At 42.6% G+C, this 65,459-nt stretch overlaps 1 protein-coding gene across 1 annotated transcript; it reads left to right on the top strand.

Annotated features, from left to right (window-relative positions):
- Window positions 1-5,879: 5,879 nt before the first annotated feature.
- On the top strand, window positions 5,880-64,728 carry Tmod3 (tropomodulin 3). The gene is made up of 10 exons (XM_059268254.1): window positions 5,880-6,051; window positions 33,353-33,523; window positions 37,321-37,477; window positions 47,348-47,470; window positions 48,689-48,778; window positions 52,732-52,862; window positions 54,099-54,206; window positions 57,089-57,232; window positions 59,100-59,244; window positions 63,129-64,728. Exons 2-10 carry the CDS (start codon window positions 33,398-33,400, stop codon window positions 63,161-63,163), a joined length of 1,059 nt encoding a protein of 352 aa, XP_059124237.1. The 5' UTR covers window positions 5,880-6,051; window positions 33,353-33,397; the 3' UTR covers window positions 63,164-64,728.
- Window positions 64,729-65,459: the final 731 nt, after the last annotated feature.

The raw sequence follows: 65,459 nt of genomic DNA, 5'->3' as shown, positions 1-65,459 counted from the left end.
TCTCAAAAAACAAGAGGGAGAGTGATAGAAGAAAACACTGGGTGTCAACCTCGGGCCTCCACATATTCATGAGCACACTTGTACATGCACATCCGCGTGCACACACACACACACCACACATAGAGATGGGTGGGCTCTCATTAGCTTGTATAAACTTGGTAGTTGAGTTAACTAAAAGCTTACTGTGAATAGTCCCTGCCTGCCAGCAAGCTATTTCTGTTGTAAGTGGTCTTAGACAAAGAGTCACAGTATTTGGATCACCTTTTCAGTATGATTTCTGCTACACCTGAACCTTTGCATGCCCAGTGTGTACTTCTTCACAAAGTTATCCTTTTTCTTCCTTGCCTTTCCCTTTACCCTTCCTCCCTCCCCACTTCCTGTCTTTCCTGAGACAGGGTCTCAATTGGTCCAGGCTGGCCTCGAACTCCCTGAGTAACTGAGGATGACCTTGTGTTCCTGATCTTCCCACCTCTAGCTCCCTCCAGTTTGGGGACCACAGGCATGCAACCTCTACAGCCACCTGGAGAATGGCATTGGTTCTTGGTCCTCGGGCATTTGCAGAATTGGCAGAGCCGGGACAGGGCAAGGATATGGGAAACGTTCATTTCAGCTGATGATGCTGGAGGGGTGGAAGTAATAAATGGCATTTGAGGTGGATGGTGAAACCTGAGGAGTCACTTAGCCAGTAGACCCAGGGTGATGGGGAGGGGCAGTTCAGGACAGAGAGTTTCCGGGGAACCTTTCCATACACTTGTGAATACCAGCTGTGGCCGTCTCCTCTGACTCCTTCCTGCCTCTGCTTTAACCGACTCCGAGGCCTCAGAATGAAGTCCTTTCCTTTTTTGGTCCAAAGTTCCGTGTTTTCACAACCGTCTTGCAAATTATGTTCTTAAAAGCTGCTTAAGTATTTGAGGGCAGCTCTTTCCTACAGGAATCTTTTGATGAGGAGCAAATTGCCGCTGGTATTAATTTGCTTATGATGACTCAGTGTGACACTGGCTTTATGAGTTGCTCTAGCTGGAGGCATAAAGATAACACTAATGAGGGCTTACCATGCACTGAGTAGAACTGGAGTGCCATCTTATCAATCACTTTCACTCTGACCAAGCCCTGAAAACTAGTAAGAACCATACCCTGCCCTTATTCATGTATGTGTGTGTTGGCGGGGAGGGGATGCAAGTATGTGGAAGCCAAGGGACAACCTTGGGTAATTGGGTGCCATCTCTAAAAAAAAAAAAAAAGATTTATTTATGTGTATGTATGTGTGCCTGAGTGTGTATGTACATCACATGTGTGCAAGTGCCTGTGGAAGCCTGAAGAGGGCAGAATCCTCTGGAAGAGCAGCAAGTGTTCTTAATCCCTGAACTACTTCTCCAGCCCTCCATCTCCATTGATGCCTGCCCTGGAGTTCACTGAGCAGCCTAGGCTGGCTGTCCAGGGAGCACCAATGCTGATAACCTGAAATGGTGGACGGGAGAGAACCAGCTTATTTTCTCAGGCCAGAATAAACCAGGATACTAATGTACGGTGAATATGGGACTGTCAAAAAGCCAGATGTGTGTGTGTGGTGCATGCTGGTAATTCCAGGATCTGGGAAGCACAAGAAGAAGGATAAAGAGTTCGAGGCCAGTCTCAGCTCCATAATGAACTACATGAGACCTTCTCTCAAAAAATGACACACAGAATGGGCTAGAGAGATGGTTTCAACAGTTAAGAGCATGTATTACTCTTGCAGAGCATGCATCTAGTTCCCAGCAACCACATTTGGCTGGTCCCAAGTGCCCGTAACTCCAGTTCTAGGGGACCCAACATCCTGTTCTGGCCTTCATGAGGCACCTGCACACACATGGTACACATAAACACATGCAGACACACACACATATACATCAAGAGCAAATCAGGTTTTGTTGGGGGGTTTGTTTGTTTTTTAATATCACACAAACAAACTGTCAAAGAATCCAAATTATTTACTCATTCAAAACTCTGTCTCTTCTGGAATGTCTTGGAGAAGTTTCTTCATATTCTTTGAGCCTGGCAACAGGTTATCATAGTTTAAAGAATTTGATGAGATCTAGGAGACATGTCAGTCTAATCAGCAGTTAGAACATAGTAGGATTTAAGTGAGTTTATGCTTCATTTCTGGATTTACAACCAGTTGTGGGATATTTCTACACTGTGTAAAAATGTATTGCTGTGACTGGTGTAATAAAAAACTGAATGTATAGGAAAGTATAGCTGAGACTTCTGGACAGAGAGAACTCTGGAAAGAAGAAAGGCAGAGTCGCCAGCCAGATGTGGAGGAAGCAGAATGGGCAGTACGGAAGTAAGGTAACGAACCTCATGGAAAAAAAGTAGATTAAAAAATATGGGTTAATTTAAGTTATAAGAACTAGTTAGAAACAAGCCTAAGCTAGGCAGAGCTTTTATAATTAATAATAAATCTCCATGTCATTATTTGTGTTCTGGCCATCTCAGTGAGAAAGTTGTTAGGATTCTGCCACCACTCCAGCTGCATGACCACACATGCGCAGTTCAGGAACTAAGCAAGGGGTCTTGTGTCTTATGTCATCAGTGTGCACTGGTGATTACATGTGCGCTGCGTGGTCACACAATCTGCACATGCATGGCGTAGCTCTGTAAGTCCACTGCGCATGTTCACAGGAATCCTTAAAAAGCCGAACACAGACTCCCCTCCTCTCTCTGCTCTGTTCTCTCCTGCCCCCACTATCTCTATTTCTCACTCTGCTCTCTGCACATGCTTCTTCCCCAGGCCTGGTTCTTTTGTCCCCCACTCCTCCTAATAAAGCTCTGATACTGGGTTTTGTCGTGGCTTGTGTCTCATGACCTTTCCACCCAGTAACCAGTGCCACTTATCATTTTTAAAAACAACAAAAATGCCGGGCGGTGGTGGCGCACGCCTTTAATCCCAGCACTCGGGAGGCAGAGCCAGGCGGATCTCTGTGAGTTCGAGGCCAGCCTGGGCTACCAAGTGAGTTCCAGGAAAGGCGCAAAGCTACACAGAGAAACCCTGTCTCGAAAAAACCAAAAAAAAAAAAAAAAAAGAAAGAAATGTTAAAAACAACAAAAGTACTATTATAATCAGCAACTGGTCATTTGCCTTTATGCAAATTAACTTTCTCAATTCTTCGTTTTTTATTTTCATGTTGAAAACTTGAGGATATTAATTTCCTCCTTGTAGAATTGTTTCAAAGTTCAACGAGATATTACAAATACTGACACAACTGTTGTTATGTATTAGATGTTCAATAAATATTAACCGAACCTGAGTACTATAGGAAATTTCTTTCAGAAACCAGCTCCTGGATATTTTAATTTACAGGAGACTTCCCTTAGCCAGGTACAGTGGTGCAGGCCTGTAATCCTGGTACAAAAGATTGCATTAAGTCTGGGCCAGCCTGGTCTAATAGCAAGTTTCAGGGCAGCCAGATTACATGACAAGACCTTGTCTCAGATGAACAAACAAGTGAAAAAAAGAAAGAGAAGGAAAGAGGAAGGGAGGGAGGGAAGGAGAGAGAGAAGAAAGAGAGAGAGAGAGGTTTTCCAAATCATCAGTGATGTTCAGCGAGTGGCAGTTGCACAAAATTCCAGGGTGTTTACTTAACCAAGGGTACTCCACACCCTGAGAGGAAGAAGTAGATACCAGGAGAAGATTAACCATTGGGCGACTCCCTATTCTGGGTGTAGCTGGAATGTACCTCAAGCATGCACTCCAGTCCTCTTCTGGCTGCAATTTTTTTTTTTTTTGGTTTGGTTTTTCAAGACAGGGTTCCTCTATGTAGTCTTGGCTGTCCTGGAACTCTCTCTGTAGACCAGGCTGGCTTCAAACTCGTAGAGATCCACCTGCCTCTGCCTTCCGAGTGCTGGGATTAAAGGTGTGCGTCACCGCTGCCTGGCTTCGGGCTGCATTATCAAGACAGAACATTATTCCTGTCCCTGCTGTCACAATCCTTAGAGAGCTTCTCCTCAGAGCCCTGCGCGAGAGACAGCTATCACACAGGACATCGTCAAAAGTCCTCTGAGGTGTTTCCACTTTCCTCATCTTCCCCTCCCTAAACTACTTTAGCTTCCCCCCTTCTGTCATTTACTCTCATTCGAATTAGCCCAATCTACTGTCTGATGTAGACTATGAAGCTGGAATGGGAGGATGGATGGAGCAGAAACTGACCCGGACCATGAGGCAATTGCTGTCTACCAGGCAGTTAGAAACTGCATGTGTTAAAAAGCACTGACTCCTCACTTGGGCCCATAAGAGAACTAAAAGCAGGACAGAGCCTAGCATCTCTGCTTTCACTTTTTGAGTCTACCTTCCTGTTTGGGGTTGCCTAGTTACCTCTGTGTGTAGGCATGTTCATCATTCAAGGAATGCCTATCCAGAAACTCATGATATCTCATCCCCCTACAAGGATAAAAGCATAAAAATAAAGTAATTGAGACATCTTATCGTCAGCTTTTACAATTACTCCCCTGTAGCTGGTCTTTCTTTGGACCGCCAGCTCCCAAATAATGACACGGAGACTTCTTATTGATATGAAATCTTGGCTTTAGCTTAGCCTTGTTACCAACTAGCTCTTATAACTTATATTAACCCATTTATATTGATCTACATCTTGCCACATGGCTCATTACTTCTCCTCCATACTGTATGTCTGACTTCCTCCTGTGTCTCGTTGGCAAATTCCCTGACTCTCAGATCCTGGCCCCTCTTATCTATCTGCCTGAAAGTCCTGCCTATCCTCTTCTGCCTAGTTATTGTCCATTCAGCTCTTTATTAAACCAATCAGGTGTCTTGGTAGAGACACAGCTTCACAGTGTACAAAAAGACTATCCACAACACTCCCCAGAGGTACCTAACATCACCTTGGATTCCATGAACATCAGAGCATCCCAGGTCAGAACACCTCCCAAATGAGGGCATCCCATCCTTAGGGAGGCTGCATCCTGGAACATCTTCTGAGAATGATATTGTCCCCTCAGGCAAAAGGGACTCTTTGGACCACCCTGCAGAACCAGGCTGAAACAATGACCAGCCAGGACACATCGTGACTAGGATTGCTCAATTCTACGTACTTCTTGCTCCCTGCCCCAGTTCTTCCTCTGCTTAAACCTAAAGCTCGCGTGGGCTGTTTGGCCCCTTTATCTGTCCCTTTCCTGAGTGTGTGCATTAATGAAATCTATTTCTGCTTTTCAGCTTTACTCCTCTCTTTGTGTTAGGGGCACCACCTCCTGGGGGTGACTTACGATCTTTTCTGCCCTGAGCCAGTTAAACAAAAACAAAAAACAAAACTCATTTAGCCCAGACTGGCCTTGAACTCAGTATGTAGCTGGCTGAACGGCTGAAGATAACCTTAAACGTCTGATTCCCCTCTTGCCTCCAGTGCTGTGTTTACAGGCATGCATTATCACACCCAACTTACGCAGTGCTTGGGATCAAAATCTAGGGCATTGTGTGTGCTAGGGTAAGCACTCTACCAAATGAGCTACATCCCCAGTCCCTTAGCTTTTATCTGCCTTCCACGACAAGTTTTAAAAAGCTGAGACCATGCTCTCGCATTAGTAATCAAGAGTATAAAGGCAAGCCTTGCTCTGTATTATAGGTCTTTTTACAAAAAGGCCCTCAAGGCAAGAAGGAAACCTATTACCAAAAAAGCTTTTAGACAGTCTTTAGATTCCAGAGGGTCGCGAGCAGGTATGTACAGGAGCCCAGAGCATTTTTCTCAGCCTACACCTGGTATCTGAAGCCGCTTGGTTATAAAAACCCTATCCATTGAAAAGAACCAGGTCCGTGTGGAGCCGCGCCCTTCTCCCTCGAACTACAACTCCCAGCATGCAGCCCGCCCCAAGAGTACGCACGCGCTTCGGAGGGGAAGAGGGAACCAGCAACACAGACATCGCGGTCGGGTTTTGGGGGCGCCGCTGGGCGGGAGGATCCGGCAACTCCCTGAAGTTGCGGCACCGCGGAGCGTGGGCGCAGAGAAGAGCGATTTAAATCTTGCGGGCTGTGCAGGGGGCTCGGCGGCCGGACGCCAGCAGGTGAGTTCAGCACCGTGCTTTCCAGGAAGTCCGTCGGCGGGCGCGGCAGCGGCTCGCTCCGGCCTGGGCGACTGAGGAGGGAGCGGCTGTGCTTCCCGCCGCGGGGCTGCGGCGCCTTCCCCGAGGGCCTCGCTGGGGAGCGGAGGGTGCCGGGCCGTCCCGGGACGGCGAGGTGTGCCGGGTGTCGCCCGCGGCCAGGCACGCAGACTCCGGGCTGTCGGTGAGTCACTGGTGGCCGGCCGGCTGGAGTTCGAGACCTCCCGGCTGGGGTTCGGGGCCCGTCATCTAGTGTTCGAGACCGGCCTCCTCGAGTTCGGGACGGTCTACCTAGGTTGGGGACTTGGCCGGCTGGGTTTTGGGACTCACGGATGCTCTGGAACTGGCGTGGGCTGGGAGGTCGTCTGGGAAGTGCCTCGCCCCGCAGCCCCTCTTACCCCAGCTGTCTTCTGGCTGCCCTGCCTGGCTGTTGGTGGAGAGGGAACCCACAGAACTTGGGACACACCCTTTTCGTGATTGAAATCTGGCCGTGTGACATTGGCCATTTTGATCTATCTGCCCTGCTCTGCCTTAGAATAAATTGCTGGCTCCCGTGCAGCCCAGCTGGGGCCGGCTGTGAGGCTGATGCGGGTTTGTCTGGAGGACGTGCCTGGGTCGTTGTATTTGTGCTTACAGAAGTTGGTGTGTTTCCTCCGCAAGCCTGCATTCTGATTACAAACAGAAATGGGAGACGGCCTCGGTTTTTACTTTCCTTTTCTTCTCGCCTCTTTCCCCTCTCTTTTCTGTTTTCTCGACTTCTCATTCGTGTTTAAGAACCTCTTTGACCCTTTTTTTCGAATTCCCCCCACCCCGTTTCTGATTCTAGTCCCCCTCCCCCTTGTCTTCTTTCATGTTTAGCTAAGAATCGAATTTCCCACTTGCCCTCTGCTTCTCTTAAAACCCACAGTCATCTATTTGGTAATGAACAGGGCAGTAAAACTTATCCCAGGAGGTCAAACTTAAACAGGAAATGAGCCTGCGGAGATCTGTTAGCTGTGTGTGTGCAGTCTTCTTTGGTTTCTGACATTTTTGTGCAGACGGTTCTTTTTCTGAGAATCCTTCAGAATAGTTTCTTGGCAGATTAAATTGATTAGTCAGTCGACCTGCCGGTATTTTAGAAAAATAGCTTCGCTCAAACTCCTTTGTATTGGTTGTCTCTTCCTAGTCCTGTCACACATTTTACACACACACACATACATCCCTTTTTTGGTATTTTGAGTCAGTCTCAGTATGTAGCCCAGGCTGGCCTTTACCTCATTCTTTTCCTGCCTCAGCTTCCCAGTACTGGAACTACAGATGGGGCCGTCAAGTCTAGCTACCACTAAATGTCTTTTAAGAGCCCACAGTTAGGGCCTGGGAAAGATGGCTCAGAGGTTAAAAGACATGTTGAACTTCCAAAGGACCTGGGTTTAGTCCCCAGCACCCCTACATCACAGCCTACAACCATCTTGTAACTCCAGTTACAGGACATCTGTTACCCTCTTCTGATCTCCACAAGCCCTGTACACATGGTGCACGTACAGACAAGCTGGTACACACATACACATAAACAGAATTCTTAAAAAGAGCCCACAGTTACAGTTAGAATCCCGTCTCTGGCTCTGCAGTGTGCATTCCATTGTATTCCAGGTCTTAGAACTTCCTTGCCTTGCATCTCCCAGCATTTCTAGTTTTCCTTAGAATGAGATTGATGGTGGCCAGGTAACCTGATGATTATCCTAGCCTTCTATGGTGTGTGTGCACGTGTGTGCAAGTGCAGTTGGGTCAATGCATGTTCATACGCATGTGGAAGCCTGGAAGTTAATGTCATGCCTTCCCGAGTCACATCTGCTGAACCATATCCCTAGCCCCTCCTTCAATAATTCTTAAAAAAAAAAAAAAAAAGATTAATCCACTTGGGAAACCTTGGCTAAATGTATATCATTCCAACCCCTGTGCTAGGCAAGAACGAACAAAAGTGAGTTCTTGAGGCTATTAACTGCCAGATAGCTGAATTTTCTTTCATCTGTGGTAGACATGAAGCCATGTTTTGCCTGACATTAAATACTTATAGGTCAGATCTCATCACAGTTCTTGGTTGTCAGTGTAACCACAATTTTTTTTCAGGCTGGTGATGTAGTTCAATAATTAAATGCTTGCCTAGCAAGTGTAAGGACCTAGGTTTGATCCCAACACCACAAAAGCCAAAAGACAATTGTCAACTCCCAGCTACTGCCTTATTTAAACAACAGGTCAGTACAACAGAAAGGACCTAAGGGCCTACATCCTGTAGGGGCAGTACTCTTCGCAATTAGTGTGCATAAATCACCAGACCTGTTCATTTGGAAGTGAAGTCTGGAATTTGCCTATCTGAAAGTTGGTAGAAATCACACCTTGAAAACTAAGATGGGAAGATAATTCTGGAAATATTGTAAAGTGCTTATGATGATTCTTTTAAGACAGGTGCTGATAATTGTGATATCAGATTATATATTAAGGACTTGTTTAATTTTCAGTTAAAAAAAATTTGTTTCTGACAGCGTCTCACACAGCCTAGGCAGGCCTCCAATTTACAGTGTAGCCAAAGCTAGCCTTGAACTCCTGATCTTTCAGCCTCCACACCCCGAGAGCTGGAATTACAGGTGGGTGCCACCATGCTGGCTTCTCCTTCCTTTTCCTCCCTGTGCGCTTAGCTTCCTTCCTCTTTTCTTCGTTGTTTGCATCCCCGTTTTCAGTGATGACTGATTCCGCAAGGATGTATTTTACACCGTCCTAGACACTGTCTCGGGTTCCTAATATGTGTAAGATAGGATTCCTGTTTGGAAACTTACTTTCTTTGGAATTTGGCCAGTGTGCTGGTTTAGAGCACTTGCGGGTGCTCTTTGTAGGGAATAAGAACATGTGGTAGTTGTATGGCAGATCTTTTCCAGTTGTACAGCTGGGGGACAAAGTCAGTCATCTGTTCCCCCAGACCATCCCTTTCGGTCATGTTGGAGCGTATGTGGCATATCTACCTAGAGTACAGTGTAAGTGTAATTTTGTCCGTTTTATGGAACTTAAGATGAGCTGAACACAGGAAAATCACCGAGATCTAAGCACTGTTATCAGCAGGGGTGTGTCTGCAGGTGTAAATGTACAGCTGGGATAGAGATCAGCCAAGGGAGGGGGAAGATGAAAGAGGTGGAGGTAGTGGGAGGAAATGGGTTTCATAGTGTTCCGTGTCAGTCTGTACTCTGCGTTACTGCTTAGGCTTGAGTCATGAACTTCCTGCCTTTCTTCCAGAGTGCTAGCATGTGCCACCTCGGAGGAATTTTTGTTTTGTTTTCTTTGTGAGGGGTTTTACTTTGTAGCCCAGTCTGACCTGGAACTCACAACGCACAGGTTCTTTGCTCACTCACAGCAGCCTGCTCCACTCAGCCTCCCAAGTGCTGGAGTTACAGATGTGAGCTCCACACCTAGCTCGGTTTTCCTGATTAGAAGAGTCCAGGAGGGCATTATTGTATAGGTTGTAAATAGCTAAAGCAGTGTGTCAACTGCTGGTCATTGACCTATCTTGTTGACATTTGAGTTACACGTGCTCTTCACGGTTTTATGTCAGATCCTTTAAAATCATAAGTGTAAACTCATATTGAAGAAAAACAATACAGAAAACAGAAATATTATTTAATCATGATGGTCCATTAGCCTGTTAGATCTTTAAAATTGTAGAGTCAAATTCTGTTTGTTAATTATTAAAAACAATAAAATCTGAGTATACATTCTTATATCTGTCTGAATCCATTAGGGAGTATGTGTGTGTGTGTGTGTGTGTGTGTGTGTGTGTGTTTGTGTGTGTGTGTGTGTATTCATATGGATGTGCATTCGTATGGAAGCCAGGTGCCTTTTTGGGGGGGTTTAAGGGTCTCTGTATAGCCCAGGCTGTCCTCAAAGTCACATAGATCATCCTGCCTCTGCGTCTGGAGTACTGGAATTAAGGGTATGCACCACCATGCCAGGCTCTACTTTATTTATTTTAAGTATTTACTTATTTATTTTGAGGCAGGGTTTTTCACTGAACTTGGAGCTCCTTGAGCTCAAGTCAGTAAGGCTGACTAATCAATCTCTGAGCCCCAGAGACCCTCCTGTCCCCTCCTCCCCAGCTCTCTGCCTGACTTGTATATGGGTGCTTGGGCTCCAACTCTGGTCTTCATGTTTGCCTGGCAAGTTCTTTACAGCTGAGTCATCTCCACAGACCTCTGTCAGTTCATTTTGTTTTGATGGTTAATGGTAATGAAGGCACAGAGGGTCTAAAAATCCAAAGTAGCAAATAGTTGAAAGTGCATGCATTATAGTGCTCTAGAATTTCTTTTGGAACAAAATCAATAGCCTGTATCTTGAAAACAGAATTTTTACATTTATTTATTTAGTCTGTGTATAGGCACCCATGTGCCATGATGCATGTGTAGTAGTCACAGGACAACCTGTGAGAGTCTGTTCTCTCCAGCATGGGGATCCTGGGAACTTAACTCCAGTCATCAAGCTTGGCGGCAAGCACCTTTACTGCTGAGCCATCTTGGTGGTCCCATCATTAACCTATATCTAGGAGTGGAGTGCTGCTCTTCTTTATGATTAGTGTTTCTTACATCCTGACTAAGAAATTTAGACCTACGTTTAAGGTGGTAGAGATACCCTGGTTTCTTTACAGGGTCTCATGTACTCCAGGCTGGCCTCAGACTCACTATGTTGAAAGAATGACCTTAAACTTCTCAAGTCTTGCTGCCTCTACCTCCCAGGTACTGGAATTACAGCCATAGACCACCACACCCAGCAGGATACACTGCTTTCCTGTAGAGGCTTTCTTGTTCTGGGGTTTTCACGTGGTCTATCTATGATCCATCTTAAATATTTTAGTGTTACGAGTGGAATAGCTTTGCTTTTTTGTTGTGTTTTAAGATGGCTGGCCTGGAATTCATAGTATAGCCCAGGCGGGTCTTTAACAGCAGTCCTCCTGCTTCTGCTTCTCAAATGCTGGGATTACAGGCAGAGATCATCAGGCCTGGTTAGGTTCACTTTATGTTCATTCACACCTTCACATTTCTCTCTCATTATTATACAGTAATTTTATTAAAGCCAGGCACGGGTGGTGCATACTTGTAATCTTAACACTTGAGATTCTTAGGCAAGAGAATCTTGAGTTCAAGGCCAGCTTGGGCTATATATAGAAATCCTATCTCAAACAACTTCGTCGAAATGTCATTTATATGCCATACAGGTTACCCATTTAAAAGTAATCTCAAGGGGGAAAAGAGACAATAATCCCAGCATTATAATCCAGCACTTGGTAAGTGGAATTCAAAGCCAGCCTGGGCTAAATGAGATTGTCTCAGAGCAAATGCAATAGAACAGCAAGTATGTGGTTGTAAAAACCGGTGGATTTAGTATATTCTCAAGAGTTGAGGAGCCCATACGGCAATCCATTTTAGAACATTTTTCTCATGCCAGGGAGAAACCCCTTACCCACTGGCAGTCACTAAGTCTCTGGATACTTCATATAAATCAAATCATATAACGTGCTCTTGTGACCGGCTCTTTTCACTTGTACTCCTTGGTGGTGGTGTTTTTACAGGTCCACTGTGTAGTTCAGGCTTGGCCTGCAACTCACTATGTAGCCTAGACTCTAATTGTGACAGGAGCGTCTCAGCCCTCGAAGTGCTGGTATTATAGGGTTAGCCACCATGTATGGCAGAAACTTTTGCTCCATATTTTTCCTTTTGAAATTTCATTTATTTTGTATGTGTCTGTGATAATGCATTGCAGGTGGCCATGTGCCATCATGGTACATGTATGGAGGTCAAAGGAGAGTCCACAGTTACATCCCTCTACCTTGTGGGTCCCAGGAATTGAACTTGAGTCATAGGGCTTGATAGCAAGTACCCTGATCTCACTAAGCCATCTTGCTGGTTGGTTGGTTGGTTGGTTTTGAAACAGGGTCTCATTTTAGCCTATGTAGCTGAAGGTGGCCTTGAACTATGATCCTCTTGCCTTCCCCTCCCAAGTGCTGGGGTTAGAGGCATATATACCACCCTTTTTATGTGGTGATAGGCATCAAACCCTGGGTTGTGTGTGCACTCTCTACCAGCTGTACCACATCCCCAGTTCAACCCTTGTGCTCCTAAGAGAGAATTGCTAAGATACTAGTAAGATTCCTCCATAGGTGTGGCTTCTTTTGGCCTGTAAAGATGTACACTCCCTAGGGTATGTATGCCCAAATACCTACACCCACTCCCTAGAGAAGGAACACAAACAAAGACAAACTTACACACCAAGGTAACTGGCAGGACCCCTTTGCAGATAAACAGTTTCATATCTGGACTTCCATATCTCAACTTGTAGTGTCTTTGTAAATACATTCAAGAGAACACAGCTCCTGAGGAGTATGTGAGAAAACTGGATGAAAGATAAACCAGGAGAAATGAAGGCCGAGTGAACAGAGTACTAACTACACCATGGCAAAGTGACCTTTTGAATTTCTACATGGGATCTTTTATGTATCTCTGCTGGCCTGGAACTCACTACACAAACCAAAGTAGCCTTGAATTCACAGCATCCTCCTCTCTCTGTCTCCGGCTGAGTTACAGGCATGGTCCATCATGTCTAGCTGCAAGTTAAAGCTACTTAAAGTATGTTGGAGTAGTAGAGTGTGCCTGTAATCCAGGCCCCAGGGAGTCTGAGGCAGGAAGATCACAAATTCAGGGCTAGCCAAGACTACAGAAAAACACTGTTTCAAAGTGTGTGTGTGTGTGTGTGTGTGTGTGTGTATGTGTGTTCCTGATTTTTAAACTCTTCCTGGAACTTTTAGGGTTTTTGTTATTTTATTTACCAGTAGTAAATGTTTGGCAAGTACATATTATTTAATATGTGCATAGACTTGTAAATAAAACTGTTTTAATCCTTAACTTATTGAATATGAAGTTCATTCAGCAGGATTCTATTACTAATAATTACACACTCTGGATTCCCGTATGTAAAATTATAACTAACAATATATCTTGCATTTTTGGCTGTTTTGGTAAAATAAGTGAGGAATTGTTAAGGAATATTCCCTTTGGTATGCATACCAGCAAAGGAGTGATTGCCCTTCAAATACACATGTGTCAAGTCAGGCTCAAATTAAATGGATGTGCCGTTCAGTCAACCCTTACCTTGGGCAAAGGTAGCAAGATTTCATACAACTTGAGGGTGTGATTTTTCTTCTTGGTGGGCTCTGAGTGATTGTCAGAGTTAATCCTTGACCTCCACCTCTCATTTTTTCCCTGCAGTTTCCCCTAAAGTGTCCAGTTATTGCTGCCATAAACCACAAAACATGCAGGGGAGGAGGCTGAGACACAGCCGTGTGGTTTACTCCAGCAGACACCCACAGGAGAATTCCTGGATGTAGTTTGTCTCCTGACTGCATTCAGCCTCTACTTCCCCCTTGCTGCAGAAGGCATCTTGCTCATTGTAGGCACTCCCCCAACCCCAAGTCTAAGCCTTGGGTCCGGCCCCTGTCTTCTGAGTAGGACACTAGGGAACTGTCTTCAAAGAAGTGTTGTTTGAACTGGTCTCTGAAGAATAGAAAAAGATTTGAAAGGGGAAAAAGATATTTTAGGTTATAGGTATAACTCTGTGATCTAAGGGTGGGAAGTAGAAAAGCATGGAGACTGGACTGTTTTTAGGTTTTGTGTGTGTGTGTGTGTGTGTGTGTGTGTGTGTGTGTGTGTGTCCTGAGTGCAGGACCTCCTCAGAGTACAGAAGAGATTGTCAGATCCCTTGGTGCTGGAGTTATCGGTGACTGTGAGTAGCTGGCCATGGGAGTATGTATGTACTCTTAGCTACTGAGCCATCTCCCCAGCTCTTTTTTTTTTTTTTTTGTCCTATTTTGGAACAGTGTCTCCCTGTGTAGCCCTGATAGCCTTACTTTTTTTTTTTTAACATTTATTTGTTTGTGTGTCCCTCAGCATACTTGTAGAAGTCAAAGGATGACTTAATTTTCAGGGGTCTGTTCTCTCCCAGCATGGGAGTCCCAGGGATGAAACCCAGGTCATCAGGCAGCAAATGTCTTCACCGATGTTTTAATCAGTCTTCTTTCTCTTCACGTTTTTCTTCCTTTCCTTCTCCTGGCCCCAGTCCCCGCTGCCTTTTAGCCTAGGCTTTGAGCTTCGCTTCCTCAGCTTTCCTCCCCTCTTCTAGCTGAGTCTGCCTCTTCTGACCACCCACAGTTATCTTGGAACTTCTGCGCCACTAATTGTCAGGCCCACCGGTTTGGGCTGCTAATTATGTATTGCCTTGGTTTCTGTGTAGCTCTATGCTGTGTTTGATTTTCCCAAGTAGATGGTATTCACTTGGCTCTTGGATCTCAGGGAACACAAACCCACTTCAGCCTGCCCGCTGTGGTGTCGGGGCTGGGGTTGTAGGGGATTATTATTATAAGGCCCCTGAGCTCCCAGAAATGAACCACAGCTGGGACTCAGATCTTAGAAAGATGCCCACCCCCGTGCCAGCCTCCCAAATCTGCGGCTTGCTTGGGTTCTCTTTGGCTCTTTTCTGTGCCCCCCTCCTCTCCTCTCTAGGTTATAACCTTTTTTTAAATAGTGGAAATTATAACATAATTTATCTTGACTTGTTTTTCCTTCTTTTTTGTATCCAGCTGTGGCTTGTTCTCAGTCACTTGGATTTAATTAGCTTCCGTTAATGTGAAGTATTAATGACATGAAAACCATGATAGAAATGAAATGTTTTATAGAAGTAGTCTGGCAAATTACATAAGATATTAGTATTATGCAAGATTATTAAATAATGTATTGCATTTTATATTATGTACTATTCCTGCGTCAGTGTTAAAGACATTTGTATATAAAATGTATGCAACTGAAATGTAGTCCCCTTTTTCTTCATTGTTTTGAGGTCTGGCATGTGGTCCCTTATCAATCTGAGAGGATCAAGGAAAGACATGACCCTTTGGCTCTGCGGGTCTGTGTAAGCCTGGTAACCATCTCCCAAAGTTGTCTCCTGATCTCCACGCGTGTGTCATGCCACAGAGACACACATCATGTACATATAAACACACACTACAGATTTTGAAGTGTTTCCCTAGGATATAATTAAAATACAGCCAGTTCGGCCCTACCACTTAAAAATAGTAGTTACAGTTGTGATAGTTTTAGGGGTGTGTTGAGCTTCTGTTTGGGCCCTTCCTAAGCTCTCAGCAACCTTGTTTCCTTTCCCATTGGCCTTTCATTTCTGTGCGGTCTCTTGAGCCCTCTCACTCAGAAGGGAAATGTCGTTAGCCTCCTAAAGAACTTGGACCGTACTTGTTGGCCTGAGGCCACGCTTCCTGAGGCTTCCCTTCTTTCGTCAGTTCTGCGTTCTTCAGCAATCATTTGTTCCCCAGCATCCATTTGTTTTTCTTTCCTCCTCCACCTCTTCCCAGAACCGCCTCCACTACTGTATGGTTCTCATTATTCTAGTCATTTCATGTGGGTTACTTAGTTGGTGTTCTATGGCACCATGATTTTTAAGTTACCCGAACCAGTGTGTAAAAACAAAAGTTATAATATCATCGTGATATTGTGGCAGGTATATATACTTACATATTTAACTTAATGTCCAAATAAGGTTAAATTCGTCTCCTCAAACATTTATCATTTCCTAATGGTGAACACTGTCAAAATCTCTTCTTTTGTCATTTAAAAAATGTATTATTCAGTTTTATCTGGTCCATCTCTGCAACAAGCCCCCACCCATCACCAGATTTCTCCATCCCATCCAAACACCTCACAGTTTTAAGTCCAGCTCAGATCTGGTCTTTCTGAGGCCTTTTCTGTCCCTTTCAGCCACCTGGTCTCTTGTCTCCTTGAAAGTCAACAATCAGGGGTACTATTTAGTCCCATTACATGCCATTGATGCAGACCAGATGGTCTGGACCCCCTCTTCTGGGAAACAAGTGAAGTGGCAGGACAACACGGTGAGGCAGCAGTGAACTCAGGAGGCCCTTGAGGAAGCCAGCCTAGTGATCCTCAGTTCAGGGAGGGGAGTTCACCAAAATCACCTGACACAAGAATGGTCCTAAGCACAGGTGTGGTGCTAAAAGGAGTTCTTCCATGGCCGAGCCTCAGGGAGCAGAGAGCCAGGGCAGAGCCAGCCTGTGTGCAGCCTGGGAAGGAGCTTTGTGAGGTGCCTCCTTCCTCCTGGTGAGACCCAGGACCGGGCATATCCTGGAACCCTGCCGGGGAAGCAGCAGGGGCTGGAGATAAGGATGCTTTGTGTGTTGCTGTTGCTTGTTTTTCAATTAATTTTTAAAGATGTGGAGCTTTGGAGGTTGTTTCTCTTGGTGTTTCCTCAGGGAAAAGCTCTGGAGGAAAGAAAGATCCCCAAATTGGCCCAAGTCCCAGTTTCATACTCATGATTGGGGAATTTGGGAGCTTACAGGATCACGCACGTTTGAATAAGGTTTTGCTATTGCTTTTATAGATTGTTAAGTATTTTCTGATCTATAATTTTTTTTCTTGTTCTTGTTTTTTCTTTTTGTGGTTCTGAGGAGTGAACCCACTACCACACTAATGCTAAACATGCATGCTGTGCCTGGCCTCTGAGAGTCTCCCAGCAGGCCTGTGGGTAGCTGTGCCTGACCTCTGAGAGACTCCCAGCAGGACTGTGGGTAGTTCATGGCTCTCATTTGTTCTTTCCATCAGAGCTCTTTGTACTGTTACCTGAGTGTGGTGTGTACAGTTCAGAAATCAGAGACATTTGTTTCTTCATGTGCAGAATCAAAATTCCGAAGATATCCTATAAAAATGAGTGAACATGACACGGAACTGAGAAGGTTCCACTGGGTATGTAGTCAACATTGGGATACTCTGCTTGTTACGTCAGCTTTCCAGTTTCTCTCTGGTTCTCATAGAGCTTTCCAAAGTTATTCTAAATTCATTTACTTTTAAAAGCTCAGTATTTAGAGTTGGAAGGACCGTTAACCGTTAGGGTTTCTTTGTCAGAATGTGGTGGCTCATGCCTTTAATCCCAGCACTTGGGAGGTAAAGGCAGAAAGACCAGGAATTCAAGACCATCCTTGGTTACATAGGAATTTCTGGCCAGCATGAGCTATGTGAGAACCTGTCTCAAAAGACCGGGGGAAAAAAGTTTCTTGTACCAAAGAAAATAGGTCAAACTTAAGGGACAGATATTAATAAATAATGGAGGGCTGCTAATCTTCCCTAGAATATGACCTGAAATTAAATTTCAGCTTTGATGAGACCTGTTTCCCAGAGGCCCCTTTCTTAAATTCCAACTTCCTTTCTCCCGACTCTCCTCATTTCTTGAGACAGGGTCTCACGATATAGTTCTGGCTCCTTGAAACTTGACATAGAGACTTGGCTGTCCTTCATACTTGTAACCATTCTCCTGCCTCTGCCTCTCCAGTGTTGGGATTGCAAGTGTGTTCACCACCACTCCCAGATTTTCTCCCGTTGGGGAAAATGTGGTAGAGGCCACAGTAGACGTAAATGAATTCCTCTCTAGGCCAAAGTAGGAAGAAAACAGGTTTTTTGAGTATGTCACAAACAGGTTTATCGAGTACCCTGCAAGGAGTAGTGGGCTGGGCAGTAACAAAAGGATTGCCTGCAACTGAAATTTATCTTAGTAAGAGACCATGGTTGAGTGTGGTGGCTCCCTCCTCACAGCTGTAATTCCAGGGCTCAGGAGGATGAGCTAGAGAGGTGCTGGGAGTGTGCAGGGCAAGGGGGAAGTCACTGTGTTCTTTTGAATGTTTTCATTATTGCAGTAATCACATTGGTAAATTCAGGATTAAGACTTTTTTTGCATTTATTCCTGTGACTTACCAGTGTGCTGAGCATTTATGTTTTCATAGAGACATTTAATTGTATGATGGAGTCAATGGGAAGATAAGAAACGATCAGTTAAAGTCTGCTTGGTGTGGTGGAAGTTTTCCCCAGTGTGAGCATGCCACGTGAACTGTCCTCCCTCTGGTCCTTAGCGGCATTGGCTTGTGTCTGATTCTTTTTTTTCTCTTTTTTCTTTTCTTTTTAATTGATCTGGTTTTCAAGTCACTTTTCTGAAATGTTTGTGTCTACCTAGCATCATTCAGCTTCCATGCTTTTCCTTTCTGCTTGTACATTGTTCATTGTATATTGTATATTGTCTTGGCTCTGATAAGGCAAGTCAGTATTATGTTTCTCTTTTTTTAAGGTTTAGTTAAATGGTGTTTCTTTAAGATCATGCCTGTTTTATCTAGAAAGATGTGAGCCCCGGAAATCTAGGGAAGTGAACGGATCTTAGCCCTTGAGGGCTGAGGCAGAATTTGGGCCCAGTGGTAAAAAGGTCCTTTCAGTGTTTGCTGTGGACATGAAGGCATAGATTACCAGAGTATTGCCACTTTTTGACTATTGTTCTTCTGGTGCCAGAAACTGAGACCCACAGAGCCAGTTATGGCCACAGATCTGCTGACCCTAGTTCAAGGGGAGGCACTGGTAGGCCTTCCTTTCTTTTCTTTTTAGAGTGTTATTTTAACTCTCTCTCTCTCTCTCTCTCTCTCTCTCTCTCTCTCTCTCTCTCTCTCTCTCTCTCTCTGTGTGTGTGTGTGTGTGGTGTGTGTGTGGGGCTTAATATTCTGGCCAAGTTCATCCATTATTTTGCAATGAATACAAGTGATAGTATGCATACCTATAATCTCAGAACTTAGGAGGTGGAGGCAGGAGGATCAGGCTATGTGAGACCTTGTCTCAAAAGCAAAAAAAAAAAAAAAAAAAAAAACAGACAAAAAAACCCCCACCAGGTGTTGTGGTCTATGCCTGTAATCTGAGAACTTGGGAAGCAGAGGCAGGAGAATCACTGCAAGCTCAGGGCTAGCCTGGTCTGTATATCCAATTGCAGGTCAGCCAGAGCCACATAGTGAGGCTTTTTTTTCTCTGCTCCCTCAGAAGGCAGGCAGTGTGTGTTCGTTGTGTTTGTTTTACAGTCATTGACTGGGAAACCTTGGGGTTTGTTTTGAGACAGTGCCTTATGCAGCCCAAGTTGACCTTGAAGTGCTGAAATTACTGGCATGCACCACCACACCCAGCTTTATCTGGGAAATCATCATATAAAAATATCCTCGGGGTATTTTTATATCCATATCTGGTGGGCTTATTTTGGTGGTTTACATTAGTTTTAGGAATCTCTGAATGCGTTTTCTGCCATACTTTATCGAAAACCTTATCTGACTTAATTGTCTAAAATTTGGGGGACATCTTTCCTTCTGAATATCCAGACTCCTTATTAACTGCTAACCAGCCTCCAAGTATTGCTGTTGTACTCACTCACTCAGGCACATTTTTTGAGAACAGTTTTTTTTGGTACAGTTTTCATTTAAGGGAACATTGTTTTGTGAACAAGTTTTCCTATGAGCAGTGACACACTTCTTTTTTTTTTTTTTTTTTGGTTTTTCAAGACAGGGTTTCTCTGTGTAGCTTTGCGCCTTTCCTGGAACTCACTTGGTAGCCCAGGCTGGCCTCGAACTCACAGAGATCCGCCTGGCTCTGCCTCCCGAGTGCTGGGATTAAAGGCGTGCGCCACCACCGCCCGGCCAGTGACACACTTCTTAATCTTCACTGTGGCGTAATTGTTGGCGCAGGGTTGCTAGGAGATGGGGATCTGCTTACCTGTGGGCAGGAAAGGGAAGGAAGGTGGAAAAGCAGAATCAAATTTGCTTTTGCTGCTTGATCAAACTTGACTGGTCACCACTGTTGGAATTCAGAGGCGGCAACAGCATGTCAAACAACAAAAAAATGAGTATTGTGTCTGTACTGGGACTCCACCTTAAAGAACAGTTGCGTGTCGAAGCCTGAGTCTGTTCGTGCCTTATCTTGGGCCCTTGGGAATCTTTTAAAGTCTAGTTTGAGAACCATTTCTAAAGTGGAGAGAGTGAAGACGACTGACTATTCTGTGTAATTCTCTCCATGACCTTTCCTCTCATTCCCACAACCCTTTTCCTGGCCAGGTCCTGCCAGTCCAGCCTCCTCCCATGACACATGAAACCTGGAGGGCCTTTAATAAAGAAATGTGTGTACTGACTTCAAGATAGGAAGATAGGTAAAGTTGAAAAATGAGAGAACTTAGCAATTCAGGCTCCATCCCAAAATAAAGCAAGGAAAAAAAAAATCCATTTTTAAGTCCAAGAATCTCAGAAGGGATAGAGCTGAGATAACATACTACTTCTGTTCACTACATGAAATTCAGCTTACTCTCAGTGTGATTTCTTATAGCCCTCACCTAGTTTTTGGGTTTTTGTAAGTAGTTCAGTGCTTATTAACGTGGTAGATGAAGAGCATTCTTGCAAAGGGAAGAGTTAGTCATAGCTGTACTTCCTTGAGAGAGAAATGGAAATGCAGACTGACAGACAACCCCTTAGATTAATCCCTCCACCATGCCCTTGGAATAGATTGACCATTTTACTGATGGCTGAGCACTCTGGTTTATTCATAGGATAACTGGTAGTTAAGCAGAGGTAAAAAGAACATAAACATGGGGCGCTAACACTGAGCATGCTAAGGGTGCGCCTGTCTTGGCGTTCCTCTTTGGTTCACAGGGTGGCTTCCTCCCTCACCTTGCTTCTCATCTGTTGTCATGACTCCACCAAGAAAACGGGAGGGGTCACAGGGAGGCGGGAGCTGGTTTGCAGCAGTGAGCCAGGACAGGAAGTATGTTACTCACATGGGAGCCAGAGTTGCTCGGGTTCAAATTGAGATTGCTTTTGAAGTGCTGTGAGTAACCTGTTAAAGTATGTTCTTGTAATAGTTGCTAAAGTGATCTGCTGCTTTCTGCACTAAGGTTGCCCTCTGTAACCTGCATCTAATTAAATCTCTTCTTTGTTCTGGCCCTGACAAGTTTGCTGGGCCGCCTTCAGACTTTCCTTATGCTCCTGGGATGTGGCAGTGGAGAACATGCTGGGCTATGCCTTTTAATTTTTCCCTAATTTAAATTGTTGTTTGTTTGTTTGTGTGTGTGTGTGCTGGGGAGGCACACACATGCACATGGAGGGCAGAAGACAACTTCCAGGAGCTGGCTTTCTTCGTCTACCATGTGTATTCAGGGAATCGAACTCAGGTGGTCAGGTTTGGAGGCGTGTGCCTTTACCAGCTCACCCATCTCGCTGGCTCCTTTTTTATTTTTGAAATAGCTTCCTATTTTAAAATGATGTAAGGATTTCCAGGCTAGCCAGGGAATACATAGTGATACCCTGCTCAAACAAACAGAAGTCCCTGCAAGCTAGGTATTTACATTTTTAATCTCAGCCCTTGTGAGTCAGAGGCAGACAGATCTCTGTGAGTTCAAGGCTGACCTGGTCTACATAGCAAGTTCTAGGCATGCTAGGGATACGTAATGTCAAAAATAAAATGATGAATGGAGAAACACCCCCAAAATGACTGTCATGTAAAGTTAAAAGTTAATATTTCAGTAATCTTGATAATTGCATATTGAGTGATTTGGGAGTATTACTTACAACTTTGGAGTTTTTATTTCTGCATTTTAGTCCTTAGTGTGTGTCTTGCTTTATTCTAGGTGTTAAGGATGACAAAGTCCTTACCTAACAACTATTTAGAGTTCAGTGACAGAATAGCCAATGAATCAGTAAATATACTATAGAGTGTAAATATATATCATACAATGCCTGAAATACAGCGAAAGAAAACCTAACAGTAGGGGACCTGTGAGGATTACTGTTGAAAGAAGTAATCGTGAATGGATCTCCACAGTCAGTTCACGTTTAAACAGAGACCTGGGAAAGAGGGCACAGGTCGTTTAGCTGCCTGAGTAGAGCATTAAAGGTAAAGGGCAGAGGCAGGAGGCAGAAGTGTGCCTGGTCTGCTGGAGGAAGGGCGATAAGATCAGAACTGCTGGAGCATTTGAGTTCAGAGGTGAACGGTTGGGGGTGGGTGAGGGCGTAGGGTAATCTTTGGAGTCCTGTGAACCAAGGTAAGGTAAGACTGGCTTTTCTTTAGATGTCATAAGCAGTGTGAATTAATGCTGTTAGTTATGTTCACACAAAAACATGTCCATGAATCTTGATAGCCACCTTATTTGTAATAGTCAAGACATGGAGTTGGGTGCTAAGGATTTGGCTTGGTGGTAGGGTACCTGTATAGCATGCACGAGGCCCCATGTTTGATTTCCAGAACTCCTCCCACAAAATAAATAAATAATAAATACAGTCACATATACAACATTACTATGACCTATAGCAGAGAACGAAGTACTAATGAAGTAACTTGGATGAATTCCTAGGGATTTATATTTGATGATAAAAGCTAGTCTCAAAGGTGTTTATATCGAACTTTTTTGTGGTTTTGAAACAATCTCTTTATGTAACTCTGGCTGCTCTGGAACTGTAGACTAGGCTGGCCCTAAGCTTGTAGAAATTCTCCTATTTCTGCTTCTGGAATGCTGGGATTATAGGCTAGAGCCACCACAACCAAAAGTTAAAAGAAACTGGTCAGCTCAACAGTTGCTGGATATGAGAAAGGTAGGTGGGTATGGCTATAAAAGGGCAACATGAGGAGTCCTGTGTGTTGAAACTTCGTGTGTACTGGTGAAAAAAACTAGACTATAACACAAACACATACATAGGACTGCATGTAAAACTGGGGAAACGGAGGAAGATCAATGGAATGTGTCAAGGCCATTGTCTTCCTTGTGATTCTGTGGTTTTGCAAAATGTTACCAAGGGACACTGGACACAGTGTGAAAGAAATCTCTCTATGTTCTTTGTTTCTACTGTGTGTGATTCTACAGTTACCTCATAAAGGTTTAAATATCACATTATGCCCGACAAAGACACACAATGATAATTTGTCAATTTACAATTAAAAAGTCTTCAGTTGGACTGAGATGGCTTAGTGGGTAAAGCACTGAGTTCGAGTCTTTAGAACTCATGTAGAACCAGGCATGGTGGCACATGTCTGGAATCTCAGCACTATTTCATTGAGATGGGATGTTAAAGTTAAAACCTTCCTTTTTGATGAACAGAAAAGGGGAAGTGCTGTGGGATGTCTTTCTGTATGCTGTGAATATGTATGGCTCCCACTGGATGATAAATAAAGCTGCATTGGCCTATGGCAGGATAGGATGGAGCCAGGTGGGAAAATCCAAGAGAGATAGTGAGAGAAGAAAGGAGAGTGGGAGACGCCAACCCACCGTCCAAGGAACAGCATGTAGTGGGACACAGGTAAAGCCACAGAACACGTGGCCATACATAGATTAATAGCTATGGGTTGAGTTAAGTTGTAAGAGCTAGTTAGCAAGAAGCCTGAGCCATAGGCCATACAGTTTGTAATTAATATTAAGCCTCTGAGTAATTATTTTATAAGCGTCTGTGGGACCACGGGTGGGAGAGATTCGGCCGGACCTCCAGGCTGGGCAGGACTAGAGAAACTTCCCTCTACAATGGAAGACAGAGACAAGAAAGTCCCAGAAGCTCATGAACCAGCAAGCTTCATCCATGGCATCAAAAAGACACTATGACTCAAACAAGTACTAACACCTGAAGTTGTCCTCTGAGCTTCATACATGTGCCCCTGTACACACACACACACACACACACACGCACACGCACACACACACACACTCCCACATGCACCCACACACGTACAAACAAACAAAAAAGATTAAGAGGAAAACCCTTCCATTTAAAAAAGAAACTAACTGATCTTTTATAGACAAAAGGATAAGGCATTAGAGTAGGACCTGGCTCCTTAGGAAGCTATTGCAGTAGTCCAGGCATGAGGTAGTAACTGAGACCTTTTTGCACATAGTGTTGATTGGTGGTTTGGGTGTGAAATGTGAGAGAGAAGTCAAAGTTAACTTCAAGACTTTTTGCCAAAGCAACTCAGAGAATGAAGTTATTGTTATGTGCAAGACGGCAAGAGTATGTGTAGGGGGTCAGATGTATGGGTTCTTGGATATTTATTTAGTTTGTTTGCTTGTTTGGTTGGTTTGGGGTTTGTTTGTTTTTTGAGATAGGGTTTCTCTGTGTATCCTGGCTGTCCTGGAACTCTGTAGACCAGGCTAGCCTCAAACTCACAGAGATCCACCTACCTCTGCCTCCTAAGTGCTTGGATTAAAGGCATGCGCCACCACCACCCAGCAAGTTCTTACATATTTCTGTTTAGGATTGCTGTTAGCCACACAGGTAAAGATTTTTACATAGGTAGTTATTTTTTAGGTATGGAGTTCAGAAGAGAGGTCCAGATTAAAGGTAAAATTCAAGAGTGATCAGTGTATGAAATCATCAAGGAAGTAAGGTGAGTTTAGGAGAGAAGGAAGGTCACTATCTATAGTTTGTCCAGTCTTACTGGAGAGATATGAATCTGCATAGAAGTTTAACCAGAGAACAGCATGATCACATGTGTGCAAAGAGTCTGGATAGAAGAGTCTGGATAGAAGAGTCTGGAAACTACGCCTACCCTATAGAAACGATGATGAAATGGAGATTAACAGCCTGTATATCTGAATCATGTAACTCCACAGTTGCTTTATAGCATAATCTCTGTTGAGACCTTTTTCTATAAAAATAGAAGCTGGGAGAGAATAAGTAGATACTGGTTAGGTACAGTCATGTTTTTCATACTTAGATAATTAAAATTATTTGTTTGTTTGTTTGTTTGTTTGTGGAAGAGATACATGTGCCATGATAGAGGTCAAAGAACAACTGGCTGGAATCAATTATCGCCTTTCACTAGTGGGTCCTGGGATCAACTTAGGTAGTCAAGCTCAGTGGTACTTGTCTTTACTCACTGAGCCATCTTATCAGCCAAACTTACATAATTTATAAATTCTCTTTAAAGGAAAAAAAAAAAAATGTGTCCTAGTGTTCATTGATGATTTTTACTAAAACTGAATTGCTATTGATATAACAACATTAGAGGCTGAGACAGGAGGATCATTTGAGTTCAAGGCCAGCTTGGGCTATATAATGATGCCCTATTTTAAACAAAAGAAAACACACACACACACACACACACACACACACACACACACACAACTGTTTATTGATGGGATCTGGTTACAAGAGACGTGAGTAACTATAGATAACAGTATGAACAGTTTATCCACGGGAGCAAGAGTAGAATACATGGGTACAGGTGCAAGTAACTTAGATTGTGGTTGTGTGAGAATGGAGCCTCAGAAAATTTTAGGGATGTTATTATGTTCAGTGAGCCTTGAGGAATGTCTAGGGCTTCAGTCGAGGAAACAGACATGGCTAAAGAACGTATTTCATGGGGGCTGGAGAGATGGCTCAGTGGTTAAGAGCACTGACTACTCTTCCAGAGGTCCTGAGTTCATTTCCCAACAACCACATGGTGGCTCACAACCACCTGTAATGAGATCTGGTGCCCTTTTCTGGCATGCAGACACACATGCAGACAGAATATTGTATACATAATAAATAAATAAACAAACAAAAAAGAATGTATTTCATGGTAAGCAAGGATGGAGGGATCTAGAGTTTGTGTCCTGTTCAGAGCCATGGATATTGTGATAGGGAACAGCTGGAGATAATACTGGAAAGCTAGCTATAACCAGTTTGTAAACTGTGATTTGTACTGAGCAATAGTAAATGTTTTAACCTCTGTGAGCCATTATAATTATTCAGCTCTCCCACTGGGGCACATGAACAGGAATAGACAATGCCTCCATGAATAATGTAACTGTTCCAGTTTACATTCATATATATAACCAGGCAGAAGGCCAAATTCAAGTCACTGCTGTAGAGCACAAGGACTTATCCTTAACTGGTTGTATTTAGTCCCCATCCTCCTGAGTATAGCCTTTCTAGCCTGTACAAACATCTACTCAATGTCTATGAAGTTAACTTTGTAACTTGTGCTTATGAGCGAGAACCTACACTATTTGACTTTCTGTGTTTGGCTTACTGCACTAAATATAATGTCCTTCAGTCCATGTTGCTGCACATGTCCAGCATATTGGTTTTCCCTCATTGCCATGCAGAATTTGTTTTCTTTTCCAGTGAAGTGTTCTCAGGACAGGCAAGAGATGACATTATCATACTCGGAACAGAAGCACAGGAAAGCAGCTTCCAGAGCAAGTTCTGAACCCTGCTGTCCTGGGACCCTGTCAGTGTACAGTGCCCCTCAGTAAAGAAGAGTGGAGGGGAAATGTACCATCAAGGAGAGACCCTAAGAGTGGGAACACAGAATAAAAGAGAGTGCCCGTGTGAGTTTTGAGCATTGTTAGGTAGCATGAACACTGGTTGTTGACACTTTGCCATAATAGAATCGGAATTTCTAGAAAAATTGGCTGTGTTAGCTGGCAGTTCTTTCATCTTGGCAAAAGTTCCATCATCTGAATCTCAGGGAAATGGCTTCTTCATTGTTTTGAAAAGGAAAAATAAATAAGCTGAAATAAAAGCCATAGATACATGTTCCCCTGTGACACATAAAAAGTCATAAGAGTTAATAGAACACAGTTACAGACCCTGTGATCTACAGCAGTAACATTCTTGCTTTATACACTAGTGACCATTCACTGTCTGATTGGATCTAAGGCCATTCCATGAAATGGAACCCATGCCTGATCAGTATTTGGGAAAACCAAATACTATTGTTTTGCTGAAGGAACACAGCAGTAAAATGACCTCTAACTGACATTCTGCTATACTCCTATATCTTAGATGGGTTACTGTTACTGTGATGAAACACTATGACCAAAGCAACTTGGAGAGGATAGAATTTATTTGGCTTACACTTCCACATCACTGTTCATCACTGAAGGAAGTCAGGACAGGAACATGGAGGCAGGAGCTGGTGGAAACTGTGGAGGAGGGTCACTTACTGGCTTGTTCATGAGGGCTTGCTCAGCCTGCTTTCTTACAGAACCTAGGACCAGCAGTCCAGGGATAGCACCACCCACAGTGGCCTGGGCCCTCCCCTATTAATCACTAATTAATAAAATGCCCTACAGCTGGGTCTCATGGAGGCGTTTTCTCAGTTGAGGCTCCCTCCTCCCAAATGACTCTAGCCTGTGTCAAGCTGACACAAAACCAGCCAGCACCATGGGTCAGTGTCTTGTTCAGCCATCATCGGAGAAGCTTCTTCCTACAGGAGACGGGAACTAATAGACAGATCCACAACTGGACCATGTGCAGAGGGTGAGAGACTGGAACACTCAGTCCTAAATGTCTTCATTAAATCCCTCCCCTCGGGGCTGAGGGAGCTGTGCAGAAGAGGAGGCAGAGAAGTTGTAAGAGCCAGAGGGGGTGGATGGCACCCAGGAGACACAACAGGACTGACTCACTTGTGAACTCACGGAGACTGTGGCAGCATGCACAGGGCCTGCGCAGGTTCCACGGACTGGACACCAGAGCTGAGAGGGAGAAGTGGACTCGGCTCCCATCCCTAACTAAGAAGAAGCTGTCACCAAATTGACAGTCACTTGCAAAGGAAAAATTAGTTTTCTACAGTAGAGTCTCACTGGTTGTACAAACCACGTTTGAGGGCAGGCTCCATGCCAAGCAGTAGAAGGCCAACACAAAATGAACTGAGTGACATTTTGTAGAGTTTTTTGTTGTGTTTCATGTTGCTTTGTTTTGGCATTTTTGTTTGTTTTGTTTTATTTTAATCTTACTGGTCTTTTGCTTGTATGCTATAGTTCCTGATTTTGTGTTTTTATAGGTTTTATTTGTGTGTGTGTGTGTTTGTTTCTTGTGCTTTTTCCATTTATTGGTTTGGTTTTTTGTTTGTTTTTGTTTTGTTTTAGGGTTTGTTTGTTTGTTTTCTGAGAGAAGGTTTTCTATGTAGCCCTGGCTATCCTGGAACTTGTTCTATAGACCAGGCTGGCCTTGGACTCAGAGATCCGCCTGCCACTGCTGCTTGGCTGCTTTTTCCTATTATTATTATTATTATTATTATTATTATTATTATTATTATCATTATCATTATTATCATTATTCTAGTTTGTTTGCTTTTTTATTTGCTTTTTTGTTTTCTAAAGAGAGAAGGGTGTGGAGTTGGGTGGGTGGAGAACTGGAAGGAGGTGGGGAGGGAAACCTGATCAGAATATGGAAAATGAAAGAGCTGTCAAATTTAACTTAATAACAGAGATTAATATCTAGACTAAATTAAAGACTTCTTAAACAAACAACAAAAAGGGGCCACTAGACTAAGGAGGTGGCTGAGAAGATAAAGTGCCTGCCCCATCACAGCATGAAGATCTGAGTTCAGATTCCTAGAACACACATAAAAAGCTGGGATGGTGGTGAGTGCCAATAAATATCCTCCTACCCCTACTGCTTGCGGGTGGAAAGACAGATGGATCCCTGAAGCTCATTGGCCAGCCAGTGTAGCCGAATCATTGCACTTCAGTAGGACCCAGGTTTTGTTTTGTTTTGAGACTGTCTCATAAATAAGAAGATGGAGGATCTTACATGCATGTGCATGCATACCTGCACATGGGTGTACATCCATACTAACAAGTGCATATGCTACATACACAAAAGATGATGTGTTTTGTAAAAATGAGCAGTAGGTTATCCACAAAGAAAAAGGAATGCCATTGGTAAATGAACATGTGAAACAAGGCATAATCTTGTCATAATTTAACAAAAATGCACATTAAAGCTGTGGTGAAATACCATTTCACATATTCCAAATGCCAAAAATCAAAAGTCTGCTAAATACTAAAAATAAACAAAGAGGAGCAACATGAATTGTCATGTATGGAACCTTTTAGAAATGTAAATTGGCATAGTCACTTTGAACATCATTTGGCATTACCTAATAGAGTTGAGTATATATGTCTTAGTTAGGGTTTCTGTTGCTGTGAAGAGACACCATGACTACGGCAACTCTTATAAAGGAAAACAGTTAATTGGCTGGCTTACAGTTCAGAGGTTCAGTCCATCATCATCATGATGGGACATGGTGCAGGCAGACATGTTTTTGGAGAAGGAGCTGAAATTCTACAAGACCTGCAGGCAACGAGAAGTGGTCTGTCTCACTGGGTGTGGCTTGAGCATATATGAGACCTCCACAGTGACACACTTTCTCCAACAAGACCACACCTACTCCAATAAGGTCACACCTCCTAATAGTGCCACTCCCTTTGGGGGCCTTTTTCTTTTAAACCACCACAATAAGCAAGCATTCCCTTTCCCCAGCAATTCTGTTCCTAGGTTTGAGCCAAAGACGAATTGTACATCTGCACTAGAAAATAAGTAGATTATTTATCATGGCAAAGAATTGAGGGGGAAGGTGCTAGGATCTTAAATGTTCAGAGGGTGGAATAGTGTGTTGAGATGAAATTGAAATAAGTGTAACTCGAGCCTCAACTCAAAGCAGTGGTAAATGAAAAAAGAAAGTCAATCCTAGGAGGACTTAGTAATATGAGATGTAATAAAAGGGAAAACAAAAACTGCCAAGGATTTGTACATTTTAACTGCAGAGAGCAAGAGAGTCATTGATAATTCAGTATACTAACTAGCTCCTTTGGAGGAGAGATGCATCTGAGGTGGCTGAGGTGCTGGTAATGTCTGGTGCTCAGTGTGTTTGTGGGTATTCATTTTATTCTTAAAGTAGTAATGTAAGCCTTAGGATAGATTTCACTTTGGGACAAGGAAAAGCAGTATACTGAAGTAAACTGTTTCTTTCTATGTGTCGTATTCCAAATCTGTAAAACCTGGGTGTCGTGTAACATTACATTTGCCAATAGTACCTCGTTTCTTGCCACTGTGCACGAGCATGTTTTAGTATGGTGATTTTGAATTTATGGATTGTATTGGGACACTTTAGAGAATTAAGAGACAGAATGATCAAAATAATTACAATCTTTGTATGGGGACTTTTTAGAGAAACAGTTATTGACTAAAAATTGTTTTTATGATATATGTATATATGGGTTTTTGTTTTTGTTTTTTTAGGCAGGGGTTTCTCTGTGTAGATCTGACTGCCCTGGAATTCGGTCTGTAGACCAGGCTGGCCTTGAACTCACAGAGATCCTTCTGCCTCTGCCTCTCGGGTGCTGGGATTAAAGGTGTGTGCCCCCACTGCTTGGCTTATTATATTTTTTACATGGGTGATATTAAAGCACATTTAAAACTTTTTATTGGGCTGGGCGGCGGTGGCTTAATCCCAGCACTCAGGAGGCAGAGCCAGGTGGATCTCTGTGAGTTCGAGGCCAGCCTGCTCTACAGAGCAAGATCCAGGACAGGCACCAAAACTACATGGAGAAACCCTGTCTCAAAAAACCAAAAAAAAAACTTTTTATTGAGTATCCAAACATTGAAAAATAGTGGAAACTAAATTACTATCTGTGTGTGTGTGTGTGTGTGTGTGTGTGTGTGTGTGTGTGTGTGTAATACTGGGAATTGAACCTAGGGCCTCACACACAGCAAGTGTACTACAATGAGGTATATCTCCACCCCTCCTTTTGTAGTGTTTTTAAACTTTTGAGACCGTCTCACTGAGTTGTCTGGCTTGTTTGTTCGTCAGGTAGACCTTGAACTATTGCACGAATTCTTAAATGGTCTTTTAATTTAAAAAAAAAAAAAAAAAACAGAACCAGATATTGGGGTAAATACTGAAAGATCAGAGAGACAAAGGAACAAGTCACTGCCACGTCTCACCTTGCCAACTCCACGAATCCTCTGACTGAATGTGTCTGAGTCCTCAGCCAAAAGGGGTCCAGCGGAGAAAGCCTCTAGCCTAAAAGGCTTTAGTTCCTGTCTCCTCACACCTTATATACCTTTCTACGCCCAGCTATTTCACTTCCTTCCTAGTGCTGGGATTAAAAGCGTGTGACTCCTAAGTACTGGGATTAAAGGTTTGTACCACTACTGCCTGGCTTTGTTTCTCTCCTAGACTGAATAAATCTCATATAATCCAGGGTGGCTTTGAACTCAGAGATCCAGACAGATCACTGCCTCTTGAGTGCTTAGGATCAAAGGTGTGCGCCACCACTGCCTGGCCTCTGTGTTTAATTTAGTGGCTTGTTCTGTCCTCTGATCTTCAGGCAAATTTTATTAGGGTACAATATGTATCACCACATTGAACTTGTATCCCCTGTGTGACCCTCCTCAATGGCTGAAGTTACACGTCTGTGCCACCAGGTCCAGCTAGCAAAATTGTTCTTGATACATACTTGTAAACCTTTGTCAATCTGTTACCCTTACCTGTCTCAAATAATCACCTTACTGATATTTTTATGAAAGGACTATTTTTCAAAGCCGTCTTATTTTAAATAATTATCCATCACCTCCTGCATTACATTTTATGGTTAATATATTTGAAAGTTCTGGAAACTTACCAGAAATGGCAAATTATGGGCTCTCACCAGACTCATACTTGATTAGTTAATCAGGAAACTGGGTAAGGCTCTGGACTCCGGATCTTTACGAGTGTGGCTGTATTCTGATAACAGTCAATGTAGAGAACTTTCGGAGGGGATCTTGTTATTCAGTGGTAGGGAGTTTGTGTAGCATTCACAAGGCCCTGGATAGAGAGTTAAAAAAATAAAAACAAACCATTGTCTTAAAGTTGGAAGTATGAAGTGGGAGTTGCTTAGTGATAATAATCTGCTGAAAACCAAACAATAACAACAACAAGAAGCAACCCAGGTACCATAGCACCCTTGTAACTCCAGCATGTGGGGGGCTAAAGCAGGAGCAGTGCCAGCTTGTACTACAGGAAGTGCCTGCTACCCGGAGGAACTGCCACTCAACAAGTGTACGCCAGGCCTGTCTTCAGCAGTTACACAAAATGCCTGTAGTGTAACATCTGCAGAGATGGATGCTGTCCATTTACTTGTCGTTAGATGTAAGGTTGCTAGTAAATTAGTGGGTGAATCTTACTTCTATACATGAGGCAGAAGGATCTGTAATGAGTTTGTAGTGGAAGGTACACCAGCTAAAATAGTAAGCGGGGAACTCTTGGAAAAAAGGGGGCAAAGGATACAGATCAGACCTTGGCATAACTGGTCATTTCACAGCCCAAAAAAAAAAAAAAAAAACCCAGGCAAATCACTAGTGCAAGCACTGTCTCTTATACGACCGTTTTATGTGATGGTCCAGGCATGCTGATAGAGATTTTGAAGTACATGATCGCCAGCTTCCCACATTGTTGTGGCCTGTTTTCAGTGTCCTTTCCTGTAGAGTAGTCCTGCTGTGTGTAGGGATGGCTGTTGTGTCTAACTGTTGTTAGGTAGAGCCACACTGACAAAATGAAGAGCCTTCCCTGGGGTCAGGCCTTCTTGGTCGCTCTACCAACGCCTGGGTGATGCATCCCAGTGTGTTTTAAGAGTTTTAATGAAGACTTTTCAGAATGCCTTTTTATTGTTGTTTAAAAACATCTTTTCAGCTGGATATGGTAGTATACACCTGTGTTCGTAGTACTCGGGAGCCAATGCAGGAGGCTCACCTTGAATTCAAGGCTAGCTTGGTCTATGTAGAGAGTTCCTGGCTAGCCTGGGCTATAGTGTGAGAGCTTGTCTTAAAAAAAAAAAAAAAACCTTACATGAACAAATAACAAAATAATATTTTCTTTTAAAAATGTTTTTAAAAGATTCCCTTGTTTTTATTTTATGTATACCTGTGAGTGTCTGCATGTATGTGTGTGTATCACATGTGTGCCAGTACTCTTGGAACTCAAAAGAGAGTGCCAGATCATCTGGAACACAGGCACTTGTGAGCCAGCCCATGTGAATGCTGGGAACTGACCACAAACTCTCTACAGGGAGTATTAACTGCTGAGCCATCCTCTCCATCTCCTAAAATAATCTTTTTGAAAAAACATTTTTAAAAAAATTTTTCCCAGAGGCAGGAGACTACTCCTTCCTGTGACACATTATTACTGTTCTCCTATGTTGATATTGTGTCATACTGTGCTCCTAAATAGTTTGTAGTGAAACGAATGTTGTCCATTGGGACAATTTGACATCACTGATAGAAACAAATGTTGTCCATTGGGAAGACGACATCACTATAGAAATTAGTTTGGGAAAAAAAATTATTTTATTTTGCCACTGAAATTCAGTTATCAGAAATTGTAATTCTGTAAGTAGTTGTTTTAATGGTTTTCATTTTCACTTCCTTTTTCCCACTTTATTTTTCTACAGAGACAAAAAGTGAAGGCATGAATGATCTGTAGCCAAGAGTAGCATATGATATGATCAAGAATGTATGACAAATGGACATAACATTTCCCTTTCCCCAATAATAGATACAACTAGATAAGATTTGTGTTTAAATGATTGTTTCTTTCCTCCATAGCTATCAGAAGTGGGGCAAATCACGTGGCTTCCTACACTGCGAACCATGGCACTGCCGTTCCGGAAGGACTTGGGGGAGTATAAGGACTTGGATGAAGATGAGCTCCTTGGCAATCTGTCAGAAGCAGAGCTGAAACAGCTCGAAACTGTCCTGGATGATCTTGACCCTGAGGTTGGTGCTAGTCCAGGAAGAGAAATGCGATAGCTTTTCAGACTGCCAGCTTGCTTTCTGATGGCTTTCCCCAGTTCCCTTCACCCACTTTCTATCCAGACGAACTGGCATTTTGCTTCTTCTCCAGGTCCCCATATCTACCTCCACATCTTATGACACAGGCATTCTAAACTATCGTTAAACATCTACACAATTTTTCCTCTATTATAATCTTCCCTCTGTGCAATTGAAAGTAGTAATAGCTAATTAGCTCTTTAATTGATGCTAATCTGTTTCTCTTTAGAGTTTCTGTACCAGGCTGGTGCCAGTATACTGTGCCTCTAGAATGTTCTTAATGGCCTAAACCTAATTATAACGGTCCTTGAGAAAAGTTGACCAAATGGTAGAAGTCATTAGCATTGGTAGAACAGTTCTAAGATGCAGATCTGAACACAGATACTTCTTAACTGATAAACCCATCCTAGGTTGCAAGTATTATACATTGAAGTGCATTTAATATACCTAGCCTACTAACATCATAGCTTTTCCTAGCCTGCCTTAAGTGTGCTCAGAACACTTAAATGACATTTGGACAAATCATCTAATGATTGTAAGCCTAGTTTGTAACAAAGTATTGAATACGTTGTGTAAGTTGTGTGCTATAGTGAAAATGAAAATCAGTGATTGTGTGGGTGCACTTCCCTACCATTTTAGAGTTGAACCATTGGTAAGTCCAGGACATTGTAGATGTATCCTTGTCTGTATCTGCCAAGCAGCTGTTACTTGTCTCGTACACGGCTACATAAGGCTAATGTAGAACCCTTTAACCTTTGAGTGTGACTCAAGGAGGAGCAGGTAGCAGGAAGAACTGCAAAGTGGTGGTTATTGGCAAAGCTTTACCATGTTTCTTAAAGCCATTGGTTTTATATGCCTTTTAAGAATTGAGGTATCATGAGCTTTTAGGGAAAGGAGAGGTACTGGGATTAATTAAAATCAGGGCCTCAAGCATGCTAAAAATGTGCTTTATAAAATTGTTCTTGTTGCTAGCTGGTATGTCTATACCATAGGTCAAGTCCTTTGACCATAATTACTATTACGAGGAAAACTGCTCATACCTAAGTCTGAGAGATTACTCAGGATAATAGAGCTGTCAACAGTATATTTGGCAGTCAGTTGATGAGACCAATTTAAATAAAATGGTTTAAGAACCAGAAAGCATCTAAGAGACTGTCTAGCCTGGGTTTTTCACCTGGGCCAATGACTTTTTTGAGGGCCTGTCCTGTGCTTTACAGGATGTTTAACAACCCTTTGCCTCAGTAGGAGCAATCTCCATTGGGGAGCAGTCTTCAGGCTGTGAATATCCAGGGGAAGAAAACTATGGTAGACATTTTTGTACACACTGTCAACATCCACACAGAGAAGCAATAGGGCTCACTATTTCCTTCTGAGTCCCACCCCCAAGGAGAAGGCTTTACCATTTTCTCCCTGGGTCTAAGACTATGGGGTCCTTAACATGGCCATGCCTATGTCAACAGCACACATTCACTCAGGACTTCACTCACTTAGGGCTTCCTCTGCTCCCTACAAGTGGGTGTATATACTTCAGTCCCCAGCTCTGAAATCTTTATTCAGCAAATGTTGGGGGACAGCCTGCAGATCCTGGCTACTATGCTACACTTAGGCTCCCTCTTCTGTATACATAATAAATAAATAAATCTTAAAAAAAAAAAAAAAGAATGGAGGTGTGAGCTGAGCCTGGGCTAACAGATGGGGGGCGGGGCGCGAAGGGAGGATGAGTCCAGGGCACCTGATGTCCTGAGGTCAGTTACACTAGTGTAACATTCCAGCCAAGCTCACATCAGAGCTTGCACCCAAGTACTGGCATTGGGGATGAGGAAGTAATGGTTGCATTCTTTAGGAAGTAAAACTGGATAAACTTGCAGGCTGAATGGGCTATTTGTCAGTTCTCATATTTCAACATCTAAAGGTAGAAATCTTATGTTTATTCTTTATAGTTGCACAGATAGTTTCTTAATTGTAAATGCACACAATATTCAGGGTTAGGAACAGATCTTTGTGGTTTGTCCTTGTAGATCAGCCTTCTAAGTAATGAGTATCACTACATTAAGAGTTTTGTAAAAACTGTTGTGGACTTCAGGAAATGGCCAAAGCGTAAGCGTGATATTTTTAGTTATAAAATCATCATTTCCCATTATTGTCCATAGAAAAATCACCTTTTGTAATGAAAATGTATACCATCTGTGAGGTTGAACATCACTGCTAGTAATAGGTGTTGCCTTCACTGGCTGCCTCAATTGTAGAGCAAAGAATACTCAGGAATATGAGGCAGGGCAACCTGTCTTTGCTTTGCTTTTCTTTGCTTTGCTTTAAGACAAGATCTCTTGTAACCCAGGTTGGCCTGGCTGTGAACTCTTGGTCCTCTTGTCTCTATGCCAAGGACTGAGAGTCCAGGCATGCGCCTCTGGTTGAGGTTGACGTTTGACAAGCAGGATGGTACTTACTTTGTCTTGTTACTCTGTTAATACAAATTGAGAGTCCTGACTTCAGAGGCAACTTCAAGCATTCCTCTCCTTTTTATTTCTAGTCAGTCCGTGTGCTCAAGGGTGTGCGGTGTGGACACCAGAGGACTTCTGTATCTCTGGGTACCATGAGGCATGCATAGCAAAGACATTAACTGTTACTAGCATACACTAACGCTTATGTGTGCATATGGACACATACACAGTGGACAGTTTTGTACTAGATTTAAATCTAGTAAACAGTCTTGATGTTGGACTGTGTATGTTTTTAGCTTGATAAGAGCTCTGTGATCAAATGGAAGTCATTACAAGGAATATTATATAGTAGTTTGAAGTTCTTTTGTGATAGAATTAGTTTATGTACATGTTTACTGGTCAGTCATTAAGCATTAAGAAAATTGTTGTTGCTGTTGTTTGGACATTAAACTTTTTATCCTCCGGCTTCAGCTCCCTGAGAGCTAGAACATAGGTATGTGTTACTAGGCCAAGCTAGGAAAACCTTTTCCTTAATAGTCCTTGGAGAAAAATAAAAATATCAACTTGAATATAAATATCAACATAAAGTAAAACACCTTCCCTGGAAAAATAATAATCCATGGACACTTAAAAATTAAAGGGTGAAGTTAGGCAAAATGACTCGGCAAGAAGGATCATAGCAAGTTTGTGGCCAGCATGGTACACATTGTGAATTCCAAGCCAGTCGTGGTGATATATCAAGAGCCTGTTTCAAAAAAACAAAATGCTAATGGGTGTTTCCTCCTAGATGGATACTATCTGAAGAAAATATGTAGGTGCCTATTTTTAATAATAATGTAAGTGAATTCTGCCTACTTAAAAACAATTAGACTTGCCAAGTGGTGGTGGTGCATGCTTTTGAGAGGCAGAGGCAGGCAGATCTCTGTGAGTTTGAAGCCAGCCTGGCCTACAGAGCAAGTTCCAGAATAGCCAAGGCTACACAGAGAAACCCTGTCTTGAAAACAAACAGACTTGTGAGCCAGTCAGATGGGGCAGCACTAAAGGCAGTTACCAGTAACTCCCAAAAGTTGTCCTTTGACCTCTATATGTGTCCACACCCAAAATCAATAAATCAATGTTTAAATACAAAAAACTTGTTGTAATACATCTCATGTGACTGTCCTAACATCTTGCAATGAGGTGTTTGATGCCTGTGTCCTGCTATTTCTTGATCTTTCTTACCTGGGAAATCCATAGAAGCATAGAGTGTTGGCATTCTTGGTGGTTTGCTGGTCATAATGACTGACTCATTCTCTTTGGCAGAATGCCCTTCTGCCTGCAGGGTTTCGGCAGAAGAACCAGACCTCAAAGTCCGCCACGGGACCCTTTGATAGAGAACGTCTCCTTTCTTATCTAGAGAAGGAGGCACTGGAGCATAAAGACCGGGAAGACTATGTGCCCTACACTGGAGAGAAAAAAGGTAAGTAAGCCCAGGACTGGATGTTGTCATTCAGCAGCTTCAGGTCCTTTTTATAATGGATGCCCAAGGAGAAAATTGTTTCTAGAGGTACATAATCAGCAGCCTTTAAAGATGCAATACTGTCGACCTAAAAGTTTAGTAGGTAGTTTAGACACTTCACTTATATTTATCAACTTATCTAGTGAGATTTATTTCTTAATTATTCATTAGTGAGGTTTATTACACAGAGACTTTGTATAACATTACTTCGCACTACAAGTTGTTGAAGCAAATTTAAAACCTAGTTTATTTACAGAGTGCAAGCGACAGCAAAAAATGCTCTTCCTAAAGTCTTTAGAGTGAAATTCCATAAAATAATTCACGCTTTTTAAAAGATCCCTTCCTTAGCTGTCTTTAATACATCATGGTTTGCTCATGTTTCCTATGGTGAGTTTGAGGAAATTTTTCTAGTCTTAGGTCTTTCATATTGTGGTATCTAATTCATTCATCCATATACATTTATCTTTCTTGAGTCTGGCGCCTTAGACCACTAAGCTATACTGACACCTACATTTATCTTTCTTAATCAATAAACAAGAACAAACAATGCATGAAGACGTGGCTTAGATTGAACTTTTTCTTTTCAGAGTGAAAAAGTTTACCAGATAAAGTTACAGCTCAAGTAGTAGTGGTTAGCATAAATAACTTAGAAGTGGGCATACATGAGGAAACAGAAAACAGAGAGCTAAGGACAGGTAGTAGACTTTTACTTTAAAGTACAACCAGATGGTAAATTCTGCAGGATGGCTTAGCTCATATGCAGGTTATACTATAGAAGTTACAGGAAAGGCTGGAGAGGTGGTTCAGTGGTTAGACCACTTGCTGCTGTTCCACAGGACCTGTATTCCATTTGCAGTACCTATGTGGCACAACTCACAACTTCCTATAGCTCTAGCTCTAAAGCCTCCAACGCCCTCTTCTGGCCTCTGAGGGGACCTGCACTCACTTGCACATACTCTTTCCCCATACATAATCAAAAATTAATATTTTTTTCAAGTAAAATCAGAGTACATAAAACAAGAACCAAATATATGAACATATAGGGTACACTTATGTATATTAGGTAGATCCCTTGATACAGTAAAAGCAGTTTTGTTTTGGTTTGGTTTGGTTTGGTTTGGTTTGGTTTTTCGAGACAGGGTTTCTCTGTGTAGCTTTGCGCCTTTCCTGGGACTCACTTGGTAGCCCAGGCTGGCCTCGAACTCACAGAGATCCGCCTGGCTCTGCCTCCCGAGTGCTGGGATTAAAGGTGTGTGCCTCTACTGCCTGACCTCTGTGTTTAACTCTATGGCTGGCTCTGTCTTCTGATCTTCAGGCAAGCTTTATTTCTTAGATTACAAATATATCACCACAATTGTGTGTAAAGTTTCCTGTGAGGCCAGGAGAGGGAGTTGTGTAGCTACAGTTTTGAGCCACCCAATATGGGTGCTGAGACTTGGGTCCTTTGAAAGAGCTGCAGGTGCTTCTAACTACTGAACATCTCTCCAGCCCCAAACTTGCTTTTTTCTTATTATTGCATTCACTCATCAATTTTCTGTTTATATGTGTGGATATATGTGTATGGGTGAGTGTGCATATGGAGGTCAGAGAACAACTTGAAGGAATGAGTTTTCTCTTTCTACTTTGTGGATCTAGTAGTTGAACTCAGATCTTTAGACTTGGTGGAAAGCATCCTAACCTACTGAGCCATCTCTCCAGCCCAGGAAAGCTATTTTTTAAATAACCCAGCATCCTTGTAAGACAACATTTAGGTTACCTAATAGGGAAGAATTGTGGTGGTGGGTTTTTTGTTATTCTTTGTTTTTGTTTTTTAACTTGCTAGTCTAGACTGGCCTGGAACTAGCTGAGGCTGACCTAACCCCTGTGTAATCCTCCTGCCTCAGCCTCCCAGAGTGCTGGGATTACAGATGTGAGCCTCTTTTTTTGCAGTGCTAGAGATTAAGGCAGTGGATCTCAACCTTCCTAATGCTGCCACCCTTCAATACATGTTGTGGTGACCCCAACCACAGAATTATTTTGGTTACTGCTTTATAACTGTGATTTTGCTGCTGTTATGAATCATAATGTAAATATCTATGTTTTCTGGTGGTCTTAGGTGATCCCTGTGAAAGGGTCATTTGCCCCCCCCAAAGGATCACAACCCATATGTTGAGAACCACTGGATTAAGCCCAAGAGGTTGTGCATGATAAACAAAACACTCCACCACTGAGCTGTATCCCTAACCTTTTAAGTGCATTTTTTACAGGCAGTCCCACAGCATACATCTATTCAATTCATCTAACTCTAACAAGCTCCTGTAGGAAAACTATCATGATAGGAAATAATCTCGACAGATGAATACAAATAACTCCTTTATGATGCTAAACGTTTAAAAATTAAATTTCTTTTACTTATAGGTGTTACATTAAAATGTGAAAAAGACATGGGCTTTTTGCCTCTTTAAACTTCTGCAAAATAGTGGTGGGGATATAGCTCAGTCGTAGAAGCTTGCCTCTCGTAAGAAACCTGGGTTCAATCCCCAACACTGCATAAACTGGGTGTGGCTGTGTAGTCTGTAATCGTGACACTGAGGAGGTAGAAGCAAGAGAATCAGGGGTATGAGGCCAACCTGGGCTACATGAGACCCTGTCTCTCACCACATATACACACACAAATAAATAAATTAAGATAAAATTGCAAAATGGGTAGCTGGGCATAGTCAAAGACAAGGATGAGGGAGAGTATTTTTCTAGCTCTTTTGAAAAGTGATGAACATGCACAATGTTGACTATGGCTGTTTCCCACCATAGGTCTACGTGTCATCAGTAGTCTGTCTCAGGATTAAATAAGGCATAGAGCTGTCCCATGAATTTATCACTTGGCAAATTATGTGCCTAGTCTTTAGTATTTCTTTGTCTTTCATGTTGCTTTGCTGTGTGAATCCTTGTCCATTTTGCTCCTACCTTGCTTCACTCTTGTCTGGACTGTTTTTCCTATGCCCATTATTTCAATGTCTTGACTGCAGTCTATTTGCTACACATAGGTGTGTTCCATTGCATTGTTTGAACTCTGACTCATCAAGGCTGGGCCCCTCCCGTCCCTCGGGGAACACTCCTGTTCTCTCTGCCAGTTCTTGGGGTGGAGCCCTCTGCACTTTATTGTTCTTCTTCTTTTCTTCCCAACTCCGAGAATGTAGTATTCTCAGGTTCCTCCCCAAGAATCCTATATACTCCCCCTTGCTTCCTAACGGTGAATTAACAGGTTGTCTTAAATGAGTGGTTTGTTAAGTACATTTCGACTCACCTGCAGCTGCCTCAGCTTTCCAGAAGTCTTGTGTTCACCATTATTCTGAGAGACTTCCAACATCTCCTTGAGTATGTGACTCTGACGACCATTTGACTCTTGAGTGAGTCACAAAGATGCAGTTAGAGGTCTTTGCAGCAGCTGCATGTTCGGGTTTGGGGTGGCTGAAGCTCTGCATCAGAGACTTAAGCTCCCACTGTTACTTGCTTTGTTTTGTTTGGGGGTAGGACTGGATCATTTCATACTGGTTCCAGAGATCATTTTTCCTGGTCTAGTCATTGTTTATATTTTGCTACCAGTGTAAAAAATTAATTTTAATTTAAAAATTCCAGTTCTGGATTTTGTTAAACAAGGAAATTAAAGTCAATCAGATAGCGAGCACTTGCATTCAAATGCACATTGCCACAAGCATGCACGCTGAGGTGAATATTGTGTAAAAATGGTTGTTGTTGCTCTGGTTTTTTGTTTTTGTTTTTGTTTTTGTTTTTGTTTTAATGACAGCTATGTGCTGTAGCCCAGGCTGACCACAAACTCCTAGAGATCCTGGGTGAGCCTTTACACCCAGCTTTCTGATTTGTTTTGAATTAATACTTGTGATGGAGGAGGGGTGTCCAACTTCCAGGGGTTTTGCCTGTGACTGTCTAGTTATCTACTGATCTTTCTCAATTGAATTGTCTTTATGTGCTTGTAGATAAATCAGTTGCCCAAGTATAAGAGTTTACTTATGGAGCCGGGCGGTGGTGGCACACGCCTTTAATCCCAGCACTCGGGAGGCAGAGCCAGGCGGATCTCTGTGAGTTCGAGGCCAGCCTGGGCTACCAAGTGAGTCCCAGGAAAGGCGCAAAGCTACACAGAGAAACCCTGTCTCGAAAAACCAAACCAAAAAACAAAATTAAAAAAAAAAAAAAAAAAAAAAGAGTTTACTTATGGATCTAGTACATTGATGTAAATATCTTCTACACAGTAGTACTAGCTTAATTATAGTAGGCTTGCATTCAATCTTAAAATGGTCAAGTGTGAGTTCTCTGGTGTTGGTCCTTTTCAAGGTAGAATGGCTGTTCCCGCTTACATTTGTTTCCATATGAATTTTCAGATCAGCTTGTCACTTCATGTAAAGTGACCATTTAGGATTTTGAAAAGGACTGAAGTCAAAAAATAAATTTGGAAAGAGCCCACAGATTTTGTATTATAGAGTAAATGTAGATCCTAATTTATACTTTCTTATAAAATTAATCTCGTATTTATTTATGTTAAAGTACTCACAAAGAAAATATGAAGTAATTTTTTTGTTGTTGGATAGGAGGAGCTGTCTTTTCTATTTTGCCCTTTCTTTTCTTCCTCCTGACTTGGACGTTAGGCAAACCAGCGCCACTGAGCTAAGTCCCCAGCCCCCTCTCTTTCCTCCCCACCCCTCTTATTGAAACTGGAGTCTTCTCTCATACGGTACATCCTGATTACAGTCCCTCCCCCTCCCAGTCCCTCCCCACCTTCCCTCCCCTCAGGAGCCACACCCTTTCTGTCTCTCATTAGAAAAGAACAGGATGAAGTCATTACTTTTCATGATTAACACATTTCTATATATGGAGAGGTTATCATAAAGAGAATGCCAAGACAGGTGCCAGTCCATGTCAGGAATTATTTAAAAATAACATTTGGTCTGTGTGCTACCACTTTTTAATATCCCCATAAGAGTACAACAGCTCATTTGTAACTGACCTTATTTAGAAATGAGACATTAAGTTGTATTTAAAACTTGGAAGGAAATGTGAATTCATCACAGATCATTATGCCCCTGGAGATCATTGTTATCTTTAGTGCCTTTAAAAATGTGTAACCATGTCTCTATTTATCAAAGAATTAATAAAATGAGTTTAATTCCAAAAAATAGATAAAAATCTGTGTTAGTATTTCCACAGGTCTTCAGAAAATTTGTTTTGCCTTGTTTTTTGCTTTTTCTTTTTTCTATTAAGATTTATTTTGTGCTTTTTAGCTTTAGCAAAAGTTTGTGGGTGGGGAAAATCAGATATAAATAATAATACCTCTAAGAAATGTGGTAAGGATCACAAAAACAAACATCTTAGATTTTTACAGTGCTTTAGATTCCTCCAGTTCCTCTAACACGGGAACAGCTATTGGATAGTTCGGGTGGTTTTCTTTCTCATTTTCTTTTCTATTTTTATTTTTTAAAGACAAGGTCTTAAAAATATTTTTAAGTCTAGGCTGGCCTCAAACTTAGTATATGTTAGACCTGAGGATGATATCCAACTTCTGCCTCTACCTGCCACATAAGGCCACACCAGCTTCTCTTTTTTAATTGACAAAAATAGAAACTATATATATTTACACTATGCAACAAAAGTTTTTATATATGTACACAGGATAGAATGGCAAAATCAAGATATTTGATATATGTATTGCCTCACATATTTTTAATTTTCTTGTGGCAAATATGGTTTTGTTTGATCAGTGAATTCCACAATCCAGTGGTTCTTAACCTTGCCTGCTGTCTGTTGGAATGCAGATGCCCCCAGCAGCACATCAGATCAACCGATAAACCAGAGAACTCAATAGTAGTATTTCTCAAAACCTGTTGCCAAGTCTAGTGTGCATTCACTGTTTATAAACAGCAGGGAATGTGGGCTAGTTTGAGCCCAGGACAATGCAATGGCAGTAGAAGGCATTCCTGCTAAACCGTGTATGCCCCCTGCCCTTTTTTGTGTTGGAGGTCAAGCCTGGGGCCTGTGCATGATAAGTACGTGCTCTACCACTGAGCCGTACTCCCTGCCCCGCTACACACCATTTTCATTATAATAGTAACCACTGTGAGTATTTTAGGGACACCATTATTTGGATTTGCCTTTAGTTATGAACCAATAATGAAAAATTACCTAAAAGGCTAGAGAGGTGGCTCAGGGCTTAAGAGCACTTGATACTCTTACAAAGGACACAGGTTTAGTTCCCAGAACATACACAATGGCTCACAACTGTAAATCCTGTTCCAGGAGATCCAACACCCTCTTCTGGCCTCTGTGGACACCAAACATGCACATAAATGTGTGAACAAACACTCATGCACATAAAGTAAAAAGAAATAGTAAAAAGACATTATCTAATCACCAGAACCCCAAAGTTTGATGATGAGATCAGTTGTACATACTGCCATTTAGCTTGGCATTTTCTTGTTGAGGGGGGCGAGGTCTCTTAATAGAAATAATTAAAATTTTAAGCTATCAACTTATTGGAAGATGCAGTGGCTTAAGAGTTTGGAAACTTTTATTCCAGGGCTGTAGAGATGGCTCAGTGGTTAAGAGCACTGGCCTCTCTTCTAGAGGACCCATGTGACAGCTCACGACCGTCTATAACTCCAGTTCCAGAGGATCTGATGCCCTCGGCTGGCCTCTGTGGGCACCAGGCATTCATGTGGTGCACAGACACATATGCAGACAAAACACCCATATTGATAAAATAAAATTATTTCTAGTTAGTTATCTCACCTTTGAACCAGCGTAGTTAAGTTTTTACAAAGTGAGACTATTTCAACTAAAAAGTTGACCTTCAGTAGTTCTTCAGCAAGTTGGATTACCACGGCTTTGTCACTTTATTTCCGGTTCTGTTCTCTTCCAGTTGTCTGTTTCCATCATCCCCAGGCCGCCTTTGTCACTACTGTAGTGTCATCTGAGGGTCGCCGATACCTCCAGTTTTGTTCCTACACTTTAGGATTGCACTGGCCACCTGTGGCCTTGAGTCCACATGACTTCTTAGATTTCTTTCCCTAGATCTGTGAAACAGCATCTGAGAGTTTGTTTTTGGTGTATGTATCTATATAGAAAGGCCACTTGTTTCTTATATTGATTGTGTATCCTGCAACTGTATTGTCTTTATTAGAGCTAAGAGTTTTCTAGTACGTTGAGCGGTGGTGGCACACACCTTTAATCCCAGCACTGGGAGGTAGAGGCAGGCGATCTCTGAGTTCAAGGTCTACAGGACAACCAGGACTACACAGAGAAACTCTGTCTTGAAAAACGAGAGCAGGGGATGATGGTTACATATGGTCTTTCAAGTACAGACAGAATTATATAGTCTGCAAATAAGGATGGTTTGATGTCTGATCTTATCCCTTTTATGTCTTCCTCTTGTCTAATTGCTGTAGCTGGGACTTCAGACTGTGTCTCAACTAGATGTTCTGTGGTATGCCTGTCATTAACATATCCTCACTGCTGTCGCTAGGACTTAAAGCACTGTGTTTCAACCAGGTGTTCTGTGCCATGTATGTAGTTGACATGTCCTCACTAATACATACAAAGCCATCTGGATTCACCCAGTGATAGGTTTTGAATCAGAAATCCCTGGCTTTGAATTCAGAGGTAGGAAGTTATAAAAACTGTTATTCTCACGCTCTTAGTTTTTCTGTCATTTTAACAAAAGACCTCAGCAAGACAACTTTGTTTCTTTCAAAGGGAAAACTTAGGACTGGATGTGGTAGCACATGCCTTTATAGTTCCTGCACTTAGGAGACAGAGACAGACACAGGAGGATCTCTGTGAGTTCAAGGCCAGCCAGGGCTATGCAGTGAGACCCTATTGTTAAAAAGGTGATATTTGATCACTGCCCGGGAAGTGTCAATCCATGGCCAACCAGCTCCTTTATCCTGGGCCTGGGGTGAAGCAGAACACCATGGCGAGAGACATGTTGCGGAGCAAAGCTGCTTGCCACATGACAGGAAGGGGCTAGAAATGGAGTAGATCTCCCCAGGCCACACTCCAGTAACTTGCTTGTAACTAGTTCCACCACCCACCACCCCACATTCCAGGGCCACCATGTTATTAGGTAACAGCTCTCATGAGTGACTGGCTTACCAACTGGAAAACAGGACTCCTGCCCATGGACTTTCGAGGTACTTCACAGCAAAGCTGTCACAACCAAAATAGACAGAATAAACTCTAACTGGCTACTATCTGCCATCTTAGTTAGTCCAGATATCAAACAAGATGTGTCCATTGAGCACTGGAAGGATGGCTGAAGTTTTATAAGAGCCACATGTGGCCAGTGGCTATGGCATTGGACACCGGGCAGCAAGAGAGACAGACTGCGAGTCTGTGTTTCGTGTGGGGATGGTACTTCAGGAACAGAAGCGGAGAGGAAAACTCCCCAAGGCTTGCCTGTCAGCTAGGAGAGACTGGGGGAGGGCAGCAGAGCTCCAGCTCTCTCCAGGCCACCCTCCCCCTCACTGGGTAGAAGATAGACGAGATAAGCACAGATCCAGTTGTCCTCCAGGGTACAAAAAGCTGGGAGAGGAAGGTGGGAAACACTGTCAGCCACCTGGAGAGCTTGTAGTAAGGGCTGTATTTGGGGCGGGGTGGGGGTGTCGCTCATGGTTCACAGAAAAGTAGGCAGCTCCTCCAAAATCTCAGGGTCCACCTCTCAGACCTTGACAAGAAACTCCTGATATGTTCTCAAACGGTTCAGCACTCAGGAGGCAGAGGAGGTGGATCTCTGTGAGTTGAAGCCAGCCTGGTCTACATAGTGAGTTCCAGAGTAGCCAGGGCTACAAAGAGAGACCTTGTCTCAAACAGAACAAATTAAATCAATAAAAATAATACAAATAATAAATATTTAATTATGTTAAAACTAACCAAAGAATCTTATAGAAGTGTATACAGCAGCATATATGAAGGGATGGGGAGCCTTTAGAAGAGACACGGAGTAACTTGGCTTTGATTTTTGTGGGGGGGGGGGGCGGGGAGATAGTATCTCATACATCTCAGGCTAACCTTGAACTTCTGACCCTCTTGCTTCTACTTCACAGCTTGTTAGTGTGCTTGCTTCAGAAGAACAGTTGTCAAGTTTTAGAACACTACTGAGAACATAGAGAAATTTCCTTAGAATTAGAACTTGAATTTCTGGAATCATAATTGTGTCTGCTATTCCTCAAGTGACTGTAACAGTTTGTAGTTTGACAATAAGAAATTGGATCCTGTTTTAATTTTTAAGTTTTATAGACTTTCTAGAGTGTGTGTGTGTGTGTGTGTGTGTGTATGTGTATGTATGTGTATGTGTGTGTTCGTGTAGTTGGTTGATTGGTTTAGACTATGTTTTGTTTTCTCGTGCTAGACTGGCCTGGAGACTATGCCCATGCTGGCGTCGGGTCCTCCTTCCTTAGTTTCCCAAGTGCTCGGATCATTCAACTAGCTTCATTTAAATATCGGTTCAGAATTTGTGAAATAACTCATAATTGAAAGAACTGAGCATTGTGCACTCAGGAGGCAGAGGTGAAAGGATTGGGAGTTCAAGGCCAGTTCTAGGCCAGTCTCAACCACATGGTGAAATTCTATCTCAAAACAAAACAGAAAACAAGAAGAGCCATTTTTATTTTCAGAGGTGGGGGAGTTTCTCAGGGATTCTTCCTTTCTAACGTGTATAGTCAGTATATTGACAGTATATTGTCCATTTCAGTTGCATATGCCTTACCTAATGTTTGTTAGAAGGGCAAAGATGGTAATGAGTTAGTAGAAATGAATAACAAATGTGTGGTTTTGTTTTGTTTTCAGGGAAAATTTTTATCCCCAAACAGAAACCTGTGCAGACTTTTACAGAAGACAACATATCCCTTGATCCAGAATTAGAAGAAGCTTTGACAAGTGCCTCTGATACAGAATTGTGTGACCTTGCAGGTATCGCCTCAAACGAGCAAATTTTAAATGAGTGTGGTGTGGGAAGAGTCACGCAGGGCCCACCTGCGTGTACTACACAAACACTTACTCTGCACGTTACACAGAAAACCTGGCAGTAGGATTCTTTTAAGTACTCTCTATGGTGAAATTTTACGGTGATAAAATTTATTTGATACTTTTTCCTTCATCGCTGTATTTTAAATTTTTCTAACAACAAAGCCATATCACCAGCTGGTGAGCCTGTCCTGTCTGAGCACCAGACACACTTCAGGGTCAACTTCTGCCCTGTTTCATGAAGAGTAAATAAAAATCAAAAGCTGTATTCATGTCCCCAACTTTGCCAGAGAGACACGGAACACTGCAGACCTCCTGAATCCACATCGCCAGTTTTTACCTAGACCACTCTTCCCCACTTACTGTGCGGGAAATACCCATTTCCCCTGGTGGGAAATGTGACATGTAGGAAGACCGGCATGCCAGAAAACTCTTAAGAACTGACATGTTTGAAAGTGGATTGAAGGTTTTTGGAAGGACCCTAGAAAGGGCAGAGTGAGGTGTGGTGTCCCAGCTAGAGAAGGTGGTATATTCTTGAGGGACAAAGGACTGGTGGATTTGTATATGGTACTTTCATTAGAGGGGACATCAAAAGATTTGAATGTTTCTGAGGATGCTACATTACCTTAAATGAACGACCTTAAGAGTGCTTTAGTATAGTCTCAACATGCACCACCGTGCTTGAACTGTTTTGTTCCTAGAAACCTAGACAATGAGCAGCCAAGTAGATCTTTTCCGTTTCCTCTCTTAGCCACCAGGTGGCGCTAAGCATGGAGTTCCCTTTAGAGTCTGCCTGGCTCACAGTGTTGTCTAAATTAAGACATTGGGAAATAGCAACGGTATTGATGAAAATGAATGGGAGACTGTCGGTGATTTCTAAACACTACACCCACCCCGTCCTCTTGTTGGGGGTTGTAAAGTCCATTTTCAGTTTAATAGAAAAATGTCTAGAGAATGTTAAAATTATTAATACAAAATTTTGTTTGCAAACTGGGTACTGGGCACACATCAATAGTCACAGCTTCTTGGAAGTCTTGAGGCAGGGGACTGCTTCTGCCCAGGAGTTAGAGGCCTGCCTGGGCAACACAGCAGACTCCGTCTACACACAGTAGAAATGGAAAAGTTTAGAGCAGGTAGAAGTGAAAACCTCTCTTCTCTCTGCAGCTATTCTTGGAATGCACAATCTGATCACAAACTCACAGTTCTGTGATGTGGTGGGGAGCAGTAATGGCGTCGACCAAGAACATTTTTCAAGTGAGTAATTGAAATGCTTTGAGAATGCCAATCCTTTGTCAAATGTTTTGCTTCCTCCATGTATTAACTTCGGTATTTATTACACCAAATATTTATTACACCAAATATTTGTGTGTGTGTGTGTGTGTGTGTGTGTGTGTGTGTGTGTGTGTATTAAACTTAAAATTCAAGTTTGATAGTACTGTTACAGAAAGCCATTAAAATACAAAATGTAGTCAGGTGTAGATTCATGCCTGCATCCCATCATTAAGAATGCTTCCTGTTCTTCTGGAGGACAGAAGTTTAGCTCCTACGTTGTACAGCTTACAACTACCTATAACTCCAGCTCCAGGGGATCCCATGCCCATCCCAGGCTGCCAAGCTCCTGCCCACATGTGGCATACACACATACACATAAATTAAAATAAATATTTTTCAAATCAAACTTTAAAAAATAGAATAAATACTAAGTATTTTAGTCTTTTTTTTTAAAACAAGGTCTCACTGTGTAGCCTTAGCTGACCTCAAACTCAGATCTGCTTGTCTCTGCCCTCTGCCTCCTGAGTGCTGGCATATGCCACCATACCTGGCAGTATTTTAATCTTAATGTGGTGACAAATGTAATGAGAACTGCTTTTGCCACATAAATACTAATGACAAGCAGTATGAAATCTAGACAAGCTTAGGGTTTTTAATTTGTCTTGTTTTTTTTCTGAGTTGTCTTTGCAGTGTGGGGATCCAGCCCAGGACCTTAAGCATACTACCTGAACTCTCTGCCACTGAACAGCCCCAGCCCAGCCATGCTTAGTTTTTGTCAACATTTTATTGTTGTGTTGCTAGTTTTAAGGAATCCATGGAAATTCTGACAAAGTTTCTTATTTAAAAATACAGGATGATTTTAAATTCTCCAGGTAAATATATGCTGTTGTAGCATATTTAAACATGACATAAATGTATACACTACAAAGTAAATGTCTCAGAGCTGGAGAGAGGACTCAGCTAGAGCTTACTGCTCCTGTAGAGGACCTTGGCTTGGTTCCCAGCACCTCCACGGTGGTTCACAACCACCTGCAACTTCATTTCCAGGAGATCAGATGCCCTTTTCTGGTCTCCGTAGGCTCCTGCTTGCAAGTGATGCACTTACATTTCAAGTAGGCACACATACATACACATAAATAATTTCTTTTTAAAAGGAAGTAAATGTCTCTATTCACAAGCATTATGTAGCCTGTCCCCCCGCCCTCAGCTGTTAATAAGATGGTATGTATCCTGTTTTATGATTCTGTCCTGTTTGAAGTTTATATACAAATACATACATACATGTTATACATAAATTGCCTTTTTAGTAAAATTATATGTTTATCGCAACTTGATTTTAAGAATTTTAATGAATATGTTTGTACTGGCTGTCTTGTCTGTAAGTGTGTCAGTGCACCCATGCTGGCAGGAAGAGGCTGCTGGAGTCCCCGGGACTGGAATTGGGTGTGAGCCACCATGTGGGTGCTGGGAATCAAACCCAGGTCCTCGGGAACAGCAGCCCATGCTCTTAACTGCTGAGCCATCTCTCCAGCCCGCAGCTTAATTTTTCAATAATAGCACTGTTTCTAGGGTTGTTTGTTTGCTTTTTAAGTTCTTTCTATGGACCTCCTCTGTGCATGCTCTCAAATGCGGATTAATCTCACTTAATACTCACAACAGCCCTATGGAAGAGGCATTATTGTTCTCTTTAATGTCCCCCTGAGGGAGCTGGGATTTTAGAGTGCTGGAGCCTTGGGGCCACATAAAGAAGCAGTGAGGTTACAACCACTACGTGCAGATTTATTTTATTCAAACGTTTGTATAGCTGTCCCTCTTAGAATGTTCTGTGGTTTAGCTATTTCCCATGGTTTTTAACTTTTTATTTTCATAAATGTTCGACTGTGAGAAAGAAGAAAACATCAGGTATTCATTACCTGCCTCCAGCTATTTTATTAACATTACCAACTTTTCTTCTGCCTCCTTCTCAGCTCCTTCACAGTTTTTCTGAAGTAAGTTCATTTGTCCTCCCTTCCTCCCTTCCTTCCTTCCTTCCTTCCTTCCTTCCTTCCTTTCTTCCTTCCTTTCTTCTTTCTTTCCCTCCCTCCCTCCCTCCCTTTTTTTGTATTTAGAGGTCGGAGGGCAGCCTTCATGAGTCCTTCATGTCCTCTATCATTGGGTCCCAGGGATCACAAGGTCATCTGACTGTCAGCAAGCACCTACACCTGCTGGGCCGTCTCACTAGCCCTTTTTTTTTTTCCCTGAATTTTTAATTTTTTAAAACTCAAACCTTTAGCCATGTGGTGGTGGTACACGCCTTTAATCCCAGCGCTCAGGAGGCAGAGGCATGTAGATCTCAGTGAGTTCGAGGCCAGCCTGGTCTACAGAGCGTATTCCAGGACAGCTAGAACTATTACGCAGAGAAACCCTGTCTCAGTAAAACCAAAAAAAAAAAAAAAAAGTCAAACCTTTTGTTACTTTGTGCATAAACACAAACATATATGTGTATATATGTACACACATATAATGTATATATGTCTCACAAATTTAAGACTTTTTAAGATATAACCCAATGCCATTATTAAACACAAAATTTAATATTTACTTTATATCTTCTGAAATTCAGTCTATGTCCAAACTTTTCTTATTTTCAAAACCATCAACAACTCATCCTTGCGTCACATGGGAATCCGAGTAAGGGTTACACATTGTATTTGTTTGTTTTTCAGTCTCGTTTTCCTTTCTTTGAAAAAACCTTCTGCCGTGTTGCACATGTGTGAATGAGAAGATAACTGTAGGAGTCAGTTCTCTACTCCACCTTAGGGGTCCCGGGGGTCTAGGCTCGGCAGGAAACCCCTCTCCCTGCTGAGACCTCCCACCAGCCCAGTCTGTTTCCTAACAGTTCCTTTCCTCAACTTCATCCCTCCTCTTCCCTGTCGTTTATTTCACCAGTGAACTAGGTTATTTGCCAAATAAAAACTTCTCCATTCTGGATTTGGTTTGTTGCAACCCCAGGGTGTTATTTTATGTTTTTATGTCTCCGGTGTTTCTATAAACTTTAGGTTAATGGCGAGGTCAGATTCAGATGTAGAAATTTTGACTTAATGCTTAAATCACATAACTTATCAAGTGTGGTCCCTCATTTTTGGAGACTGTTCAGACTGATCATTGAGGAACTATGTGTGTCGTGGAGGTACACACCTCTAATCTCAGCACTAGAGAGTCTAAAGCAAGAGGATTCCAGGTTCTCGACAGCCTTGGTTACATGGCAAGACTGTCTCAGAATGAGAAGGAGGGAGGCAGAGAATAAAAAAGAGATGAGCTGGTTCAGGCATCAGCCTGGTCCATCCACTTACTTCCCCATGAACCTTTCATGTAATTGTAGCAGGCCATTAAACAGATACTATTTTGAAAGTCAGACCTTATTTTTGTTACTTGTGCCCATATACATATATATATATATATGTATATGTATGTATGTATGTATGTGTGTATGTATGTATCACAAATTAAGAACTTTTTAAAAACATAATCTAATGCCATTATTAGATGCTGGACCTAAAATATACCCAGTCTGTGGTTTTATAAAACTGAGCGCTCACTCAAGTTTCCATTCATTGAAGAAGTACTCCTCCACCTCCTGTGCTCCACTAGATGGAAGAAAGCTGCCGTATTAATTGAACTGGGAGCAAGCCTGCTCCTCCGGTGTCATCTACTCAGTAACACTTTCTGTGGTGACATAGTAACTACCAACAGATAGAGGATCTTTTAGCAGTTGTGCAGACGGGATTCCAGACTACACGTGTGGATTGTATGGCCTGGGAGTGGGGTAGATGACCAGGTTAATGTGTCTCCTCTCATTGTGTGGCCTGGGATTCGGGGTAGATGGCCAGGTTAATGTGTCTCCTCTCAATTCCAGCCGACTCGGTCAACCCTTGCTCTTCCGTTTGTTTCTACAGATGTGGTAAAAGGTGAAAAGATTCTTCCAGTGTTTGATGAGCCTCCAAATCCAACCAACGTTGAAGAGAGTTTAAAGAGAATTAAGGAAAATGATTCCCGTCTTGTTGAAGTTAATTTGAATAATATAAAAGTAAGTATGTTAAGCATGCAATATACATGTGTATCAACATCAGCACATGTGATGTTTGCTTTGAGTCAGCTGAACCCAGGTCAGTAATATGGCAGTTCTGATGAGTAGTCTTAACTCCTACTTTAAGGGCAAGTACACTAACAGTATACAAACATAGATTTCTTCAAAGTTTATAATTCAAGTATTATAGAAAACATTTTGTTACTTGCTTTTTAAAGAGTTTTTCATATAAGAATGTGGCCCTATACCTTGTCAGTAAGTTATTCTAATTTTTAAAGTACTGCCCACTTTTAAGAACTTTCGCCTTTGGTTTTTATTTTAATCGGGTTTATTAAGGTATTTTTAATATAGTTAAGTAAAATTCTTTTTTGATTTTTCCAGACAGGGTTTCTCTGTGTAGCTTTGTGCCTTCCCTGGAACTCGCTTTGGAGACCAGACTGGCCTTGAACTCACAGAGATCCGCCTGCCTCTGCCTCCCGAGTGCTGGGATTAAAGGCGTGCGCCACCACCGCCCGGCTAAGTAAAATTCTTTTAATGTACAGTCCTGGGATGTAAAGCTGTAAAATACCACTGACAAGTTGTAAAACCAACAATAAATGCCTGACTAAGTGCCGTAAAGCCCACCTGTAACGTCCGAAGCTCTCTCTTCGGGCCCCTGTGTTATTCCCCGTCCATCATGCCATCTCCAGCCTTGTAGATGGAGTCCAGTTTGCAGCCTGTTGAGTCTTCCCTTTGGGCTAACGCGTTTGAGACTCACCGTGTTGTGTAGGCGCCACTAGTCTGTCCTTTGTCACTGTGGAGTCATTCTCTCCTGGGACATGCTGTGGTTTGTTCATCCCGGAGTCCAGTAGTTGACAGATGGGTTGCTTCCAGTCTGGAATGGTTATGTGTAAAGCAGCGGCGGCGGCACACACTTACATGTGGGGCCTTCGAAAAATAGAGGTTTTTGTGTCTCTTGACCAAATGCCTAGAAATTGGCTTTCTGGGATCTGGTTTTTTGTTTTTTCAAATTATTATTACAGTTTGTTTGTTTGTTTGTTTGTTTGTTTGTTTGTTTTGAGACAGGGTCTCTCTATGTAATCCTTGCTATCTTAGAACTTACTTTGTAGACTAGGCTGCTTGTTTGCATACTTGAATATGTTTTTAAGCAAACAGTAAGTATAAGTGTATTTGATTGATAGATTGAACTTCCTGAAGCTAAAATGTTGATGGTGTTTCACATTTTTGTCTTTCAAGAATATCCCAATTCCAACTCTAAAAGATTTTGCTAAGACTTTGGAAACCAACACACATGTGAAACACTTCAGTCTTGCAGCCACCAGGAGCAATGACCCCGTGGCTGCCGTAAGTATGCTGTGATTGACACTGTCAGTAATTCCCAGCTGATGTCTACAGACCTGTGTTATAGTGAGGTTAACCGATTTGTTTTGTGAGACAGCGTCTCTCCTAGCCCAGGCTGGCCTTGGAATCATGTGCAGTGGAAGATGATCTTGAACTCCAGTTCTCCTGCCTCCACTTCCCAAGTGCTGGAATTACAGGCCTGAACCACTGCACCCTCTTACACTGTGACTTCTTTTACACTCATTCATTTATTGATTGATTTGGGGTGTGTGTGTGTGTGTGTGTGTGTGTGTGTGTGTGTGTGTGTGTATACACGTGTCACAATACGTATGTAGAGGTCACAGGACCACTTGCAGGAGTCGGTTCTCTCCCACCACATGGGTCCAGGGATGGAATTCAGGTAGTCAGGCTTCACAGCCAGTGCCCTGATCCACTGAGCCATCTCCTTGGCCCAAACTGTGAGATATATGTGGTTTTTCTTTTTTTTTTTTTTTTTTTTTTTCCACTTACCATTTTACCTCACTATTTGGCACTACATTATGTACCCTTTTGTATTTTAAAGTTTTTATTTGTATTTATCATTTATTTTATATTTTTTTTTTTCCTCTTTTGGGGCAGGAAAGAGATAGGTTCCCAAGGTAACAACTCACTGGGTAACCTCAGCTGCCGTCAAATTCATGATCTTACTGCCTTGGCCTCCTCCTCAATTTTTAGGCATAAATGGTGCCTGGAAATATGACTAATGGTAAAGTACTGGCCTGTGAGTTAAGTTTCCTGTGAGTCCCTGTCTTTAATCTCCAGGACCACAAAACCAGAGGAAAGAATGAATAAACTCGATTTTGATTTCTCGTTCAACTGAATATGTTGGAGCTCTTTTTGTGTCAGTATACAAAGGTCTGCTGGATCCTTAGCGTCTGTTGGTTCAGGGTCCCATTAGGGGTCTGTGACTCGGGGTTTGTATCAAATGCTCTCTCTGGAGATGAGTATGTGGTGTTTGTCCTTTCAATACCAACCCTGACTTGTGTGTGTTGAGCCGGCCTTGCATTCCTGGGAAGATCGGGAAGATCGTCCCAAGAGCCTTTTCCTCCCCGTGGCTTTGCGCGGTCACTTTTGTTCTACCCCGCTTCACTAGTCCCGGGTTCCCGCCCACAGTCCTCCTCGGAACACTGGAGTGGTCCAGGGCTTTCTGCTCCCCGGCACTCCCGCCTGGGCAAGCTCATCGTTTCAGTGCTGTAGGTTGTTTGGACATGCGGGGGACTCCAGTGCCCCTTGTACCCGTCTCTTTCACTCTGCACTGACCCCCAGCTACCTACTAAGTAGTGCACCCAGATGTCTAATGGACATCTCATATCAGACTTGGACTGAACTCCTGACTCTGTCCCATGCCTGGTGTTTCAGTCACGAAATGGCAGCATCAGTCTACTGTCCCTGGTAGACAGGAAACAAATTAAAAGCAATCACTCTTAACTTCCCTTTCTTACAGCCTTAAAGCATATATTCAATAGTCCTGTCTTCAAAATATTTTTGGAACCCAGGATAGTCGTGCTGGCTCACACAGGTAATCCTAGTATTCAAGAGGCAGAGGCAGGAGGATTGCCATAAGTTTGAGTCCACCCTGGTTTACATAGCAGCCTCCAGGCTGTTCTGGGCCGTATGATGAGATCTTATTCTTTTAAGAGCAACATGATGCGATAGATCAGCAAGTAAAGTCACATGCCACACAGGCCTGACAGCTTTAGTTCAGTCCTCGGAACCCGTGTAAAGGCAGGAGGAGAGAACGGGCTCCACAAAGCTGTCCCCTGACTTCCTCGTGCACACCACAATGCATATGCATCTGCACACATCATATAGACACATTCAAGGTTTCTAATGGCCAGATCCGGGTGCAGTGGTGCACACCTTTAATTCCAGCAGTCTGGAAGTGGAAGCAGGCCAGTCTCTGAGTTCCAGACCAGACAATGCTACATTGTGAAGCTTGTCTCAGAGGGGGTGGGGAGGGCTGGAGACGGCACTCACGTGTGGAGTGCTCACTCAGCATGCCCAGAGGCCTGGATTTATCCCCAGGACCGCACAGACTGAATGTGGTAGGACATACCTATAATCCCAGCATTCAGGAAGAAGAGCCAGAATGATCAGATGTTCAAGGCCATCCTCAGCTCCACAGAGAGTTTGAGGCCAGCCTGGGATGCATGAGACCCTGTCTTTTTTATTTTTTTATTAAAAAGTCAGGGAAAAGTAATTCAGAATCCAACCATTTCTCACGTTTTGTTACTCCTGCCCTGACCCATACAGTCTTGTCTTTTCTGGATCTTTGCAGTTGCCTCTCCAGTGAGCCATCTCTGTCTTACCCACCCTCAAACCATAAGGGATATTAGGGAATTAGTTCCTTACAGAAACTGCGGAAGTAGGAGAGGAGATACGGAGTAGAGAATGAATGAACATGAAATATGAAGAGGAGTTGGGAATGTCAGCACCAGGAAATTACATGTGACCAAATAATCTAAAGATTATATATGGTGGGGCTGGAGAGATGGCTCAGTGGTTAGAGCACTGGCTGCTCTTCCAGAGGTCCTGAGTTCAATTCCCAGCAACCACATGGTGACTCACAACCATCTATAATGTGATCTGATGCCCTCTTCTGGTATAAGAAGCGTACATGAAGATAGAGCACTCATACATAAAATAAATAAATCTTAAAAAAAATTATATATGGTAATGTACATGGGATAAGTAAATACATGTGAGACCTGAGCAGTAATGTAACAAGCTGAAAAATGTAAAGAGAAACTTAAGAAAGTTCAGTTTATGAATTTACTTATGGTATGTGCAGTGAAAAATGTGTGCTATCAAAATTGAATCTCCAAATGTTTTCTCTGGATTTCTAGGCGTTTGCAGATATGCTAAAAGTGAACCGAACTTTGAAGAGTTTAAATATGGAGTCCAACTTCATCACAGGCACTGGGGTTTTGGCACTGATTGATGCTTTGAGAGACAATGAGACCCTGACAGAGCTCAAGATTGACAATCAGGTTGGTGCTCTACAGTAAGAATCGGAGGAAACTTCAGCCCCCACTGCCAGGAGGGCTCGCTGTAGCCCTCTCAGAAAGGTGTGGTGGAAAGGGGGTGATGAGACATTTGGGGATCCAGAATACTGATGTACCGGGTGAATATATAGCAAGTCTCTTGAAGTCAATTTAAGGAGTTAGATAGGTGGCTGACTGTGAAGACTTCCACATATGATTTAGCCCACTTTTCCCCAGCTCTTTGAGAGAGCCACACAGTAGGTACACCTTTTGTATCTGCAGAGTATTACAGTTCCAAATACAGAGACTGTGAAGAGAGTTGATTGCATGAAAGAAGAAAAATAGTGCTGCAGAGATGCCCCAGTGGGTGAGAGCGCTTGCTATGATTTCAGGGGGAGCTGAGTTCAGTCTACAGCACCTGTGTAAAAAAAGCTGGCCACAGCCACGTCTGCCTGGATCACCTCCAGCATTGGGGGTCAGGGAAAAGCAGATCCCAGGAGCTTGATAGCCAAAACAACAAGCGTCAGGTCCAGTGAGAGGAACATCCCAGTACCCAGGTTGCTCTGAGGACACCGTCTTCATCAGACCAGTGCAGTGCCAATGCTTTCACCTTTGTGGGGCCTCTGCCTCCCAAGTGCTGGGATTAAAGGCATGCACCACCATCAGCCAGCCACGTCTAAGTTTTTTTATGAACATACATGTTTATTTCTTGGGGCTTACACCTACGAGTAAAACTACTGGTTGATAAGATAATTCTGCTTTCTGAGCAATTACCAAGGGCCCACTTTGCCATATTCTTGACAGCCACTTAAACAAACGGAAGGGTCACACTGTATTGCCCAGACTGTTCTTGGTGTAGCATCAAGCATTTCTCCCACCTCAGCCTGCCCAGTGTCCAGGACTGGAGGTGCCCACTACCATGCCTTCTGCTTGTTCATCTTGTTTGGTTAGTTGTTGGTTTGGGTTTGTTGGGGCCAAGATTGAGACAGTCTCATGTAGCCCAGGCTACCTTCTCTGTGTGAGAAGATGACCTTAAACATGTGCTGTCAGCTCTCAGTACTAGGGTCACGAGTGTGCACCTCCATACCTGATGTAGTTCCTCAGCCTTTCTTTCTTTCTCTTTCATCAGTATGAGGTGGCACTCACGGTATCCACACTGCTTTTCATTTCTATATGAGCTTTTGGTGTCTGCTGAACTTTTTAAAAATGTATTTCTTAAATAACAAAACAAAAAACAAAAAAAATCCAAAACTCATGTGCCTACCCATGGGAGGCCTTGCCTTCTTGTGTGTGGAGGGTATGGGGGTAGGTAGGTAGGGATGCTGGGGGGGGGTGGGAGGAGGGAAGAGGGTGACCTTTAATTGGTGTGTCAAATGAATGAAAAATTTTTCTTAATAAAAAATAAATTTAGCCGGGCAGTGGTGGCGCACGCCTTTAATCCCAGCACTCGGGAGGCAGAGCCTGGGCTACCAAGTGAGTCCCAGGAAAGGCGCAAAGCTACACAGAGAAACCCTGTCTCAAAAAACCAAAATAAATAAATAAATAAATAAATAAATTTTTAAAAAACTGTATTTGTTGCCGGGCGGTGGTGGCGCATGCCTTTAATCCCAGCACTCGAGAGGCAGAGGCAAGTGGATCTCTGTGAGTTCAAGGCCAGCCTGGGCTACAGAGTGAGTTCCAGGACCTGCTCCAAAGCTACACAGAGAAACCCTGTTTTGAAAAAAAAAAAAAAAGTATTTCTTACGTATGTTGTAGAAATTGGGAAAACTTAAGAGACCAACAGATTCAGCATGGGACTGAGTCTTAAATTTTTTTACCTAAAAATGTTTTGATCTGGTTTATTAATACCATTCTTTGTTTTTGATCCTTCCAGAGACAGCAGTTGGGCACAGCTGTAGAATTAGAAATGGCCAAGATGCTCGAAGAAAATACAAATATCCTTAAATTTGGGTATCAGTTCACGCAGCAGGGACCCCGAACCAGGGCAGCCAATGCTATAACGAAAAACAACGACTTAGGTAAGATGTTTGCAATACTCAGTTAAGTCTCCAAATACAACACCAAGCTATTTTTAGAAATAAATTGTAACATGGAAAAATAGCCTGTCTTTGGTGTCCAGTGCTGCTCGGTCCTTTATACAGTGAGTCAGAGCTGTGCCAGGGTGTAATGGTCTTCCTGTCGATGGTGAACCACATCTGTGACAAGCACATGCTAGCTTTACGTGACACTTTCCAGGACAGATGCTTTGTTCTTGGTTGCCACTTCCTCCTTGTGCTTTGAAACAGAGTCCAACACTACCAGAGAGCATTCTGCCTGTTTACCAAGCAGATACAGACAGGAATTCAGTTTTATATTATGAAATATCGAGTAAGTATAGTTAAACTCCCTAGCCTGTCTGTGTGCAGTGCCCTCCTCCTGCACTCACCTGCCTCAGTGATCCCAATTCTCTTGTGGTCCCTAATGAGTTAATAAATACTGTGCTTGTAATTTTGTTTCTCTGTATTTCCAGAAAGTGACTCTCTTTTTAAGTTATGCAATTTACCACCGAAATGTTTGACAAGATTCATTGTAGGCAAGAAGTAAAAATAAGTCCTCTCAACAGGGGTAGCATTTCCGAGCAGCGTAGTTCTTTTAAGTTTCAGCCAGATTTGCATTTATGTTGCTGTGGTTTTATTCCTTTAATCTAGTTATGTTGTAGAATATTATTTTAAGGTGTGTTACTTTTGATTATACTGCATTTCTTTAACTCTGTGAAGCTGTATTACTTTGTCTAAAACACCTGATGGTCTAATAAAGAGCTGAACGACCAATAGCAAGGCAGGAGAAAGGATTGGCAGGCAGAAAGAATTAATAGAAGGAGAAATCTGGGAGAAGAAAGATCAAGGAATGAGAAAGGAAGGAGAATTTCAGGGGCCAGCCACCCAGCTACACAGCCAGACACGGAGTAAGAAGGAAATAAAAGTTATACAGGAATTAAAGATAAAAGCCCAGCGGCAAAAGGTAGAAGGGATAATTTAAAGGTAAGTGAAGCTAGCTAGAAACAAGCCAAGCTAAGGCCGGGCATTTATAATTGAGAATAAGCCTCTGTGTGTGAGTTATTTGGGAGCTGGGTGGTGGGCCCCTCAAAAGAGTGAGCAAAAACAAACCCCAGCAAGTGACAATAAGGAGATTCCTGGAGGGGGCACTGGGCACTGCATGTATAGAGGGTTGGATGTGAGAGCAAGCTCTACAATAAACTCTCCGTGCATACTTGTTTGAATAAATACAGATTTTTTAAGTGCTATCACGGCAAGGAAGAGAGGGGATTGATAGGGATGGGAGAGAGACAAGGGTGGGGTGAGAATAACCAGAATGCATCATATTTGTATATGAGCGTGAAGTAAGGTCAACATTACGAAGATGGGTGGGAAAAACGGAGCAGGGGGTTAATAGAAGGTGCTAAAACTACACGACAAAGAACTTAGTTGTTTGCTTTTTATGTTATATGTTGGAGGCATTTGGGAGCTAGTATAGGCTATATGATTATCACAATACTTTAAAAGGAAAAAATAACATGATTGTTTTGTAGACTGAAAGTGAGGTTAGTGAAGACTTACCAACAGTGGCTACCAGTGAAGGATCAAGAATTTTTACTCTCATGAAGTAGGTTTGGGGAAACAAAGATTAGACACCAGGTGATGAAGAATAGTCAAGACTGGCCTCTGCCCTTTGCCCTCTGCCCTGCTGTGCACACAGCAGCTGCCTCAGGTCTGCTCACAGCTTCATTCTCTTCCAGTGCACTGTGGTCTCTACCCATAGACTTGGCAGAGAGCCTGGGAACCATGCTTTCTAACCCAGGGGTCCCAGCAGCCTGACCTGACAGTCTCCTGAAAGAACTCTCCTTCAGCTTGCAAATGGGGCTCTCTCAGGTCTTGTCCTCATCTTCATAATATCTTCTCATTGTCTTCTTACTCTCAGCTGTCCATTGAAATACTTCTGCCTACTCGCCATCTCTCCAGCTAAGAAGTGTCCGAGCTCTAACAGAAAAGAGGTTGTATGGTACACATACAATAGTCACTTCTGCACTGAGCTGTTCCTCTGTGCACTAGCTAACTGCATAATCGGCTTCTCTGGAGTTTTGTTTGCTGTGCTCTGTCCTGTAGATCCTGTCTGTAATGCCTTTAACATTGTTTTAGCATGCATTTTAACATCTGAAATGGTTTGCCAAAACCAGTCCAACCTGCCTAACACTTGCCTGGTGTTTTCCTTTTCAATGCCTATTTGTATTTGTATTTCTTCCTGGTCTCCTTGACTTTTTTCTCCCTCAGTTTTTCAGTAGACACTTGAAACTCGTTCCTCATTACTATAGGTGAGATCAGAGTTAGGAAAAGGTGAGTAGGTAAGTATAGTTTGTGGAGACAGTAGCCTTTGCTTTTATTTTTTCAACTCCTATACACCAGCAGCCAGCAGTCAGAATAGCATGGGAGCAGCCATTACTGTGGCTGGGCAGGAGCCAGCACACTCTTGATTAGCTCCTCTGACAGCCAACTCAGGCTAGAAAGAGGCAGTGCCCTGTGACCGGCTTCTAGAGGGAACGTGGGGACTCAGCAGTCAGTCTGAGTGCAAAGCAGCAAAACAATAGCACAGGAGAGCAGCGCCTCCTGGCGGCCAAGTTGCCTTTTCCTCACTAGGAACATGGCTGACCTCAGGCCAGCGTGTAGCCTCACAGCAGTGGATGGAGAGGAGTCCTCTCTACTAAACATTACTGTGTTCTCTGCACTGCTCTGTGCAGCACGTTGTCACTGAGAGCTGTGAGAATTAGATACCGTTATTCCCCTGCCAGAGAGGAAAGTTGAGACCCCGAGAGGCTGACTGCCACAGCACACACCCAGAACAGTGACAGAGCTGTGGTTGTGTTCCCTTGCTGACTCTTGGAAGAGTGGTCAGCCATAGTGTTGAATACTGACGTGGTGACTCTTGGTAAATGCCCTTGGTGACTGGTAGTCAAAAGAGCAAGGTAGCCGAAGAGCTTACTTGCTCCTGGCGAGCTCGGCAATGGTTTCACGTCACCAGTCCATGAAAGGCCGAGCGTCGTCGGGCCTCTGCATCTTGTTTGCTCCGTCATCTGGACTAGTTGGTTAGCCACTTCCTGGAGCCAACGTTTATAGGGCCCAGATGGAAAATTTGTAAAGAGAAGGGAGATTTGGAAAACAGTTCCAAGTCAGTTATTAGAAATGATGGAAGTATTTTTATAGATTCTTTCGATGTACGGAAATTTGGTGTATCTAACCAGGGGAACATGCAAATACTTTTAATAAAACTTTTTAAATTTTATTTTGTGTATTGGTGTTTTGCCTGCATGTATGTCTTTGTACCATGTGTGTGCCTAGTACCAGTAGAGGCCAGAAGTAGATGTCAGATCCTCTGGAACTAGAGTTACAGACAGTTGTGAACTGCCATGTGAGTGCTGGGAATCGAACCTAGGTCCTCTGGAAGAGCATTGAGCCATTTCTCCAGCCCCCTAATATAACTTCTTAGCCACAGCTTGCTGGTGTCATTGTAAACGTTATTGTATTAACCAATCATTACTCTAAACTTAGGCATACTTTTTTGTCTGTAAGCAAATGGCTTGAAAAGTGAGTGCTGAACACTCACTGAACACTGTGCTTTAGGTTTCTACCCAGCTATATGGAAGCACCTATAACATAAGACACATAGCTCTTGTTTAGAAGTCTCTTGAGTTTCATCAAGTAATGACAGTGGCAAGTGACTGAGCCTTCTTTATTAATGGTCATATGAATCAGAAGTACTCAGTTCACTTTTATGAGATGTTGACTGTATTATACAGAAACTTGTTACAAGCAAGTTAGCAATTTATAAACCAATAGGGATTCATAACAGGCTTTATTTTTTCTTCCCACAGTGCGCAAGAGGCGAGTTGAAGGAGACCACCAGTAAGAGTGCCATGGGTAACCTTTGGAAGCCTGCAGATTACCAAAGGCTCCTGTTGGTGACAGCAGATGTAAAAATGTCCTGGGTAGAAGGGAAAAGACTGGAAATCTTTTTTTAACCATATGCATTATTTTCCTAGCTTAAAGTATTATGTTTGATTTGTAAAATCAGTAATTAGTATTTTATACTTGTAGCCTTTCTACTGAAATCATTTTAATTTAGATTAATTGAATGGTTTATAATTTTTAGATAAAAATGCAGGTGTAGAAAGTTTAAGAAGTCATGTATGTAAGAATAATTTGAACACCTTGAGGACCAATCTTTTTTAAATCAAAAAGGGACATTGCTGACCGACCCACTGCTAATGTTGCTTCTTGTACATAAAGGATAGGGCACATGGCTGTTTCCTTTTTTAAAAATCCATGAATTTGGGGCTAGGTAGTGGTGGCACATGCCTTTAATCCCAGCACTCTGGAGGCAGAGCCAGGCGGATCTCTGTGAGTTCGAGGCCAGCCTGGTCTATCTACAGCGCGAGATCCAGGACAGGCAGCAAAACTACAGAGAAACCCTGTCTCGAAAACCAAAACAAAACCCATGAATTTGGCAAGAGTTTGCTTTTTCCTTATTAGGGAAATAAAATTTCAGAATTTTAAAAGATGACTCATAATCTGATATATCTACATAATCCAAAGCAGGCCTCCAGGAGACGACCGGTCCTCTTCTGGGAGACAGAACAGTCCCCTGCGTTGCAGGTTTCTGTACTTGTTCAATGGACCTCAGCTGCACTGGGGTTGGTTTTTTGTTTTTTTGCATTCGTTTGTTTGTTAATAGTCCTTAATCCTGCCCCACAGCCTACCTTGTTTGAAAGTATAGTTATATCTAAGGTTACTACAGTATTTCATCTTGCTGTGGGCATTAAATTTCTGTAAAAGCTAATGGTTAAAAAAGCATCCAAGTAGAGAGGTTCTTTTCTTCTCCACAAAAGGCTCTTGGCCAATACTCAGTTAGTTAGAGTAAAAGAAAAAAGAAAGGGTGCTGTTAGATAATGGAGGGAGTCCACGCCCCAAAACTCGCAGGATGGCTATTAAACTGGTGAGCACTGTCAGTTAGAAACTAAAACATGAGCTAGCTCTGATGGCTCGCTCCTGTGATCCTAGCACCTGAGAAGCTGAGAAAGGAATATTTCCAGATGTTCAAAGCCAGGCTGGACCACATAGGAAATTCCAGGTTAGCCTGTGAATGTGAGAACCTGTGTCAAGAAAAGAAAGATCTGTACCGTGTGGTAAGACGCTTCCTATGTGACTCCACAGGTGCAGTGCAGCATTTCATGAACAGTTAATCCCCACTCCACAGTGTACCAGCCAATCACAAAAACTGCTATTTTCAGAAACCCAGCCTTAGTAGGTGCTGCCTTTCTTCTTGTACTTTTAAAACTCCATATGGTAAAGAAAGAGAAAAAAAAAAGTTGTATAGCATAGGTTATCTTAATGACCCAGGCGTTAGAGTGAGGACTTGAGCAGCATACCACAGAGTGGGGTTGGGCGAGGCTGCACACTGATGCCCTTCTTGAGGATTTGGGTTTGTGTCTGTGCCCTGTCCCGGGGCAGCTCCTACAGGAGTAGCAGGGGCAATCACAGCCACAGACAACAGAGAGGAACAGGTCCAGTGAAGCATGAACAAGTTGACTTTTGTTTATACATTCCAGTTCTGTTCTGTAATACATTGTGTATCTGAAGAAAATACTTCTTTATAAGTAACTTAAGTGTGAACTCATCTGCTTGAATAGGGAGGCAGAAGCAGGTGGATCTCTGAGTTCCAGGACAGCTATTACACAGAGAAACCCTGTCTTGAAAAATAAACAAACAAAAAAAGAATTATAATGGAGAACAGTGTTTACCTTGATCTTTAAACGTGTGGCACCTCTTGACTTTTTAGTAACTCCGTATTTTCAAATACCTCTGAGACTTTTATGACATAGTAATAAATTAGGACTTTGCAACAGTTTTAATTTTAAGCCAGAGATTTTCTAAACCCTTGGGTTTTATGTCAAGTTAAATGGTTTTTTCTTAGATAAAAATAATATTCACGTTTTTAAATTGCTCTTTTAAAAAGCTTTAAATTGCCCATTTTATAAAACTGTGTATTCATATTTGTCTTGTTATACTTTTCAGTATGTCCACATGAAATTGTATACATTAAATTCAGTTTTAGTGGCTAATATTAATACCTTGAAAGTAGATTTTGGTGCTATACACTTATTATAGCTAAAACCTACTGGAGTTTAAAGAATAAGTAAAATACA

This window comes from Peromyscus eremicus, chromosome 7 (assembly GCF_949786415.1).
Source record: "Peromyscus eremicus chromosome 7, PerEre_H2_v1, whole genome shotgun sequence".
Lineage (NCBI taxonomy): Eukaryota > Metazoa > Chordata > Mammalia > Rodentia > Cricetidae > Peromyscus > Peromyscus eremicus.
This window is presented reverse-complemented; position numbering and strand designations above follow the sequence as displayed.

Excerpts from the sequence above, each read along its gene's own strand:
- Tmod3 (XM_059268254.1), top strand. The coding sequence starts at position 33,398 with ATGGCACTGCCGTTCCGGAAGGACTTGGGGGAGTATAAGGACTTGGAT. Across the intron at positions 52,863-54,098 it reads TTAATTTGAATAATATAAAA|AATATCCCAATTCCAACTCT; the intron begins GTAAGTATGTTA and ends TTGTCTTTCAAG. Across the intron at positions 57,233-59,099 it reads AGCTCAAGATTGACAATCAG|AGACAGCAGTTGGGCACAGC; the intron begins GTTGGTGCTCTA and ends TGATCCTTCCAG.